This window comes from Schistocerca serialis, chromosome 2, assembly GCF_023864345.2.
Source record: "Schistocerca serialis cubense isolate TAMUIC-IGC-003099 chromosome 2, iqSchSeri2.2, whole genome shotgun sequence".
Classification (NCBI taxonomy): domain Eukaryota; kingdom Metazoa; phylum Arthropoda; class Insecta; order Orthoptera; family Acrididae; genus Schistocerca; species Schistocerca serialis.
In genome coordinates this window covers 572,828,183-572,900,271 of record NC_064639.1, presented here as the reverse complement: position 1 = coordinate 572,900,271, position 72,089 = coordinate 572,828,183, and positions in this window count along the sequence as shown.

Below are 72,089 nucleotides of genomic sequence, written 5' to 3'. Positions count from 1 at the left end.
ACACGAAGAAAACACTCATTAGATAAAAAGAAGGGATAACTAAACGGTTGCCAGTTCACTAGGGCAATGAATCTCCAGAATCTCGGTAAAGCTAATGGCAAAGAAATTTAAGCAAATAATCACAAGTGTGGCAGCAGAAGGTTGTCACGCCTTTCCACGGCACAACAGTTCACGAGAAAATAAATGAATCAGAAAGCAGTGAGTTTTTGCAGTTACTTAGTCTCAAACAGTAAATTTTGAAAGTAAAATTAAATGAAGATGCTGGGTAAATAAATGGCTGGCCTAACTCTAACCTTGTCAGCAAGCTCAGTGTAACGTAATAAAAATTTAGAAAAAGGCCGGCTGGCGGCTGCCTCCTTCACCTAGTTTCTGTTTGACGGCCGACAGGTTGGCCCCTACTATCTCCGCAACCCGCTTTACGGATCTGTTCTGCAGGTTGCCGTTAGCATAGGCGCAAGGCCGAGATGAATTACGTGTCATCTTTATGTTAGAGTTAAGTTTTTGTAAAGTTTCTATAAACGTATTATTGTAAACTGTTGCCAATCTGTGTTGTTAAAATTTTGCCGTAGCTGTTGCCTAACCCTGTTTGGCGCTCTGTCGAAGATGTGCAGTGCCGGCGAGCAAGCAAAGTATCTCATAACAGCAACTACATTCGGTGGTACAGAGTTTTCTTCCTGCCACATTATCGCGTCTGACGCCAATTGCACTTGGTAACTGCAACAGTATGTAATTGAGGAAAAAGTTCCTGAAATTGTACCTCTGGCGTACAGTAATGCACGAAAGTGAGACGTGAAACGTGAGCAGCCTGCGCTAGATACATCAGAAGCATTCGTAATGTGTTACTTTTGAAGAATGCTAAAAAATGAGTGTATAGGCAAACAATTATATGAAGAAGCAGTAGAAGTAATAGCTGAGGAGTGTTGACTATGGAAGAGTCTGCCACGAAGAAAAGACAGGGTGGTAGCACATTTGTTACTACGCCATCCATTATTCGTTAACATCAGTGTCGAAGGACAAATGGAAGAGAAAAACAGCAGCTGTAGACAAAGATTAGAACCCACATACCAAATTGTACAAGATGGAGTTGTAATTACGTGGAGATTAAAGGATTAGCACAGTTTATATCCATATCCATATCGAATGGTTCGAGGTGGAGAACTGATCGACTGGATTAGTTGTGAAATATGTTGTGTAACATAGTAGCGAATTTATTAGAACGTTTTTAGCACACTGGGAAAGCATCGCAGATTATGCACTGAATGTCCTGAGTTAAAATTCACCAAAAATTCCTAGGAAGTAAGGTGACATGCGTTACAGAAAAGGATTCCAAGTCCGGTCTGTTTACATGAAACGTAAACCCCGCGCATAGGTCCTGTGGGCCCATAGATACCAACTGAGTGCCGTAGCGTCAGTGCATGTAGCTCTTCGGCATCGTGAAGCTGATGGCATCCACTTCCAATCTTCACACCAAGAAGAAATACCTGGCAGTACTGGGAATCGAACAGCGGCACTCTCATGAAAGTCAGTCGCGCTTACCTCTTCCTTTTCCTTCTTCTTCTCCTTCTTCTTCTTCTCCTTTGTTCTTTCGATCTGTTTCTTCCTCGATTTTTCGCCAATGGTTCTGTGCGGCTGTCGCATGACATCTTTCAACTTCTACCGATAAGAAACTTAGGTTTTTTTATTATTACTATTACAGCGAATGGCTTGTCACCTAACAGAACACGCTGACTATCGTGCAGGCAGTAATCGGCAGCGTAGGTGGACTTTTTATTTGAACGCAACCGTAGATTCCTCTTTGCACTAAATTACTGAAAAATATTTGTAGTATTGGTTTTTCGGGATTGTAGAGCATATTCCATGGTCAAATATCGTATCGGTCTGCCGTGAAAAGACATTTCTCACGATGAACTAGCAGGAGTTAAGAAATCCTGGCTTCTGGGAAACACAACTCACATTTACCGCATACCATATTTTACAAACTCTGGCCGTAGACGTACCGACAGATACCGTATTCCTAGATTCCCTAAAGGCCTTCGGCGGTTTCCTCCATCGTTGATTCACGATAAGTATTTCATAAAATTGATATTTTTCCGATAAATGCGATTGCCTGAAGGAATTACTGCCTGTTACTTCCCATATGTTATTTGAGGCCAAATGAAGATGAGACGTGTGTCAAGGAACGTTGAAGCGTCAGTAACATTTCCAATATACAGCTTAGTAGTATATGTAGTATATATATAGTATATATAGTATGGGCTTCCTTTCGCACAGGGTCGGCAATTGTCTCAGAATTTTCGCTAGCTGGGCTGTTTTCTAAAGGAAATTATTGTCACCAAATTCTTCTACTTTGTCGTCTGGCTACTGACTGTTGAAATGTGATAAATGGAAGATGATGGCTACAAAAACGTCAAAGAACACAATGGTGTTCAATGACGAGTGTTAAAATCCTGTAGTCTTCCACGAAGTTACGGAATTCTACGAACACTTGAAATAAAATAGTAAGTAAAAACCAAAATTTGTCGACAGAAATTTGAGAGAGTGTAGTGCATACATGACAAGTGCGAACTGTCGTATAGTTCCCTACTGTTTATAAATTTAGGGTCATTATATAGTATGACAGCAGACATCGAACAAATTCAGACATGCGTTGCTTCGTTTAACAGAATCCAAACTAAAGTGTCACGATGAAACTCTTGAAACTTAAAACAGGTGTTATTGGAAGAATGTCGCCTCTATTCTTGTGAAACAAAGCTCAGTAAATTTACTAGATCAACAATTCTGGATTCATGAGAATTATATAAGAGATATTGACAGGTGTGCATTGCTATACGGAAATCATTATCCCGCTGAATAAAAGAACGCAATATGAGAGAGCGTGTTAAGTACTACCCCACAATGACTCGCAGAGTATGCAGGATGTCCCAGGAGGAATGGCCAGTTTTCAGGAGCATGGCAGTAATGATCATTCGAAAGGAAAAAGACTACTGACCATAACCCACTAAAATGCAGATCTTAAGAGCTGTGACCATTTCCTGGTGATCAAATTTCTTCTGCTGTAAGTTCTTTGCTTTCCATGTTTGATATATGGTAGTATGGACTAAAACAAGAAAAAATGTCCAGTAAACATTGGCTGTAATGCAGTTCTCATAGCACTTGTTCACCTTCCCCACTGTGATAAACGTCTCTTCTACTGAAAAAATGCTCATAGCTCTTAAGGGATGCCCATTAGAGCCAATGTTTATTAAACTCCTTGTTCTTGCTTTGGTTCATACTACCTCGTCCCAAAATAAGAAAAGCAAGGAGGTTCTAATAAAAGAGATTTGTTTCACAACATTGAAAATGAAGAAGTGCTCATATTTCTTAAGGCATGAATTTTTGAGCGTATGTTTACTAGACATTTGTGCTTCGTGTGGTCGTTCCTGTCACATCCCGGAATACTGACCATTCCTCCTGTGTACGAAAATCTAGGTAAGATAGATGAGATACCGTACTAAATTTCAGGTAGTGTGGGATTGAAATTCGATCGGTTAGCTAAATGACTTAAACCGAATGTGGCAGTAGTTACTTAAAAAAGGCTACTGTCGATTTCCAGTCTTGGCCCATGCAAGCTGCATCGTGGAGTGGCCGCGCTGTTTGAGGCGTCTTGTCACGGAATGCGTGGCTCGGAGATTCGAGTCCTCCCTCGGGCATGGGTGTGTGTGTTGTTCTTATCATAAGTTAGTTTAAGAAGTGTGTAAGTCTAGGGGCCGATGACCTCAGCAGTTTGTTCCCTTAGGCATTCACACACATTTGTTGGTTGGTTGGTTGTTGTGGGGAAGGAGACCAGACAGCGAGGTCATTGGTCTCATCGGATTAGGGAAGGATGGGGAAGGAAGTCGGCCGTGCCCTTTGAAAGGAACCATCCCGGCATTTACCTGGAGCGATTTAGGGAAATCACGGAAAACCTAAATCAGGATGGCCGGACGCGGGATTGAACCGTCGTCCTCCCGAATGCGAGTCCAGTGTCTAACCACTGCGCCACCTCGCTCGGTGCACACATTTGTAATCCAAGCTAATGCACCTAACGACTTCGGCATAGACGGCACTTATCGTGAATGACAAAGTTTCCTGTTTCAAGCATGATAGCTTTTTAACGAAAGTAGTAATTTTTTACTTTTAATTTCTGTGAAACAAGACCTAACATATTCGGCTGGTACACAATTCCATGGCTTTTTTTTTGTTTTCATGTTGGTATTCCGGTTGCTAGTGGTTTATTTAAAGACTATCATATTTACTTGTAGTTTACTGTTACTCTTTGAGTTTACATATTGCCACTTCGTCATTTAGAGGTAATGAGTTGTGCTGTGGACTCTAGAAAATGGAATGCCAAGTGGAGAAATTGAACACTTCCGACTCCTTCTTCTGTTTGAGTTATGTAGGGGGTGAATGTTACGGAGGCTGCCAGAAACATTTGCGCCGCGTATGAGGATAATATCACTGGACAGAGCACGGCGAGAAAATGGTTTTATGGTTTTACGGGAAAGAGTTTGACATTAGTGACTCACCACGTTCAGGAAGACCTTCAGGATTTGATGAAGATCGTTTAAACGCTTTAATCTACAATGTTCCATGTCACTGCGCTCGATAGCTGGCAAGTGTAATGAACAGTGATCATTCCACCATCGTGCGACTGTTACATGCAGTGCGGGAGGTTCCAAAATCTGATGTACGGGTACCGTATGCGCTAAGACAAAACCACAAATATCAGCGGGTGGCCATATTTGCATCTCTACTTGCTCCTCATCAGGTGGCTCGTAAACGACACCTGCCACTCGTATTCTGCATCGTAACCTGTGCGAGAAATGTTGTCCATATGCTAACATAAGTAACTGAAAGGAATGTTTGATAACAGAAAAAAAACAATAACTGCCGTCACAAAGACCAGGAATCATCCACAAAAGATACCGTTATGCAACTGATGGAACAGCGACGATGTGGTGTACTAGGAATTGTTTCCCCGAGGATTAATCACTTGCTGATATTTATCACCAACATCTCGTAGACGCAGTCCAAGAGCAACGACCATGAGACTGTGTGAAGTCATGCTACGCCACAATAACGCCCGGCCGCATTCTGCAAGACTGAAAAAATCCTATACCGTATTTGGGTTGGTAAGTCACTCTGCACATTCTTTTTTACCTGATACCGCGCCTTCAGATTTCACCTTTTCCGCTCTCTGTCGAAGAGCTTTCAAGTAAATTCCTTTCCGAATGAAAATACGTTCAAAACGTGGTTTGACGAATAAATCGTTTCAAAACCACGCGATTTCTACATTCGCGGAATCAAAAAATAACCCAGTGTTGGGAGATTGTTGTTAATAGTGAAGGAGACTAGATTATTGATGACTAAAGCCTCTTTTCTGTGTATCTCTTGTGTTTATTGAACTTATGGGAAGACGCAATGAACTTATGCAGCAGCCTAATACTTTTAGTGCTATTAACAAGATACTTTACCGCGACTGGTGCGTCTAAAGTCTCTGGAAATGGCAGTGCCTTTTCATATTACGCGACCAGTTAATTTCTGACGTCAGAGACAGGGACTCGAATTCCGCCGGGATGAGTCGTCGCTTTACCGACCAGCGCTGCTTGAGCGGACGTAACTGTGCCCGCTGCTTGCGCGCCGGCTTTAATTAATTACGGCATAACTATGATCAACGAGGGCGGGTACGTTCGGCATAGCTACGTGCGAAATATCAGCGCCGCTCTCGACAAGCTGGCGGACTCGGCGCCGCGTCAAAGCTCAAAGGAACGCCGCTATGCGCGGCTAATTCCCGGCCAGCTTCGCATCGCGTCGCCGCGCGCAGACAGGTGGCAAGCAGATGGCAGCAGCAGCGCGGCGAACCCCTGCGAATTACAGTTGGCGGCAGCCCCGCTAAACGCTGTGCCCGCCGTATCCAAAGCGCTACAACCGGCTAAACGTCACGCCTGGGAGACGCAGTAAGCTGCAACCCGTTTAACAATACCCCGGCGGAACACACGCTGCAAACTCGACCGTGGTGCCTAACTACCTCTATCGAAATTAACTTCAGAGTCAACGACGGACGCATTTGTAGAAGCACCCGAAGCGTTTTCTGGCCCCCGTATGTTTATTAAATATCTCTGATACGAGTAATACCACCAGAAATGTGAAGCTGGTACTGGTGCAGATCCTAAGTAAATACAACAGGAAAAATTAGATGTCTGCGACTTTCTTGTTGTATACTGATCTTCTGTTGTCTTCGTCCACAGGACCTACAATACTTGGCAGTGAACCCTGCCTACAGAATGCAGTTGGCGGAATGTAAGTGGTCCCGTATCCTTGCCATATGTTTTATGAAAACTATTAAGCAGACAAATTTTAATCAGTTTGGACCAAATGGGAAGTTCTAAACTTGTGGAGCAGGAGAGGTACTGGGACAGAAAGTATATAACTGCTGTTTTAATAGAAGTTATTTATTGTTCTAAATACCAAAGACCATGATTTTCAACGTTAGTTGGTTGGTGCATAAGTTCTTAGCGTTTTTCCATAAGTTTAACAAACACGACATATACAGAAAACAAGGATTTCTTTCATCAATAGTATATTCTCCTTCACAATTTAAAACAGTCTTCCAACGCTGGGATAACTTTTCGATCCCGCGAGTGTAGGAATCACTCGGTTCTGAGACGAGGAACTCATCGAAAAACGTTCGCAGACAATTTTCATATGGAAAGGAAGTTCTCTGAAGGTCGTTAGGTAGAGAGCGGAAAAGGTGACAATCTTAGAGTTTAAGATCAGGTGAATAAGTTGGATATGGAATGATTTCCCAACCCAACTACTGTATAGTGTTTATTGCCAGACCAGCAGAATGCGGGCGGGTTTTATCGTAAAGTAGCATCACTTCTCGCAGTCTTCGTTCTCCTTGGACTGCGTCAGCAAGATGTCGCACATGTTGACAATGAATGTTAGCAGTGATTGTTACACCTCGGTGAAGCAATTCGTAGTACACCACACCGTCGCTGTTCACCAGATGCACAACATTGTCTTTTGTGGATGTTCCTTGTAATGGGAGTTGTTGCTTTGTATGGGCTAGGTCACTTCTTTCTTTTCTTTATGTTAGATTAAAGATATCATTTCTCGTCACCAGTAATGATACAAGATAGTAATGGTCGGTTCTGTTCACGATCCAATTTGTGACGAGCTAGCAGAGATCCACATGTCGCCCCCTGCTGATTTTTGTAACTTGGGCTTAGAACATGCGGTACCCACAGAACCGATTTTTTAACCTTCCCCATTGCATGCAAATATCACACGATTGTCCAATGATCAAAGTTCACCCAATTTGCCATTTCTCAACTACAGTGGTTTAGGCGTTTAAACGATCTTCATGAAACCTCGAATTTCTTCTTGAACGTGAAGGATCTCTAACGTCAAAATGAAGTTCCTTAAAACGTTAAAAACCTTTTGTTTCCATGATCTGTCCAATGGCATTATCCCCATGCACGGCGCAAATGTGTCTGTCAGCTGCAGCTGTCGTTACCCCTCTACTAGGTCAAAGAGAAGAACATATCGGAAATTTTCTGATTTCTCTGCTTGGCACTCCATTTTCTAGCGTCCACAGGACCATTCATTACCAGCAAATGACAAAACAACCATTTCTAAACTCAAATAGCAATAGAAATATAAAATTGCAGTCGGTCAATAAACCCATACTACCAGAAAAAACCGCTAATAACTTATGCACCAACCTATTACAACTTTCTAAGGTCTCTCGTAATTTAGACAGTGCCTTCATTCACTTTTACTGCAAAACCATCACACTTTAATTAACACTTTTAAATTTAAGTAAAACTTGACATTGAATCTAAAGCTTTCGTGAATTCGAGAGTCTTGAAGTAAAACTTTGCAATAAATTAAATTAAAAGCAGTAAGACACTTCAAAATTTGAAAGAATAAAATCACTTGAAGTTAAGCATTGAAATCTCAAAATCAGGCAAACCATTTTGACAGTAAGGGGAAGTCAGGCGCGTCGTATAAAAAATTACGCCGTTTACGCGACAGTTTTACGTTAGATAGAGCTCCCTGATCACATCAGTTATACATTCCATCCATATGGCTGCCGGTTGGACCTTACATCAATTTAATAGTACAAATTCTAACATGTAGCAATAGCTAATATAAAATAAGAGCTATTAAGCACTTACGATAACCAGGAAACCTGAAAGGCCATATAATATTTTAATACTTGAAACGATCAGCGCCTCGTATAATTTACTGATGGTTCCTCCACCTAATTTTTAACAAAGAATTTAAGTCACCAAGAATGCTTGGCAATTAATAAGAAGAGGAGCCCAGAATTAAGCATAATGATCAGTTTAATCCTCATTACCAGCGCTTTAGTCAACAGTTACACCGAATACCTGTGGCAGTTACGAATAACACGTCAGTAGTAACCAACGGATGACACCACAGTTTAGCCGGCCAGAGTGGCTGAGCGGTTCTAGGCGCTACAGTCTGGAGCCGCGCGACCACTACGGTCGCAGGTTCGAATCCTACCTCGGGCATGGATGTGTGTGACGTCCTTAGGCTAGTTAGGTTTAAGTAGTTCTAGGTTCTAGGGGACTGATGACATCAAATGTTAAGTCCCATAGTGCTCAGAGCCATTTTGAATACTACAGTTTACTACCCCCCCCCCCCCCCCCCCACACAATAAATCGGGTTATTTCACAAAACTGAACAACAGTGAGAACTAATAAATTTGAATATTGTTAAATAGCACACAAATAAATTGGCGCAGTGACCTCTTTACAGTTAATGAATGATCTTAATGTCGTGTTACTACGCGAGCACCGAAACAATCACTTAATTCATAAAAAGCTGTCTGGTAATCAGAATGGCGATCCTGAAACAGGTTAACTTCAACACGTATATTTAGAAAAGGGTAAGTGCTTACCAGAAATCAATCCGCTGCACTCAATCTTAATCACCGATTCTGATGACTTCAGGAATGTTGTAGAGCGACATGTCGTGAGTACCGGGCTAGTAGCTTTTTATGCAACAGCCCCAAGTCTCCGAGAAAATGGTTGTTAGGTTTTGTGCGTACCAGCTATACCTGTAACGTTAATCGTGTTTTGACGTAGACCGCAAAGCACAGCGGCTGAAATTTACGGCTGTCACGTCGTAGATATAGGTTCCTGTCCTGCCGATGTACGTTTTTCTTTCCGGATGTCGCCGTACAGAGTACAGTGAAATAGTATGTGTCATGCAAAATTATTCAAAAATATCCATTTTCACTGTAGAAATTTTTTTAATAAGTCAATCATTAGAGCAAACTTCCATCAAAAGTGAAGTTCGTTTGTTGCAGAATACATTACAGAATCATCTTACTGGCTATCGCTTGCTATGTTAGAACAGAATTCAGTATGGTTGTCTGTAGTAGGAGCAACCGAAATACAAACTGGTAGAGCACCACGCACATTTAAAGAAAAATACTGCCTAGCAGGCATACACATTTATCTGAACCGATACCGGAAAACACAGTTTATTTAAATTCTTTCTTCGACCAGTTTCGTTGCAAATCACACCTATTTGGTCATTCCTACGAAATCAGGTGCCCTAAGTCGATACAGGATTTTCATGGTATCTTCCCTCTAAACCAATTCGCTGTTAGTCTTTAGCCACTCGGGAGAGTTCTGAATTTATTTCGTGAAAATTTTAAACTGTCTATAAAAATAAACGTCACAAGGTTGGCAAAGTGGAGTACATCTGGACGGGATGATTTTCGAGTAATAAGCAGGATTTCGATCGATACCACGAGCGCGTTAGCCATGAGCTTTGAACTTTCTCCGCTTCGGGACGCTCACTAGCTTAAACTGTAACTAACATCACGGGTATATTATGTAAATTAAAGATGGTGGGGAGGAGGAAACAATTAACTAAACATACCAGCTACATTGTCACTGCGTGTGGAATCAGCGGAGACGAATGAAGAGATGTGACGAACCAAGTTGGGTGCACTGCTCTGGCAATTCCGAGAAAATCGCAAGAGACCTTTTACCTGTCTATTATTAACTGATGTATCTGTGCGAAAGTACCGGCCCTGAGAAGTCGTTGTGGTCAAGTGTTTAACTTTTGTGCCTTACAGAAGCCCGTGGATGAGACGACAATTCCAATCCAGCTACTGGCACTGACCTCCATTTTTGTAATACAAATTTAAATTCTGAGATCTTCAAAATACACTCCTGGAAATGGAAAAAAGAACACATTGACACCGGTGTGTCAGACCCACCATACTTGCTCCGGACACTGCGAGAGGGCTGTACAAGCAATGATCACACGCACGGCAAGGCGGACACACCAGGAACCGCGGTGTTGGCCGTCGAATGGCGCTAGCTGCGCAGCATTTCTGCACCGCCGCCGTCAGTGTCAGCCAGTTTGCCGTGGCATACGGAGCTCCACCACAGTCTTTAACACTGGTAGCATGCCGCGACAGCGTGGACGTGAACCGTATGTGCAGTTGACGGACTTTGAGCGAGGGCGTATAGTGGGCATGCGGGAGGCCGGGTGGACGTACCGCCGAATTGCTCAACACGTGGGGCGCGAGGTCTCCACAGTACATCGATGTTGTCGCCAGTGGTCGGCGGAAGGTGCACGTGCCCGTCGACCAGGGACCGGACCGCAGCGACGCACGGATGCACGCCAAGACCGTAGGATCCTACGCAGTGCCGCAGGGGACCGCACCGCCACTTCCCAGCAAATTAGGGACACTGTTGCTCCTGGGGTATCGGCGAGGACCATTCGCAACCGTCTCCATGAAGCTGGGCTACGGTTCCGCACACCGTTAGGCCGTCTTCCGCTCACACCCCAACATCGTGCAGCCCGCCTCCAGTGGTGTCGCGACAGGCGTGAATGGAGGGACGAATGGAGACGTGTCGTCTTCAGCGATGAGAGTCGCTTCTGCCTTGGTGCCAATGATGGTCGTATGCGTGTTTGGCGCCGTGCAGGTGAGCGCCACAATCAGGACTGCATACGACCGAGGCACACAGGGCCAACACCCGGCATCATGGTGTGGGGAGCGATCTCCTACACTGGCCGTACACCACTGGTGATCGTCGAGGGGACACTGAATAGTGCACGGTACATCCAAACCGTCATCGAACCCATCGTTCTACCATTCCTAGACCGGCAAGGGAACTTGCTGTTCCAACAGGACAATGCACGTCCGCATGTATCCCGTGCCACCCAACGTGCTCTAGAAGGTGTAAGTCAACTACCCTGGCCAGCAAGATCTCCGGATCTGTCCCCCATTGAGCATGTTTGGGACTGGATGAAGCGTCGTCTCACGCGGTCTGCACGTCCAGCACGAACGCTGGTCCAACTGAGGCGCCAGGTGGAAATGGCATGGCAAGCCGTTCCACAGGACTACATCCAGCATCTCTACGATCGTCTCCATGGGAGAATAGCAGCCTGCATTGCTGCGAAAGTTGGATATACACTGTACTAGTGCCGACATTGTGCATGCTCTGTTGCCTGTGTCTATGTGCCTGTGGTTCTGTCAGTATGATCATGTGATGTATCTGACCCCAGGAATGTGTCAATATAGTTTCCCCTTCCTGGGACAATGAATTCACGGTGTTCTTATTTCAATTTCCAGGAGTGTATTTGCACCTACACTATTCGTTCTTGCTATATTAGCAACGTCACATCGCTACGCAGGTTAACTGGCAAATGGGGCCTGCCTCTGTGTCTTCAGCTAGAAGCGTCGAGGTGCAAAGTAGCTCCGGGTACCTTACCAGAATACATATGTAAGGGATTTCGCAAATCGCGACAGGCATACATTTTCAGGGAAACTCTATGCGTTTCTTCGTTTACTTGTCGATAGTTAGAAATATGTTTGTTCTAATAACTAAATGTAATTAAAAATATTAAGTAGTCAAATAATATGAAATTCACTGAAACTTCATGTAAGTGCACATGGTTCTTATTAATTATATTAACTCTCAAATGTCGTATAAATTAAATAATATGACCAGTGATGAAAGAGAACTGCATTCGAGCGGGATTCAAAGCGTCGTTTCATACTCGGTCGTTTTTGAAACTCGAAAGCTACCCACCTGACAAGCACGATCTCTATCATCCAGATACATACGCACATAACAGAAGCATAAAACTTGTCTTGCGATTTTCTCGGAATTACCAGAGTAGCGCACGGCACTACATGCAAATTATGTTATTTTAATGGTCTACTAACGGTGTACAAAGTTTGAAGTAAATCTGTGACCACAACGCCGTGCCCCACCTCCTCCTTATTAGATTTCCGTTGGAGGTCGAATGAAAATATGCATCACCACTGAAGATTGTGGATTTATTGCCCGTCTATCTGGACGATAGAGATAGTGCTGGTCAGGTGAGTAGCTTTCGAGTTTCAAAAACGACGGGGTATGAGACGAATGCTGTTCTTTTTCATCACTGGTCATATTATTTAATTTATATGACATTTAAGAGGTAACATAATCTGTTATATGATTGCATGGTACCTGCTCTTTCGCACAGAACCACCTATTTTCTGCTAAAGTAGAGGGTAGTCATCTTCAGTTTATATGATGATGAATATAATTTTTGGTGCTATAATCAGCTTCCACTCAACTAAACATGTGCAACCAATGAACATCCATTTTATAGCTCAGAAGTATAGGCCCCAGTGCCTACTTGCAGAGTAATCACAGCTAAGCAGTACCAATCTAACCGCGGCTCTCGCTTTTTCACTGCAGTAAACAAAGTCAAACAATCTCACCCAATTCTTTGTTTATTGCAGAACCTGTACTGCAAAATGGACGAGACAAAGGAAGTCTTACTCTCAGCATCAGTGCAGACCAGAATCGTCGATTACAGAGAGCTGCACAGACTAGAATGAAAATAAGGAATGGCATATTTTCTTCAGATCAGCAGAACAAGATTGTCTGACAACCGCAAATCAATACTAATGGTTGGAAAACAAACTGAATGCGTAGAATTGCTATATTAACTGTGCAAACACGAAGCTGTATTGCTCATATCGTTTGATCAAAACTGATTGTAATAGACTCCCATAAAACAGAAAAAAATAGTTATCGCCTACTAGTGAAGAAAAAATATAATGGAAGGTAATGAAAGTGAATATGAACAGGGAACTGTCGAACGTTAGCGATAGATTGATAGCAGACAAATGTTCTTACATTAAAGTGATTATACATATAATGCTGCTCATTACGTCTACCATGAGCTTCCCAGTGTCGACGGACAGCGTCGATTTGTTTCCTATTACGAACAATATGATTTTCAAAGCGAAAATCTATGTGCGCATTTGATAGTGCTATATTTGCTTTACTGATATGTGTTGACACGGACAGTGAAACACTAAGAATAACCGGCGCTCCAGCAGCGATTGAGCAGAGCCGCTTCTATGGTGGTCTCCCACTGTGTAGAAAAGTGTTTGCGGGTGTCTACGGAACAATGATTGTACCCAGGCATGCACCTCTTTGTCCGAAGCAAATCCACGGCCACGAATGCGCCGCCCTCATTTTGCGAAGGTTATTTCGACTAAGGTGCATAAATTTCGCCGGAAGCCCGAAAACGTTCTACATACAGACTCGATCCCTTCCCTTGCGATTTCCATATTTTTGGAGCTCTGAAGGAAGACATTCGCGGACGTCAATTTTCTTCAGAGGAAGAAGTGCACGACTGTGTACAGTAATGGTTCCGTAGGCCACCAAAAACGTTTTACCGAGGAGGCACTGATCTTGTGTCACAGACGGCATAAATGCATTAACGGTTATGGCTATTGCTTTTGGAATATTAAACAGTTTACTCACTTTTTCCATATCTCCTTTCCATTTGGCTGCCCCCTTCTATTCAGGGTGTTCGTTTTAACTTGAGACTACTAAATACCTCGAAAACGACGCGTCGCCAAAAAAAAAAAAAAAAAAAAAAAAAGTTATAGGTGCAGAGTTAATATTAGAATAGCGGACACCCGTCTATACTAGAACTGCCACCTCCTCTCCTAACCAACAGTCCTATCTGGGCAGGGTCAGCTTTGCATTTTCAAATGTAAACTCGTCATTCTTATTGCATATTCGAATTCTACGTCAGAAACTACATACGGTTTACTCAGATCACTGTTTTCCACTCGTGGTAGACATGGTAGAGTGCCTGTTTTTGCAATTAAGAATCGACGCACTTGATTCTACATTTCATGCACTATGTTTTGTGTTTTAACGGTTGATATTTACGTTCGAAATTTACTTCAGTATTGCAAATGTGATTGTTCATTACAATATGGTTCGCCTTTTTAGTGTCTGGGTAGAAAGTAAGTTTAGCGTGATCCAGTGTTCACGATGTGGATGTCGGCTATATGACAATACACACTGAAACCAGTAGTCCTGATGACAGCATTGGAGAACGGCCTCTGACGTCAAGCATTCCGATGGCTTGGGGACTCGCCACAATCAACCCTGAAGGTAACGGAAAATTGCAATACCATACAAGTAGTTTATTTGCCAGAAATGTCGATCTCCTCCCACGTTACTTGTACTGTGCAATCATATATGCAAAACTCAAGTACACTTTTAACATCAATATTAACCGTTAGAACACTGACACTTACGTTTAGATCGTAATTGAAATATAGAATCAAATGCATCGATTCTCATTTGCGAAAATAGGCACATTTGGAGTGGGGAACAACAGTTTGAGTATGGCGCATGTATTTTGTGGCGTAGAATCCGAATATGCTGTAAAACTACGAACTTCCCATTTGGAAACACAAAGTGGACCCTGTCTAGACAGAAGGGGTGGTTAACAGGTGGCCATACGTAGCCTTCATATATGTCCCCTTTACTAATATTAACTTTCCATCTATAACATTTTTCGTAAAATGCGTCGTTGTAGAGATACTTAGTTGACTCACGATAAAACAAACACCCTGTATATCGTGACGCCGTTGTTGGTGTCAAATATCGCTGTTCTTGATGTCAAATATCGCCGATGTTAATGTCAAATATCGCCGTTGTTGATGTCAAATATCATTAAAATGCCTCAAAAATGGTTCAAATGGCTCTGAGCACTATGGGACTTAACTTCTGAGGTCATCAGTCCCCTGGAACTTAGAACTACTTAAACCCAACTAACCTAAGGACATCACACACATCCATGCCCGAGGCAGGATTCGAACCTGTGAGCGTAGCAGTCGCGCGGTTCCAGACTGTAGCGCCTAGAACCGATCGGCTACCCCGGCCGGCACGTAATAACACATGGTAACTGACTGTGCAGGAGCAAAACACGGTAAAGAATTGCAGCAGAAGTGTCCCATGACAAGTGTACTTAATTCCACTCTTCAGATGCACGTTGCACATTTTCCTTGGTTTGGCAGTAGGATCGCGAATTCTGATGCAGACCTCAGTCGTTGCGACGGCAGACTGGTACACTTCACTATACCCCGTGAGTCACAGAGTGTAACGCACCTGCAGTTAGTTTGTGTTGTCAGCTTCTCTGCCGCCAAGTTTGGCCGACCAGCCCTACCTCCTACGGGGCCCTCACCCGCCTAGCTGCAGTCGGTACAGGGAGCCTCTTCCTGTTTCCGGGGTGGCGCCGTAGCGGGGAGGCCAGTCCTCCCCGTTTGCCGGACCCCATTTGCCGCACCCTCTGACTGCTTTCCATCGGGCCAAAGCGCCGCGCGCCCGTACCAGCCGCCGCAGCACGTCTCTGCCTACTTCCTGGCTAGTCCGGCCGCCATACGTCTTCATTCTGCAGCCTCTCAGTCTCTTTCAACTTTGGCCGTACTCAACCTGTTTTCCATTACTGTTTACTCATGTCTGTATTTCTTAATTTAGTTCTGTTTTAATACGTCGTAACAACTAGACCGTTTGAATCTTGCATATGCCGCTTTCGGATAACTTTGTGAGACATCTAGGGACGTGAATGAAGCGTCATCACTTCCCCATAAAAATAAGAAAAGCTGTGCCCTCAGCAGGCAAGGTGACGCTCACTACCTTTTTCGACTTCGTAGCCTACGTAAGTCTATCAAGATCAAACGGTCTATGCTGCTCATGGATGAAGTTATTTTGTTCCACGATACGCGCGTTCTTATGTTTCCGAAGTCATACAAAATGTAATGACCAAGTACACGTGGGAATAGCTTGAGCATGGGTCCTACAGCCCGGACATCCATGTGTTTGGTCCGCTAAAAAACATATCTCAGAGGGCAGCTATTCACTTTGGACGACAAACTAAACAACACATTGGAGACTTGGTTCCTGTTACTGGAATTCTGGGAGCAGCGAGTCGTTTGGCTACTGAAACAGTGAGATATTTGTGCTCAGGCTCTGGTGATAATTTTTGCATAAAGATTTCAGTTATACATATTTTTGTTTCGTATCTTTTCTTTTGAACCCTCCTCATATATTTATGATTAGATGTCTTAATTCAGAAATTTTAAATGGGACTTTATTCGATATGCACCATGTCCGCATCCGGTACTATGGTTACGCAAATTCGCTTTGGGCTAATGGCAAGCTGTTTCCTTAAACAACCATATTATTAATTCACATGTTTCTTATATTCAGCTCAGTTATGAACTGAGCCAAATAAGGTCACAACTTGGCAAAAGGTATATGTTCAGCAGTGATATGAGAAACGCTGGCTTGCCTGCTACAGTCAAATAACAGGGGACAAGACGAAGAAATACACCTGCACGTAAATTTACTTCAAAGAAACAGTTCTTTCATTTTCGTCTTAGCACACACTATAGATGTTCCTGATCAGGGTCACAGTTAAAAAATATACAGCTTGCAGGAAAGCAGCCATCTTCAGCAATGCCTGATATCTCAAGTGAACTCCCTGGCATTTTCAAGGCGCAAATGCAAAGCGAGATGATTTATGCAAGGAATTTTAAATCGTCGTTAGGCCAGGTTACACCCACCAAGAACCATGAAATAACGTATTCAGAAAGACAACACACATTCCGTAAACCAAAGATGACCAATGACACGAGCTGATGACTGTGAATACTAATCAGCAACGGGAGAACGAGTAGCTTCATTAACACCGTCTCTCTGTTGTCTGGCCACGAGAAGGGCTGAACAGAAAACAGACTTTTAACAAAAATCTAATTTAATCTTAGGTGCTTCGTTACTGAGTATAACTGGGAGTGCACTTCAGAATCTGTGTGTTGCGATACTCCATAGGATGACCAGTACCAAGGAAATGTTCTGCAATAGCAGATTTGCTCGGCTGTTGTAAGCAGGTACGACACTTGAGGATGGCCTTTGTAACTGCCCTCTGCTGTCTTGATCGTCTGACCAGTGTGTGAAACAGCACAACTGAGTGGGATACGGTAGGCACTCTTCTTAAACAGACCAAGATTATCTTTAACAGACGCTAAAGTAACCCTAACGTAGATGGTCCTCCACATAATACGCTTCGCCACGTGGTATTTCCGTAGAATACGACGAATCCCACTGGAAATACCTCCTACTCGAGACAAAAAGACCGTAGTCACAGGTACCACCTCATTATTTTCATCACTCACACGATTAGCAGTTGGTCGACAGCACAACGCGCAGCTGATATATCTTTCACTTCAGGCATTCTGGCGAAAGGCGTCGAGGTGGGCTAACCCAGATGGCAAACTTTCAGTATCTCAGATGTAAATCCCATTGATTGTGGTGTATGCAGGGCTGCCCCCTGCATAGTTCGACACCACATTTCCACCTACTTTTAGCGGAACCGGTATGGCCTCTACCTCATATAATAGTTAATACACTAGGTAAAGCATTGTACACATTCGAGCCGCCAGCAATCGCTAATACGTCATGGGGCAACATCTTCGTCACTACGTAGCGTGTGAATCGCAGCACGGGCGGGCAGTGTTTTACGTCCGTACAGTCACGTGTTCACTTGGTACCGCGCCATATCGTTCCACAGGAGGCTACATAGGTCCTCACTCCTCCCAGAAGAGACCAGACACGTGTCGATATCCTATGGATCACGAAATGCTTCAGGTCTCCGCAACGAACCTATAAACCATCCTCCTGACCAAGACGTCTTCAGGATGATAGTGTCATCTTCTGGCACAATGTGAATAGACACTTCAAACCTCGATTCTTAGAGCCCCCGCCGCCTTAGATGTAAATCTGTCAGCTAAGTCAGCTTTCCTTGAGGTCATCTTGCCTTTCACCAGAAGGATTATAGTAAAATATTGACAAAATATGTATTGCGCTTTCAACTAATAGTTAATTGGGTGAGTGATCACACCTAAGTCAGCAGTCCTTCTGCCTTATGCAGTTAGTACTTCCGACTGGATTGGTCGTATTCTGTGGGAACACGATGTGACGGCCGTTTTTCGACCACCATCTAAGATTATTGTCCTTTTAGGGCCTGTAGAGGATGGTCTTGCTTTGGATAAGGCGGATGTCTACCAATTACCATACCCCACACAGTTGTGGGATGCGATACAACCGTGAAACCGTCAGGACGGTGGAGGACAAGTGTACAGAGCATAAGCGTCACTCAAGCTTACAACAACTCAGCAAATCTGCTATTGCAGGATATAGTCTTCGTAGCGGTTTTCCTATGGAGTACAACAAAGCAGAGATTCTGAAAGTCACTTACAACGGCTGGGTTAGTTTCATAAAGGAATTTGTTTATTGGTTAAATTCTGCTTGGAATGCAGCACTCTCCTTGGTCAAACAACAGGGGGACATGGTTAATGGAGCTTGCTCACCCGTTGCTGACTGATATTCACTTTTGACAGTTTCTATCATTGATTGAGGTACGGTTCGTGTGTTCACCTGTACGCTTGGAGACCGTCAGTCTGTGCCCGGCTGTCGTAGTGACCAGGCAACTTGCTCATGAAGCTATTCCGACTTTCACGATGTGTACAATGGGCTAAGAGGTGGGTATTGTTTTGTTTAAGACGAATGACGCTAGACGGATAGAGTGGCGTTGTGGCTGTGGGTTGATAGGTATAATGCCAAGCCATCTTGATCTGTCTGCGTAAACATTTTATAAGAATTAAGACAACTGGAAGTCTTAAAAGTAGAATGCGACCACTAAAAATAACAAAATCGTAAACTGATACTGTGTTCCCAGGCAAGATTTTGCTTCTGACTCAGCATCGTTTGGCAGGCCAGGTCAGTCCTTGCATTATGCATTAGTTGTCAGTGGAGAATACACGCGGGCTGTAAGCCGCTGGTGTACAACAACTTGGTCTGTCAACGTGTGACGGGTTTCTCAACAATCACGCCAATGAACCTCGTTTTACCGATGGAACAGCCACAGGCATCTACAGCGATTCTTAGGTTTGTTGCTGCTGTTGCTTGAAAACACCAGCTGCTCCTAGTCGCACCAAAGTTATGGATCTTCTGCCTCTTCCCCACAGATTATTACAATAATTCCATACGTCATACTTTCTCACAAAACATGTGGGGATCCTAGTCCAGATCATTCGGAAAATAATATGATCTGCAGTCTTACCAGACTTAACACCTCTGTAGTTTCATCTGTGGACGAAATGTGGACAAGAAGTCTTTCAGAAACACTGATGACTCCCGACGACATTAAACGCCGTCTGTACTGCTGTAAGTCCAGATGATAGTCAACGTGCAGTAGCTTCCGTTTGGAAATCTAAGAATGCTTAAAGCCATATTTTGAGCACTTGATGCGACAGTTATAGTAATAAATTGATGAACCATACTTCACTTGCAGGACAGTGGTTAGCGGCTCCGTTATGTTGTTGCTGCTTCCAAGGCTCTTTGCAACGCCAGAGAAAAGATACGTGTCCCCTTAAAATTCATCCGATAATTTGGCAGTTAGAAACATTAAAAATTACTTGCATATTTCAGACAGTTTACCATACTGTCAGCGGTACCTTAGTGGAAATTGAAACAGGATGCATTTATTCGTTCTGGATGTATTAGGAATGATCTGCCGCGACATTTTAAACCCTCTGTCAAGCTAATGAAACATAAAGTCATTTGACGCTCTGACTCCGGAGCTTGAGTTTATAATGGGATTTGGAAAAAATATATATATTGTTTTTCAAACCCCTTTAGAAACTCAAGCTCCGGAGTCAGAGCGTCAAAAGAGGCGCTCGCGAACGGATACAAAACAGTTCCTCCTTTAAATTAACAAAAAAATGGTCCAAATGGCTCTGAGCACTATGGGACTCAACTGCTGAGGTCATTAGTCCCCTAGAACTTGGAACTAGTTAAACCTAACTAACCTAAGGACATCACAAACATCCATGCCCGAGGCAGGATTCGAACCTGCGACCGTAGCGGTCTTGCGGTTCCAGACTGCAGCGCCTTTAACCGTTTAAATTAACATTTATTAAGTTTATTCGTAGCGATCGTTAACTTGAACATAAATGAAAGCAATAAGGTGGAGTCAATATACTCGTAGCTGATTACACTAGATGACACTGCAGTTTCAAATTAAAATGTTTATCAAAGAAAAACACAAATTCTTCTGCGGCTTAAAACTGCAAAACTGCAGAGTTAGTAACACAAGCTAGCAGCCAATGCACACAGTACTATTAAGCGAAAACTAAAGTTCGTTTCCTACACTTGTTAGTTGTTTTATCACGAGACCCAACGAAAACTTACAGTGGTTCGCCTTTCTTCTTACTGGCCGACGATATGTTCCACTTGTCATATGTGATGCGCTGTTCCAGTAATGTGAAATTCGTACCACAGGCGCGTACAACTGAATAGTTCCGAAGATAACTTATTTATCAATTTGCAGGTACCGTTTTGGTGGTCGATCGTCGAGAGCGTAATCTTGCTGTCATTAATAGCTTTTGAAGTAGTTGGTCATCTCGCTTTTCTTGATATCTTGTTGGTATAGTCGCCCACAGACGTTCAATCCAGTTGAAGAATTCTGCGTAAACTGTTTCTGGTCTGGGCGGGCCGCGGTGGTCTCGCGGTTCTAGGCGCGCAGTCCGGAACCGTGCGACTGCTGCGGTCGCAGGTTCGAATCCTGCCTCGGGCATGGATGTGTGTGACGTCCTTAGGTTAGTTAGGTTTAAGTAGTTCTAAGTTCTAGGGGACTGATGACCACAGCAGTTGAGTCCCATAGTGCTCAGAGCCATTTGAGCCATTTGTTTCTGGTCTATCAGTATTTATTTGTGAAAACACAGTTCGCAGTTAACATACAAATTATGTGTTCTGTTTTTCAGTGCTTTAAATTCTTATTATTATTAACCAGAGTTCTTTTCTTAATACGTTACTTTTTTTTTATTAAATTCGGGATGTTTCAAAAAGAATATACGTTTTACAAAGTATTATTTTGTCCAAACTATCGATCGCTTCACGTCGGCTCGGTTATTGGAGAAACGAATACATAGTATAGTTTATATTAATAGCCGCTAGATGTCGTTTGTCTTATGTTTTGCTTGGTAACTGTCATATGTTTAAAATGGCTACTCCGCAGCAGAAATCATTTTGTTTTCTAGAGTTTGCGAGGTGCAATCCCGTGATTACAGTGCAAAGACATTTTTCGGTTGAGGTACCAAATTGATCCTTTGAATGGGTGGAACATTCGCAGCTGGTATCGACAGTTTCTAGATACAAGTCAATGAGTTTTGTGCGATATCCCGACCATCTGTTAACGGCCTATTCTTCTTTGATGGAAACACGGTTAACGGGCACCAGTATCTCGCTATGTTACAAAACAGATTGTTTACGAGGCTGCACGAAGACAACTTCATTTCTCAACAAGTCGGGGCACCCCCTCACTGGAGTCGCCAAGTGCGTGAATATCTGAATGAAACTCTACCGAACCGTTGGGTTGGTCGTCAAGGAGCTGGCGACTTAGCATGTCTCAGCTGGGCTCCACGGTCACCGGATTTGACACCCTCTGACTTCTTCCTGTGGGATTTCGTTAAAGAGAACGTTTATGTACCACCACTCCCACAGAACCTGGAAGAGTTGAAGAACCGGATCCGTACTGCCATTGCATCAGTGACGAAGGACATGCTTGCCGAGTATGCGAGGAATTTGTGTATCGATGTGATATTGTTCGTTTCGCTCATGCAGGACATATTGAACATCTGTAATCTGAACTTGAGAGGCTCGTAAATATGTGTGTAAAGTTTCATATTCGTATGTCTTAAAGTTTAATAAATATATGTATTTGAAATACGCATATTCTTTTTGAAACATCCTGTATTGTACGCAAGTAACTTAGAACATTCAAAGGTACTGGTATATTTTTCACGTTCGTTGAAAATACTGTCTCTGTTTTGTGATTAAGAATTGGCATTTGGAAACTGATTTTAACATCTGCAATTCTTCAGTTCAGAAGAGATATAAAGAATGTTTAGCTTTGGAAATATCTTAGGCAACTCGCTTTTGTTTAAACTGCCGTGAAATAAAATTCACAAAACCTCAAACACGTAATTTCAGTAAACCAGAAATCTTACTGTTTTGGATCTAAGCTCGAACTGCATAATATGCCAAACTTCAACGCCTAGAAAACTTTATTTGACTAACATACAACTGGCTTCTCGGATTAGTGAGTCATAAATTAGTCTGAAAGAAAATCTTCAAAAATCTTAAAAGCAGTAATATTGCTACGTGTTAAGCATTAATGCCACATTGCTACAAATTTCATCTGCTCATGGCTAAATATGAGCAAGAGCTGGTTACGTATTCCATTTAAGTGCAGTTCACCTGTCTTAAATTCTTTTGTTTCAATTGCTAATATAGGGTCGGGTGAAAGATTTCTGAGGTCTGTTTTGGAAACCGGCCGTCTTATTAACGCCAACGGTGATCAGTAAAGAGTACAGCTTGACGAAGGGAAGACTGATCTTTCTGTTACTGCCATGCCCCACGCTCGTACCGTGAAACATGAAACAGAGCAAACATTTATTAGAGTATCGTATTACAAAACACAGTCTATGGAAATGCGTGTCTCGCAAATCGTTCCCCTCCACTGAGTGCTCCCCCATCCAACTCAACCCGTGCACTGCCGTTACCGCCTCTCCACAGCCACAACGACATCAGCTAATTGCAGGAATGACGGTCAATCGTCCTGGCTTGTGAGCCCTACCTAGTACCTATAAGCAAATTATTTAAGTGATCAGTAACTTACGTTTTCAATGCTAATTGTGAAAAGACCAGTGAACCCTTCAGTTTCTTTTCAAATGCCAAGTATCTGATTTTTATTGAAAAACTTGAAAACTTCGAAGCGGAAGAAACCGTTAAACTATTTTCTTCACTCAACCAAATATTTTTGGAACGATTAATTCTATCTCCACATACCGCGTCATATTCCATCAAAAACGGCTTAAACTTTCAATGAAATAGTGATAAATTCCTCACCGCACTATATTCATATTTTTCGGTACAATGTCATTGCGGACAGCAGTCTAACACTTTTCATACGTAGAGTTTCTTGATGGGTAACTTAACTAGAGGTTAAGCAAATTATTCTGTTTTTACACAATGGACCACCGAAGCTATTGTCGCTAGTGATCAGAGCCTGTAGACTACCGGTAAAAGCTGCACAGCATTTCTGGAAACTACCATTTTTCTCAACATACTTTTTAACAGCATACCCGAAGCTATTGTTCCTGGCAGTGGAACTGAAGCACGAGCACAGAAAAGCGATCTATTATTATATGAATGATAATTAATGCTGACTGATATCTGTTCGATCAGTACTGTCGACTGACAGTCTGCAATTAAACAGTCTAGTTTCCTGCTGTGACCCATAGCAAGAAATACTCTTTTTGCAGCGTTATGTTACAAAGCAGCGACATCATTGTAACCATATGCTTTTGCCGTATCTATCGCACATTCTTCCACGAGTATGCCGTTATTGGAGCATTTATTATTTTTTTCCGAATATTCAGCATACCGCACGCATACAGTTAAGCACTTTTCTCCAAAACTTGGTGGTTCGGGTGAGTTCTCTATTTCTATTTTCAGCTTATCCACTAAGGCACATCATTTGTTACGAAACTAACGCCCTTATGTTCAAGTGGTTCAAATGGCTCTAAGCACTATGGGACTTAACATCTGAGGTCATCAGTCCCCTAGACTTAGATCTACTTAAACCTAACTAACCTAAGGACATCACGCACTTCCATGCCCGAGGCAGGATTATAACCTGCCACCGTAGCAGCGGCGCGGTTCCGGACTGAAGCGCCTAGAACCAGTCGGCCACAGCGGCCGGCTACGCCCGTGTGTTCCTTCATGCAGTGAAGAGAAGGGCCGAACAAGATTACTTCCTATATTTTGATTTAAGCACTTTTTACTATTAAACGTTCGGAATTTTCATGGGAATTGTGTACCAAAAATTTTAATCCCCCCTCTCACATCCGGCCTGTGTGGCCGTGCGGTTCGAGGCGCTTCAGTCCGGAACCGCGTGACTGCTACAGTCGTAGGTTCGAATCCTGCCTCGGGCATGGATGTGTGTGATGTCCTTAGGTTAGTTAGGTTTAAGTAGTTCTACGTTCTAGGGGACTGATGACCACAGATGTTAAGTCCCTTAGTGCTCAGAGCCATTTGAACCATTTGAACCCTCTCACAACTGAAAACACGATTTTCAGTTGTCTTTCTTTTCGACGTTCTCAGAAGCCGTAACAGCCGTAGCAATAACGAGAATCGAAAGCAGAAAATAGTCACAGTAGCAACCAAAATGACAACCTGAACAATAGACAGATATTAACGAGATTAAATCTGAATAGATCGCTGAGAGCAACCTATGCATCGCACGCTGTGGTGTTGCCATGACCACAAAGTGCGAATAGTGTCGGATTGGGGAGCACTGGCTCTAGAGGAATGGTTCGAGAGCTACGCTTTGCCAGACCTGAAATAAGATCTTTCCATTTCAACATCATTAGAAATTTATGACTAATTACAGTCAATGTGTTGCATGGCGGAGATTGCTCGATGGAACAGGGTGGTAATCGCTGTATCATCACAAACTTCCGTCCCCGGTACAGTCGGCGGGCTGTTTTTGAAGTTGCGCGGCAGAGGGCCAGAACGTAAAAAGCACTTTCTCTTTCACAATTAATAGCTGCCGGTTATACGGCTGTACACCGCCCAGATACCAAGACGAGAAACTTGTCTGTACTGAAATCTTCTCTCCAACACATCCCAATACAAAGTGTTCATTCTACTGTCTCACAGGACTGAGTGTCCGGTTTTCGTCACACAACAACTCTCGTCGAACCGTCCCATCTTGTGTGTTGCCCTGCTACCACAGCTGTCTAGCCTGTCATTGGCTGTCGCATTTACTGCTTCCCATCCAGCCACGCCATTACTGTTGAAGTGGCTTAATACAAAAGGTATAGTTTTCATATTCATTGGTCGCCTTATGTAAATGACGTCTTATACAGTCTTACAGGTCTTATACAGGATGGCAAAAATAAAAATAATGGGAAAAATATTAGTAAAACCGACGCGCGGCTGACCCTTGTTAACGAACAAGAGAGCCGTCCATCATAAAAAATACTTGAAACTCTGATATCGATGCACCAATCGGTTGCTGCAGCATGCTCGTCTACCGCATGTTCTGTACCGAGCAATTCACCATGTCATTACGATCGAGAGAACAGTCCAAAACTCTGTATAAAAATCGACATCGGTGCCCATTTCCAGCATGTTTTGTTGTGTTCATTATCGGAGGGTCAGTCCGAGTCAGTCTTATTTTGCCCTCCCCGTGTGTTGTGCGCTAAAACTCACGTTATTTTTGATAGGATAAAGCTCATGAATATTTATTTATTTATTGTGTAAAGTTAAATTAATAGTTTTGTTTAGATCATCACTGATCTAATCGTATCGCCCCTTAAGCTGTAAAAATTGTGTATTTAACTTATTACTAAAGTGCAGTGTATGGTATCACTGATGATTTATTTTGCCCGTATCATTTCTTTAACTTATAAGGGGATCATTAGAACAGTTAACCACGGATTTTTATGACTATTCGATTTGTTATAGAGGGACCTGTTCTCAGTAGATTTTTCATGCCAAGCCCCTAGTATCAGAAAATCGATGTTAAAATTTTATGGTGATCTCCTACACCTGTAACGTGAGTTGTACTAAGATTCACGGCTACCACGTTACTGTACGGATTGGACAGCCCTTTGATGTTCACTTTTACATGCAGATTAAGATCTTCTATTAAAAAAGCCAAATTGCTCGCGACTTGATAAAGACGAGTACAGAAATCCATTCGAAGGAAGATTCCATAAAAATACATTCTTTATTTCTGCATCAGTTTAGTGCACCTACCTTCACAGGAATGGTCAAATACGCGTATTGTTAATCGAAGTTGATCGAAGAAAGAACAATCTTTATCAATTTAAAACAAACTGTGTTATCCGACATCGCTTCTGAAAAATCCGCATGCCTGTAAGGCACCTGCCTTTATTAATGTGCGCAGTGATCTAAGAATTTGTGTCTCGGTTGGTTCTACAACAAATACCATCCTGAATTCTGTTCAAGCACTCCAAGTGACGGCGAATAAGATTATTCTGTAACCTGTGAGAAATGACACACATTTCAAGAAAGTTTGCCGTAACGATTGATTTATTTATGAAACTACTTACGTGAAAATGACTACTTTTGAATAATTTTGCATGGCTTATATTATTTAATAACATTCTATACGATGAGGCTGAAAAAACAGTACACAGGCAAAATATGAACCTTAATCACTGAACTATGCTCGCTTACTCGAACCACGAGTAACGTTGCATGTGTAGCAAGCATTCATAAAATTTTAGTATCGATTTTCTCGGGAACTAGACGTCTTTGGATGAAAAGCCGTGCTCCATGTACTCAGGCCATGTCCCAATACATTAGTGATCCCGAACTTGAAGGGTAAAATGAACTATTCTGAGGGGTAAAATTTAAGAGATTCCATTCTATTTTAGTCAAGAAATTAAATTATTTTCGATATATCATTACTACTATCACAATTTTGTAAGACTCTAAGAATGATTATGTAAGTTTCCTATTGATAACTTTTTCAATTAATAGCATTAATTCTGTGGAAGTTACAGGTTCCACACACATCCATCCATTACACACATACATTGTGCTTTGTTCGTACATTGCTGATGATAAAAATGAGACATATACGGACCAAATGCTACATATCCCACGAGAATGTTCCCTCAAGTTGTAGGTAGTACCTGCAGTATTCCAGTAATTACATCAAAAATGGTTCAAATGGCTCTGAGCACTATGGGACTTAACATCTGAGGTCATCTGTCCCCTAGAACTTATAACTACTTAAACCTTACTAACCTAAGGACATCACACACATCCATGCCCGAGGCAGGATTCGAACCTGCGACCGTAGCGGTCGCGCGGTTCCAGACTGAAGCGCATAGAACCGCTCGGCCGCACCGGCCGGCGTAGTTTCTTCATTACGCGCTTCAAAACAGATAGATGAACTGACACCACGCACGGTAATAATTACTTAAGTGCTACTAAAGTGCTATATGCAGTGTTATTATTATTATTATTATTATTATTATCATTAGAGTGATTAGACACAAAGTATTAACAGCCTGAAGTCTTCCAACTTCCGCCATTTCAGAAGTAAGGAGTGCAGCAATGAAGCGATTTACAGACAGTAAGTATAATCTACACATCTGGACTTGTCTGGTTTTAAACGGGATTGCAGTGAGCAGGCCAAACAAATGCCGCAATGGAGAGGAGTAGTGCATGGGAAGTATGTTTTGTAACAAGTGTCTACCATCGCTGTGGATAATTAGCTTTCTCATTATTCAAAGAATTGTGAGTAGCACTTGCGATACGCCACCACCAATTCCTTCGTCAGTCATCCTAACATCCCCCCCCCCGCTTTACACACACACACACACACACACACACACACACATTCACACAACAGTTTTATGCATGCCATAATTTTATGTAATGGATACGGGACAAACGTAATGACGTTTCTAATCCTGCATGCGAGTCGTTATATATTATTCAGTGTGTCGTAGTGGAATTTCTGCCTCTTTGGAATTTAAAAGTCTCAATACGTGACTGAATAGCTTTTCCTCTTTACGCTGGTCACTCGCAGGTTAGTTATATGTTTGAGACCGTAGCAGGATATCTGCGGCGCTAATCCTTCCTGCCCCACCTCAGTGCAATAGGCAGCACTTAGCCGTACGCGGCTGTACGTTCCTGCTCCCATCCACATACGTGAAGGGAATTTTTGCTAAGCCTTCCCTAAATGGAGACCACTTTACACGTCACGCTAAGCTCCTTCCAGCAGGACTGGGCGCTCACAGCTGTCACTGTGACGGCGTCTGTACGGAACCTGCCTTGCTGGAATTTCACAAACGCTTAACGTCAAACGTACATGTTCACATTAGTAAATCCTTTCACAGGGCAAACTTTCCGACAGAAAGCTGCAATGTTGCCCAGCACTTAGATATCAAACTTGTTGAAACATTACCTTATCTAAACCAATTCCAGGTACAATGCTGTCATCTAACAGTGTCTTAGTTGCTTCACTCAGTGATAATCCAGAGATGCTCAGAATTGAATGATAAACAGCAATCTCCGCGTATTGAACTTGTTAATATAAGTGAATTATTCCTACGAAGTACTTTTCGATACATACCACTACGTTTACATTTTCTGCTTTCGGCACCTCAGCTAATTCTCAGTGTTAGAGATCATTTATTGTAGTAGTTAGGAGCGGGCAAGGAGTGCTGAACAGAAATTAAACGATTCATTTTGACAAAGACTTTATTACACTCAGTTTCAAAACACAATAAAGAAATTATGAAAACTGACAAGGTTATAGACTATACAGGGTGAAAAGTATTTAAACTGACAAACTCTGGGAGGCTGTAGGGGACATCAAAACAAATATTTTTCCCTAATGTTAATTTTTTCCTATGAGGAGTATTTAAACCGGTAGAAGAAGATTTCTCTGGCGGCAAATTAATTAAACCAACAAATACTTTTCCATTTTTTATGACCAAGAGACAACACATTAACCCAACCCAAATTCAATTACAGTAGATTTTAAAAAATGCCTCCATTGACGCGTAAACGAAGGTTACACCGTCTGATCATGTTCTGTCTGACACGGGCAAAACCCCCGGGAGTATCCTGAATTGTTCCTGCTGCTGCTACTATCCGGGCAACCAGATCCTCTTCTGATGCAACAGGAGTTGCGTAACCAAGGTTGCGCATCTCTCCCCACACAAAAAATCCAGAGGGGACATATCTGGGGATCGAGCAGGCCATGGTAGAGGACCACATCTGCCAGTCCACGTTTCTGGGAACCGTCGGTCCAGGAATCGACGCACACGACGACTGAAATGTGCCGGCACCCCTTCATGTTGGAACAACATGTGTTGTATTGTAGGGAGCGGGACGTCTTCCAGCAATTCTGGCAATGCTCTGGAGAGAAAATTGTAATAGTGGCTGCCATTTAATGACCTAGGTAGCAGATACGGCCCAATTAAACAGTCCCCAACGACACCGACCCACACATTAACAAAGAACCGCACTTGATGAGCGCTAGTAACTGTGGCATGTGGGTTATCCTCACTCCAAACATGCGAATTGTGCATGCTGAAGACTTCATCACGCCCGAACGTTGATTCAAAGGTAAACAACACAGAGGATGGAAATGTAGGATGCATTTCACACTGTTCCAGGTACCACTGCGAAAACTGTGCTCTGGGTGGATAATCAACTGGTTCCAGGTTGTGGACACGCCGTAAGTGAAATGGACGTAACAATTGCTCTCGAAGGACTGTTCTTACATTCGTCTGATTCGTCTTCATGTCACGTGCAATTACGCGAGTGCTGATTGAAGGATCGCGCTCCGCATGCGGCAAGACAGTTTCCTCAAATTGCAGCGTTCTTAAAGAGCGACGGCTCCCCTGTCTAGGTAATCTGCGAAATGACCTGGTCTTACGCAGACGTTGGTACACAGCAGCAAAGGTCGTATGATGCGGGATACGGCGATTAGGATATTGTTGTTGATAAACCTGCTGTGCAGCTCGTCCGTTGTGGTGCGCTTCGTAGTACGCATCAACCATATCAGTGAACTCACTCCAGGTGTATCGCTCCATTAGCAAACAGAGACAATGCACTACTACACTGGTGGACAGCAGTTGCCTACAACTGAAGATCGTAATACGGCCACTAGCAACTGAAGAGCGTAATACGGCCTCCACTGGTTTAAATAATCCCCATAGGAAAAAATGACATTTGCGAAAAGTATTTGTTTTAATGTCTCCTACAACCTCCCAGAGTTTGTCGGTTAAAATATTTTTCACCCTGTAGATTTGCATAAAATGATCAAAGACCATTGACCTGAACAGTGAAGTTATTTTCTTTAAAAGTTAAATTGTGACACGCTATTCTGAAGTAAGTTAAGCTTTAAGAAAGTAAGTTACGAACAATCAGTGTACAAACTGCCAACCACAGCGTGGAAAAGTATTGAATCACCAATACAAACTGAAATTCAGTTAAATTAGAAATATGTTTCTATGAAGCCAATCTTATGTAGCTGTAAATATAGTTATGTAAAATTTCTAGATCTTTACGAGTTTTGACAAAAGCCTGAACTAGAAGTAATACAAAAATGTGATGTTCAACTGTACCAGCTATAAATTTCCACACTTGACTTAAAACTTAGTAATATATTCTGAGGGAAGCTCTCAATAAATTATACAGTCTGTAACAAATGACTGTTTATCGAAGCATAGCTTTAACGTTTAATGTCAGGACGCACGCTTGCAGAATACAGAAAATAGTTTTAATTACAATTGCGGCAAGTCACAAAAGAGTAAATGAAGCTAACAACAACTATTCAGCTTTTGCAGGTGGTGTCGTATTCAGCCGTTAATAGTACGAGAGTTACCCGCCGTCAACGTGGCCACCGTCATGCGAGTCTGCCGCTTCCTACAGCTGTGGTCGCGTTTGCAGAATTTTGAACAAAGCGAAACGAGTATACAAAAAGATTCCTGTAATTTAAAACAGTTACTGCAAGTAGCTAACCGTACACGAAAGCACACTAAGTTTATCACTTACAAGTTGAAACCGGAATCTTTAGTTACCTGTATTCTGTATTCACAACAGTTCAGTTTATTCTAGAACAACAAAGAACGTTACCGGCGGCCAGGTCTCTGTAAGGTTAATCAATACTCAGAACACTGTAAGTTACTTATGTATTTAACGAGCCTTTCCGGCGTTTCACATAAATGAACACTCATTAATATATGCTGAGAACGTGCCACGATACTGGAGCGTGTTCAGCTTTGATATATATTGCAGTACGATGGCTGATACCCACAAAAGCACCTCACTGCGCTGACAAGGCACCAACACGAAATGCCCACTAGTCGCATGAGTGAATACTGCCCTCGCTACTACAACAACCGATATCCACAGGTGCCGCCTTCTACTTGACGTACACAAGGCACCTGTAGCAAACTTCAACACCCGGAAACACACCCACACGATGCTAGTCACCTGACTCTCTACAACCCGGCTGATTCCGGTGTCACTTCGCTTGTCCCTAAGTAGCACCTCTCACTCCCCTCGCTAACCTCTGGAGGGAAAACTGAAGACCACAGACAAAAAAATGGTTCAAATGGCTCTGATCACTATGGGACTTAACATCTGAGGTCATTAGTCCCCTAGAACTTAGAACTACGTAAACCTAACTGACCCACAGATATCACACACATCCATGCCCGAGGCAGGATTCGAACCTGCGACCGTAGCAGTCACGCGGTTCCGGACTGAAGCGCCTAGAACCGCTCGGCACACCGCGGCCGGCAAGACCACAGTCGATCAAACTAAAGAGGCAGCAAGGCGCGGGAAGATCGACAGGGACGACTGGAGGCGAAGATTGCTGGCGCACGAGTCATTTACAGCACCACAAACCTAATCATTTGTGGGTTTTAAAGTACCTAATAAGTAGAGTAATCACTAAATTCACCTGTATCACTCACGGTGTTGCAATTAGCGGACAACAGCTGAAGGACTACTTTACGCTCACTCATAGTAGATCCTGATGTTGTTGTACTAGCTGGGGTACCTGACTTCGCTCCAGGAGTTGATACGAGACTGTGTGGTAGTTGGAAAAAAGGATAAAATTCAAAGTGTAAGGGGTAAAAAAGATATTATTGAAAAAGTATTCTAACTATTTAGAATACTTGTTAAAGTAAACATATTTAACTATTTACAATACCTGTTTATAAACAAACTTTTTCATTTTGTTTTCCCGTGTATATATGTACAAATATTTCGAATTTCCTACTCGAGAGCAAGCTACATAGAGTTGACCGTGAGAATAGCAGGAGTCTTAGAGGCTGATCCCGCAATATTTTAAAGTTTTTCAATTGCCAAATTGTAGGCTAATTTGATTGGAAATTCTCAGTCTTTTAAATTGGAATGGCAGTTCAGTAGATATCAGTGGTGTTCTGGGGATAAATCCCTTTTTCCGATCACGACATGTTTGTGTTTGTTACATTCTATCGTTGGGTCGTAGTGGAATGCTTCATTTGTTAGGTTTTAGTATTTACTTGTCCTCATCCGCGCTTCTCGTAGAGTGATATTTTTATGACAGGCTGGAGTTCGCAGTTCTTGATTCTTCAGTCCATTCGTTTCGTTGTTCTGCGGTGTGTCTGCTCCTCGCGGTACTCATTCTCGTTCGTTGGGAATATGAACCTGAAACGTGCTCTTCGTCTGTTTCGTTTTTTCGCTGTTCTTTTTGTTTTCGCCGTTTTGCTTCTGAAGTGGCAGGATCTGCTCCTCCTCTTTTGCGTTTGGGCATTGTATAAAATACACTCCTGGAAATGGAAAAAAGAACACATTGACACCGGTGTGTCAGACCCACCATACTTGCTCCTGACACTGCGAGAGGGCTGTACAAGCAATGATCACACGCACGGCACAGCGGACACACCAGGAACCGCGGTGTTGGCCGTCGAATGGCGCTAGCTGCGCAGCATTTGTGCACCGCCGCCGTCAGTGTCAGCCAGTTTGCCGTGGCATACGGAGCTCCATCGCAGTCTTTAACACTGGTAGCATGCCGCGACAGCGTGGACGTGAACCGTATGTGCAGTTGACGGACTTTGAGCGAGGGCGTATAGTGGGCATGCGGGAGGCTGGGTGGACGTACCGCCGAATTGTTCAACACGTGGGGCGTGAGGTCTCCACAGTACATCGATGTTGTCGCCAGTGGTCGGCGGAAGGTGCACGTGCCCGTCGACCTGGGACCGGACCGCAGCGACGCACGGATGCGCGCCAAGACCGTAGGATCCTACGCAGGGCCGTAGGGGACCGCACCGCCACTTCCCAGCAAATTAGGGACACTGTTGCTCCTGGGGTATCGGCGAGGACCATTCGCAACCGTCTCCATGAAGCTGGGCTACGGTCCCACACACCGTTAGGCCGTCTTCCGCACACGCCCCAACATCGTGCAGCCCGCCTCCAGTGGTGTCGCGACAGGCGTGAATGGAGGGACGAATGGAGACGTGTCGTCTTCAGCGATGAGAGTCGCTTCTGCCTTGGTGCCAATGGTGGTCGTATGCGTGTTTGGCGCCGTGCAGGTGAGCGCCACAATCAGGACTGCATACGACCGAGGCACACTGGGCCAACACCCGGCATCATGGTGTGGGGAGCGATCTCCTACACTGGCCGTACACCACTGGTGATCGTCGAGGGGACACTGAATAGTGCACGGTACATCGAAACCGTCATCGAACCCATCGTTCTACCATTCCTAGACCGGCAAGGGAACTTGCTGTTCCAACAGGAAAATGCACGTCCGCATGTATCCCGTGCCACCCAACGTGCTCTAGAAGGTGTAAGTCAACTACCCTGGCCAGCAAGATCTCCGGATCTGTCCCCCATTGAGCATGTTTGGGACTGGATGAAGCGTCGTCTCACGCGGTCTGCACGTCCAGCACGAACGCTGGTCCAACTGAGGCGCCAGGTGGAAATGGTATGGCAAGCCGTTCCACAGGACTACATCCAGCATCTCTACGATCGTCTCCATGGGAGAATAGCAGCCTGCATTGCTGCGAAAGGTGGATATACACTGTATTAGTGCCGACATTGTGCATGCTCTGTTGCCTGTGTCTATGTGCCTGTGGTTCTGTCAGTGTGATCATGTGATGTATCTGACCCCAGGAATGTGTCAATAAAGTTTCCCCTTCCTGGAACAATGAATTCACGGTGTTCTTATTTCAATTTCCAGGAGTGTATAATTCAAATCTATTTTCCAGTAGCAGATACACGAAATACATTTTACACACTTTTCACACTTTATTTTAGATTTATATTCAATCACTGTATAATTTTGACTGCTCATACTGCACTGTTTGTTTTTATTCTTTCATTGCACTACTTTTTGGGTTCCTCCCTATTATAAGAAACTGACGTTCGAACCCACGACAGATCTTTCTTTATATACCCGTACTAATGGGTAGCCCCACCAGTGGCGAATTTCAGAACATACTTAAAAGACTTAGAATGGTCCACAATGTTGCAGAACATTCCACAATCTTCTAGGGTATTCCGTAATGTTGTACAATGATATGGGCTGTTCGGGGATGTTCCCGAACATTCTGGAATCTTCCCGAATTTTCCAGACTATTTACCGACATTCCAGAACATCGTGGATCGCTGTGGATCATTCTGCAACGCTCTGGAATGTTGTGAAATGCTCTCAAATACTCTCGAATGCTCTGAAATGTTCTAGAAATTTCTAGGGGGCGAAATTTCTCAGCCCTTCTATCTTCAAAATAACTCCCTTCAGGCATAAACGGGAACCTTCTTCGTCGGTGGGGAATAGAGGACTACCTCGCCATAGAAGTCCCTTGATCGCACCGGGGCTTGCTTCCAAGATTTAGTGGCACGAACGTTGTTTACTGACTTATGTAACATATGTCGATTAGCCATGGACATGGGCTACGCTATAGTTGTGTTGCGCAAGCTGCCTTACGTTCAAAAGATGGACTGTTTACTATTTGATTCAGCGTATCGAAGGATCACAGCTGATTCGACAGAAGTGTTGAGAGTAAGGCTACCAACCTCCTGAAGAAAACTCCTTTGTTGCAAGAGACTACAAGGCCTTAGCTCTTATTGTCCTCTCCTGCCTAGATTAAATGGCCTCCTGAAGATCACCAAGGCAGGGGTACTTCTTCCTCCCATTGTCAGTAACATTGGTGTTCCGATGTACCATATAGAATAACACCTTGCTACTTTATCCCAGTAATATATCGGTAAGTGTATCACATTAAGATCTCGGCGCCTTTTTTACGTCTATTAGAGAGGTTGCGTTTGAATGACTCTGATATTTTAGTTCTAGTGTGATCTCTCTCTTTACTCCGTTCTCCTTTCTGATTCGTTGCAGTTAACTGAGGTTAGGTTGACGTTCAACTAACGAACCTATCGGACATTTTAATTACTACTTACTGTTTTTTTTCCGTAACCAGTACTACGAACAGGTAGGCAGTGCAGTGTCTCGATAGGAAATCCGTTATCACCTATTAATGTCAATTTACTTCCATGAACCTACCTTGGAGTCGGTGGCACTGAAACCTGCATGTGTTTTCAGATTTGCCGACGATACTGTCGTTGTTTGGTCTCATGAAAGTAAAATTTTAAACGGGTTTTTAGAACATCTGAATTCAATCCACCCGAATATTCGCTTCATGATATAAGAGGAAGAGGATGGCTACATCCCTCCCCTGATAGGTTGGTCAGCGAGAAGGTTAATGGTGCTCTGAGAGATGCTGTTTATACGAAGACAACTCTCACTGTCTTGTATCTACAAGCAAACTATTATCACCATCCGGCTCAGCGTGAAGAGGTACTTCGTACCAAGGTTAAAAGGATCCATGTCATCGCAGATTCTGACAGTTTGTCAGCTGAGTTCTATCTCGAAGACACGGTTAAAGAAATATGACTCGTTGCGTTATCAAGCTGCAGTAAATCGGATGAGTCATGACAATAAGGAAATGGCATGAAGTTTACGGTCATTTTGCCTTATACATGAGGTATTTCAAACAGGACTGGTCGTATCTGCGTAAACGTCATGTGAAATGTGTTTCTTGACCAGTAAGATTAGGGCCAATTTAGGATCTCTAAAGTACGATGTTTGATTGCATAAGGTGGGTGTCTATCGTATTCCTTGGATTTGTAGCATGACATAGCATGCCATATATTGGTCAGACCATCAGGACCGTGGAGGACCGGTATAACGAGCATAAGCTTCACACACGTTTACATCAGCCGAACAAATGTGTTACTGCAGAAGATTGCTTTGACACCAGTAATCCTATGGAAAGTAGGAATATGGAGATTCTAGCATGCATTTTCAGCTAATGGAATAGTGTTGTTAAAGAAGAAGTTGAAATTAAATTAGAATGGAGATTTTTGCTAAAATTCTAATTCTTCTCTCTCCCTGGCCAAACAACAGTGAGGCAGAGTTAAGGTTACCACACTTCTTGGGAATTAATATTTTGACCATCTGTAGTTGTGGGTTGGCTCTAGTGCTTTCCTTGCACAACACATTTTTGCTGCGTTTGTGCCTTGAAAATGGCAGGCTGTGCACCTGCCGCAGTATCGGCAAATGTCAAAGAAGTCACCCGACTGCTTTCCCCCCAATTGTTTGAACATTTTATGTGCCAAAGCAAACTCAAGTCTCGTAACATAATGTTGTTTTCGTTCACACCAACTGATATGCGCTCTCGTTTCTTGTAGTAGTAAAGCTCCTCATCTACTGTGTATAGTGCACGCAACATGATTCGCTGCCTAGAGAAACATAAAACATAAAAAGAACCAGATAATGCCCTATGTGTGAATATTAGATTGCTGGTGCTCACCTGGTGCATTTCACATAATTTTAATATTTACCGGCACGAAGTGGGGCGCACACGTAGAACTTTAATCAGTGAATCCGAATTGTTATGTTGCTCACGAAAGTACATTGCGCCTTCAATGGGCATTCTTTTGTAGCATATTCTTCGAGCATTCGAATTTCTTACGAAGCAGCGCTGCTAGCATGGTAACAGGTCATTACAACCCATATGAATGGGTAGCGGAGAAGCTTAGGCAATCAGTTGTATCCTAACACAGGATATAGGGAAGATAGGGGTTTACAAGTCAATATGCAATTTCCGAGCTGTTAGGAAGAAATGCAGAAAGACAAATTTCCAGTGAAGGCAGTTTGATTGTTTGCAGTAGCGCCAAGCACTTTCACAGGGGACCTACAAGAGGCGCGGATTTTAAGACTCGATAGGATGCTCGCTGGCCGGCCGGTGTTGCCGTGTGGTTCTAGGTGCTTCAGCCTGGAATCGCGTCACCGCTACGGTCGCAGGTTCGAATCCTGCCTCGGGCATGGATGTGTGTGATGCCCTTAGGTTAGTTAGGTTTAAGTAGTTCTAAGTTCTAGGGGACTGATGACCAAAGATGTTAAGTCCCATGGTGCTCAGGGCCATTTGAACCATTAGATGCTCGCAGCTGGAAACTCAAGGATACTCGGGGGTCTGATCAACACGGTTTATTTGCAGTCAAACTAACTACTACACTGAAGGCTAACCTTAAACATTAGAAATAGCAAAGGGTGCAAATGGTCGCACAGCAGAGGTCAGTGTCTGAGCCCGTTGGTTGAGCACTAACAGAAGCAGAGAACACTTGCAGCATTTTAAGTACGAAATTTCAGAACAGCATTTAAAATGAGGAAACAGAATTGTAGGAGCTTACCGAGACTGGCAGTGTGTGACAGAGGGTTGGCGCCCCAATGATCTGACTGAGAATTCTGTCTGAACAAAAAAAAAAAAGGTTTTTTAAGGGATTTTGGGGTCGCACTATGTCTACCTTCCTATGGTCGGCCCTCCGGTCCACCGGCAGTTTAGAAGTCTGAGCCATGCTGAGGAGTTCACTTCTAGGCCGCCTCTCATCAACCACATTCAGAGTATTTCTCTTCTCCTACTTGGTAGGCAGGGATGTGTCTGGACATTGCATCAACAAACTCAAAGTTTGGTAACAACAGCGTTCAGCTGAAAGCTAAAAGTCACTGTCCCTCCTCTTATGGACAGCAACAACAGAGTTTCACGTCAATTGGCCTGGCTCAATCGCCTTTCGTGAGTGGAGAACGCTGGTGTAGCACTCTGACCAGAGTAAACCCACTGACGTTGCTGTTCTCAGGGACAAGTATCAAGCTTGCTGCGTCTGCTAAGATGTGCATTTTTGTGACCACCTTCCACTGTGACGACTTACAACAACGTCTAGGCTGGCTGTGGATGGAGTTAGCAGTTAATTATCTGAAGTGAAACTTCTCCCCTGGGACATCGGTCCAGAGCGTCTGGAATTCGCATGGCTCTAGCGTTACATCCGGTGACGTAAACGCTGCCACTTTTGCCTTCTCTCTGCATCGTATCTCCGATTTCTGTCTTGGAGTACCCTTGCTGGAATCCAGCAGCGTTAAGGTTAACAGTGTACAAGTCATTTCATCGTCAATATGTGACGAACGTAAATGGAAATCTTTGACAGAAATGAGATGCTGCTTGCACGAAACTGAAGTTGGTAAATTTAGTGAGCTGATAATCGAGAAAGACTGTGCGACAGTTACGCTCCTGCCGTTGTATATCGTGGGTAGGTATCATGAGAGAAAGCCTAACATAAGAGAGATTTGAGCGTCCACTGTGGTATATACGGAATCATTCTTCCGTCGCTCTGTACGCGGATGAAAAGGAAACATAGTCGGTGAAGTTGGTGCGAAGTGCGCTCAACGACGTGTTTTATGGTGGCTTGTGGGATATACATGCACAGTCGGAGCCATTGTTAGGTGGACCATGCGAGAGCCGAATAAAATATTCTTGGTTTTCAAAGCGCTTCATTTCAAATTAATTATGGGAAGCCAAAAGCGAAACACGATCCACCTCGACGCCAACAGATAACTGCTGATTACAGTCCCTTTCTCTGGCAGAGCTCAAGTATTTACTGAAGGAAAAGATTTTGCATAATCCGACAGATACACTAATTATGGGCTATGAGACTAAAGATCTTGTAGAATGCAGAGCTACGTCGTCTGACAATTATTTCTGCTATTCTACGCTTGATACCTCTGAACGAGTGTCCGTCACTATTAGATTCTCAATTTTTTCACCCTTATTAACGATAATTCATGCCACTGTAGTTATAATACGGCAGAAGAGTAATTTGGATGTCAGCAAACCCATTGAAACCAGCATTTAGTATCCTGTTCTCCAATCTGTTTTTGTATCATTATATTACCGTTTTCTACTTTTCCTCTTTTCACGTTTATACCGCCCCGACGTGTTGAAGAATATCTGTCTTGAAAGGGAAGCGTACATACAGCGGCTGATTCCTTTTTATTATCTTTCTCACAATTGTAGTGCATAATTAGACTTGAGAAATGGTGTAGTAATACGACGCCCTTGTAAAGATATTCTGAGACCAAATTTTACGAAACTGTTGCGTACCATACAAGAACGCTAGTCACCGAGCCGTGGCGACAGTGCAACCGGTTAAGGCACGAGACTAAAAGTCTACTTGTGCTGCATTCGAGTGAAGTCATTTTCCGTTAATCTTCCTCTAAACACTTGTACTGTTACGACAAACCATGTTTCTGTGGAAAGCAACACTCATAACAATGTCAACAAGGTATGCGAAAGAACATGTTCCTCTTCCATCAGTAGTGTCCGATAGGTTGCTTGAAAAGCGAAGTGATCCCCAGTGTGTGGAAAGAAGCGCAGGTCATTCTCGTTCTGAAGTAGATCCATCGAACACAAGCACAAAACTGTAGGTCTATATCACTGAAGTCGATCTGTTGTAGAATCTTGTAATATGTTTTGTGCTAGTACATTACCACATTTCTGGAGAATGAAAATCTTCTCTGTAGGAATCAACGAGGCCCAGAAAGCAACAGGTACTGGCACGCAGGTTGATGTCTAGTTCTTTAAATTTCGGGAGGCACGCGATACAGTTCCTCATTAGTGCCTAACGAACAAAACACAAGGGTAGTGAATATTGGACCAGCTGGGTAACTGGATTGAAAATTTATTAAGATTGCTGGGGAACAGAGCACTGCTTGTCTTTCTCACCGGAGTCAAGTTTCAGACTTAACGACAAGTTGGAGAGCACCGCAAGAGAGTGTTATGCAATCATTACCTTTCACAATACATATAAACGACATAGTGGATAACGTCGGAAATCTTCCAAATATTTTCGTGGTTGTTGCTGTTCTACACAGAGAAGTCGCAACGCTAGAACATTCTAGCGAAATTCTAAAAGACCTGCAGAGGACCGACGCTTTGTGCAAGGAGTGGCGATTGTCTCTCAGAATAAACAAATGTAATGTTTCACTCGGAAACAAAAAGGAAGACTCTTTATTTTACGATCACACGATCTTATAACTGTCACTGGAAGCAGTTATTTCCATGACATATCTAGGAATATGCATACGAAACGATATGGAGAGGAAGGACAAGATTAAGCTAACTGCAGACTGAGATTCACCGTAAGAATCATCATGGGATGTAGTCCACGCGGAATGGAGGTAGCTTAGAAAACCCTCGTTCGACCAATACTTGAACATTCTGAGAGCCATATCAGGTAGGATTGATAGTGGTAATAAAGAAGATGCAAAGACACTTCGTGAAAGGTTCATTTAGAAAGCATGACAGCGTCGCATAAACGTTCTGCCGACACAAGTGGCAGACGCTGCATCACGCTGTGATGTACTGTTAAAGTTCCGAGAGCGTACATTCTTAGATGGGTCAAGAAGTTTATTGTTCCTTCCTGTGTACATCTCGTCCAAAGGTAATGAAGGTAAAACTAGAGGGACTCGAGCTCACATGGACACTTAGCAGCAAACGTTCTTCTGCGAACCATTCACGGCTGGAACAGCAAATGCGGAGAGGGACAGTGGCACACACCGTAAGATGGACTGAAAAGTATAGATGTAAATGTAGTTTCATATAATTAAAAGAATGCTTTCGGATGAGGTATGATGGACGTATAAGAAGCATTCGTGATGAAATATTTATTTACTGGTACATTCATATGTATATTGAGAAGCTGTCAGAGTGAAACCATTGTGCGTATGACTCTTCGTATTCAGAGCGACAGCATTTGGCGTTGTACCCATTACTCTGCGCGCGTAAGGCCACTGTGCTCTCGTGTAGCTTTCAGGTGGGTAGCAGAACTTTAAACTTCGAATTCCCAAAACGTGTGAGATACATATCATACAACATACGCATTTGTTTCAGCTAAGCATTTACTATAACAATGAAAAAGAAGAGAATAGTCGGAGAAGCACTAAATGTGTGCTTCCAATCATGGTTCAATTTCAATTTTTCGAGCTGAATTTTGCTACTCTAACCACGTTAACCGTTATAGCTCCATAGTGAGTTAGACTATCACCTGTTTATGTGCTTTCGAGAGTAATTTTCACAGTACTTCAGTACACTACGATTCCCCCCCCCCCTCCCCCTCAGATGGCTGAGTGCGTTAAAGCACCCACTTTCGCGACACAAGGGGGGAGCCGGCTCCTGAATCATTTCGTCCGGCGGATTAACGACGAGGACAGGTGCGCAGGCCAGCGTTAGAATTGTTTTTAGGCTGTTTCCCACATCAGACTACGTGAATACAGGGCTAGTACCAACGGCCCACCTCGGCTGCACAATTCGCAAACATCTCGAAAAAGCTCTCACACTTCTACTTGCTATGACGCTAGACGCAAGCAAATGATGTACATAGATATTCTGCTGAGGGAAGCAGGGGCGTCAGGGAGGAGATGTGGCCATCCACTACCACTGCTCATGCCAAATCCTAATTAACATGCTAATCCTGTGGAGACACATGGGAAAACGCGAGGGAGATAGAGACAGCAGCACACAGGAGCAGCATACAGCCACGTTTCGAGCACGCCCCCCACCCCTCTCCCCTCCCTCCACGTTGTCAGAAACGCCCCGTACAGTTAATTAAACGCGCCACCCTGTTGTCTTTCTAGCAGATGGCAAAGGCGCGGGCAGGGCAGTCCCCGCCGGTACTTGCCTGACGCGGCGCCCCTCTCGTTTTGAGTACGGTAGCTACTGCACGGTCTGACACAGCCAGGCATCCGCAGCATCCGTCGTCCCCTGGCAATAACTCGCATTCCAGCCTTCAGGTCTCGCTCTGTTCCTCGGTGACTGCCTTTAGTTTCCGCTCTTATTACTGGAGCACAGGAAACTCGACCAAAGTTCTGTTCCTTTTCATCGGAAAACTCAAATAACAAAGTCTGATTTGATTTAAAAAGTTTGGGTTTAGTTTTTAACTTTAAGATTTTAAATAATTCCTAAGTGTTTTCTCTTGTTGCGCTTTAATTTATTTTCTTAACTCTTTAAGATTGTTGCCATTTAAAAAATAAACGGTAATTAGGTTAATTTCGGCTTTCGAAACTGCTGAGTACAGAAATAACGTAGAAATCCGAATTTATTACTACGTGCTTCTTTTCTATTCTCAACTAGCTGAGTGCTCACTGTTTCGCATGAGTCTGTGTGGTAATTACAACAAAAGTAATTTTATAAACGTGTATTAGGTCTACTGAACGAATTTTCACAAAGACGATTTGTTGTCATGACTGCTAAACAGCTTTTTTTGATTTCATTCACAAGTTGCAAGACCTCCTAAACTTTTCTTTTCACACTAACTCAGGCCATAGTAGCAATGTCTTTCGGGAATGTGCTTCTGACCAAAAAGCAATTGTGGTACCTGGAGTCGGAGGTTTTTGTTGGTTCAAAAAAATCAAATGGCGCTGAGCACTATGGGACTCAACATCTGAGGTCATCAATCCCCTAGAACTCAGAACTACTTAAACCTAACTAACCTAAGGACATCACACACGTCCATGCCCGAGGCAGGATTCGAACCTGCGACCGTAGCAGTCACGCAGTTCCGGACTGAAGTGCCTAGAACCGCACGGCCACCACGGCCGGCACTTGTTGGTCCTGCCTCCTGAATTTTGTGGTGATATTTGCATTGAAACTTTCATCCTCTAATACTTATTTTTTTAGTTTCCAACTAAGAAATTAAAAACCAGTTTGCACGTATTTAACATTAAAAATATTCTAGTATAACTAAATATTTATAATAACTTTCCAGCATCTGTTTCTCCCCCTTAGGCGTTTAATTCCCAAAAACTCTGAAAGGTTTTTTTGGTTTCTTATCGAAAAGCTAAGAAAAAATTTCGTAGATGCAGCTTTAAAAATGATTTGATATTTAAATGATTTCATAAGACTTTTCATCCTTTTAGACATTGTTTCCAAAACAACTGGAATAAATACTTTTTAATGTAATCGAGAACTCAGATATCAATAGTAGCTCTAAAATGTCTTATTAGTTTTTTAATAATGATTTATTTTTTAAAAAAAGTGTCCCACTATTTCACTCCCTTGGGGTTTCCATAAATGCTTGAACAATTTTTTTCAATTTACGACCGAGAAACCAAATACCGGTTTTCGTAGTTCTAGCTACGAAATTGCCTTAATAGTGACATTTCGCAAAATACGCTTCATCACCTATTTCAGCCCCTTAGGGGTGGATTTTCGGAAAATTGCTTCTTAAACGTGGTCTAAAGGATAAGATCAACATTGTCTCCAAATTTCAAGTTTCTTTGCTTACCGGTTTTCGGCTGGGCGATAATGGCTCAGTGAATCAATCAAGACATTCCAATTTATAAGGACTGATTTAAGTGTTTCCCTTCGAAGGCCACACTAACCCCTTGCCTACATATCGGTGCTTATATACCCGCATTCGAGTCGCAATGTTTGTATATATGCTACAGCAACGAACAACGCACTCAAACGGAAGTGACATATATGGAGAAAGAGAGAGATTTGATGCATGATACCAAGGCAGACGAGAAATACGAGGGGGCTCCAAAACGTACACAGATCGTCCCACACTAAAACGTTTTCCGCAACAATAGTGGCGCATTGTCAGAAGGCAGTACAAATTCTGCATTTACTACATGTCAGGTCTACTGTGGTGCGCGTAAAACGTGCACCACAGTGTGGGATTGCAACTGCGTGGAAACTTGAAATACACTGGGCAGTGCGGTTCTTGCGGGCGAAGCGTCTTAATTGCACCCGATATTTGCCCACATATCCGTGACACTTTGGTTCGTAGTGCAGCATTCACTAAAAATTACATGCCTTTTTTTTTGAGTCATCAGTCCTCTGGTTTGATAATGTTCGCCACGAATTCCTCTCCTGTGCCAACCTGATCTCAGAGTATCACTTGTAAAATACGTCCTCAATTATTTGCTGGATGTATTCCAGTCACTGTCTTCCTCTGCAGTTTATGCCAACTACAGCTCCCTCTATTACCATGGAAGTCATCCCCCGATGTCTTAACTATGTCCTATCATCCTGTCTCTTTATAATTGCCATTGTTTCCCACATATTCCTTTCCTCTCCGATACTGCGCAGAACCTCGTCATTCCTTACCTGATTAGTCCACCTAATTTTCAACATTCGTCAGTAGCACCACATCTCAAATGCTTTTATTCTCTTCCAGTTTTTCCCACAGTCCAAGTTCCCCTACCATACAATGCTCTGCTCCAAACGTACATTCTCAGAAATTTATTCCTCAAATTAAGGCCTATGTTTGATCCTAGTAGATTTCTATTGACAAGGAATGCCCTTTATGTTAGAGCTAGTCTGCATTTGATGTCCTTCTTGCTCCGTCCGTCACAGGTTATTTTGCTGCCTAGGTAACAGAATTCCTTAACTTCATCTGCTTCGTGACCACCAGTCACGATGTTAATTTTCTCGATGTTCACAGATCTGCTACTTCTCATTAGTTTCATCTTTCTTCGATTTACTCTCAATCTACATTCTGTACTTAACAGAATGTTCATTCCATTTAGCAAATCATGTAATCCTTCTTCACTAAGTGCCGTGCCACAGTAATGTGTAACTTAACGTTTGAAGGCCCCTTGTATTAAAGGAATTTTGCGATAATTTTTTTGGGTCGTTATTCCATGTCATTCATAAGTTGGTAAGCTTTACTTAGGTGGTGTTCTGTGTTAAGCTGTGGAGGAGTTCTCAGAGAGCCTGACAGGCCTCCTCCTGGAATCGTTTAGCCACCTTCTCTCGCACCCCCGGTGACGACACGAAGCGTCTCCCCTTTCCCCCTCTTTATACCATATAAACAATTTTTGTGTCGAATTTAGCTATATTCGCTACCCCACACCCCCAGTGAGTCTTATGGTGATGCGGGATGTTATAGTTTCTCCCAAAGGAGTCTACATGTGAAGGTCACAGAGTCGAGATACCCACACGTCCGATGGACGGTCGCGTGGAAAACTGTAAGGACGGGCATTATGGATACTGATGTTCAGTCCACGTGGTATGGAACGATCAAATGCAAACAGGTGACACTATCAAGACTTGACCCGATTGAAACGGCAGACTTATGCAATTGCACCTCCTGTGGAACGCCGGGCACGAATGTACATCACCTATACGGTGGAGAGACAGGTGGCATCTGGAACCCGGTTCGACAAATCCCGACCAACGAGGGTAACACCAAAAGTAAGGTCTCCTTTTTTTTATAAGTTCATAGACCTGTTTATTTCTACAATGGTTTACATCCGTTTACAGCTTGAACATTTGGCTATTTTTCGACATAATCACCATTTCTGTCGCTGCATTTTTGTAGACGCTGTGACAGTTTTTGTATGCCCATGTCATACCAGCTCGCCGCCATGCTGTTAAGAAAGTAATGAACCTCTTCTTTCCCATCGTCGAAGGATCTGAATCGCTTTCCGGCCAAATGTTCTTTTAACCTAATGAACAGGTGATAGTCACTGGGTGCCAAGTCAGGACTATAGGGTGGGTTGGTGATTATGATCCACTGAAACTGTGGCAGGAGAGCAACGGTCTGCTGAGCGGAGTGTGGACGAGCGCTGTCACGGAGAATATGTACGCCCTTGCCCGTTCGAGTTTTTCAGAGTCTCGCAGTGTCTGTCAGCGTTAATTGTGGTCCCAGCGATTCAGCTCCGACGACGAGGTGAAAGAAGATGTTCGCAACTTTCTGAACAGTATGGCGGCGAGCTGGTACGACATGGGAATATAAAAACTGCCACAGCGTCAACAAAAATGCATCGACAGAAATGGTGATTATGTCGAAAAATAGCTAAATGTTGAGGCTGCAAACTGATGTAAACCGTTGTAGAAATAAACAGCTCTATGTACTTATAAAAAATAGGGGACCTTACTTTTGGAATTACCCTCGTACTTTCTCCAAGTGAAGCCGGAGCATATTGCATCACAAGACTTCCGTGTTCCTGACGATACCTACGAAAGCCGACGCAGTCACGTGGCTCAAAGGACACGTGATTCATTACCTATTTCTGAATGATACCAAAGAAATCTTGGACTTGTGGCATTATTTGCAAGAAAGGCACACCAAAAGTGTTCGCAACCCGAAGTATCAACAGTTCTTTAGAAATTACCCAGTGCTTTCCACGAGTCTACGTTGAGCTGGAACCTCCCAGGTACGAGACCAACATCCGCCCGTGAACTGAAGGCTCCGGACATGCACAGCCACACTCTGGCGAACTAATAAGTCTTTCCATGAAAACGTACCTGATAGGACCAACGCCGGACGCGCGGAGAGTCAGGGATCTCTAAGCGCTGCATTCTTTCTTCTTAGAGAGGCGTTCTTCGTTTATTTCTTATTCTTTCTTTTCCTTATTTTACTTACTTAGATTTTCACCGTAAAACAAAAATAAAAACAAATAATAATGAATAGACAGATAAATACATCAGACAAAGAAATCTAGTTTATCTGTATTTACCCTTTCTTCGTTCCCAAAGCCTCGGTATTTGGATGTGCCGGGAACACGGCGGCCAGGCCGTGAGATCCAACGCCTGCGCACTCTGCCCCCCAAATCCACAGAAACCGTAAAACAAGTGTTCAATAAAAAAAATATGTAAGCTGTGGAATCCGGGTTCGAGTCCCGACCCAGGAAGCAATTTCACTTGTGGGAACTGATTTTGCATAAAGCCCCCATGCAGTTGATGTCATTAGCTGCTTTTCTTCTCTTTTCTTTCTTGCCCCTCCACCCTCAATTTACATAATACACAAATTCTAACATTTCAGATTTGCTTTTATATGTCAGGAGAAACATTCAGGAGAACACTACTTCAAGACGTCTGTGACAAATGTGGTCCTAGAGTCTAACAAGACATGTAGCACTCAATGGAATAGCATTAGAATGTGTACGCAGGAGCCACAAAAATCTGGAAAACTTATAAAAGATAATAGTAATAAGATTTTGGACAGAGTTTTGTGACACTACATAAAAATTTTCACACTTCAGTACATTATCCGCTCGTGAGTGGTTGAAGTCATTCTTCCTTTTGAGATGGGTTCAAAAATGGTTCAAATGGCTCTGAGCACTATGGGGCTTAACAGCTGTGGTCATCAGTCCCCTAGAACTCCTAAAGACATCACACACATCCATGCCCGAGGCAGGATTCGAACCTGCGACCGTAGCAGTCGCGCGGTTCCGGACTGCGCGCCTAGAACCGCGAGACCACGGCGGCCGGCTTTGAGATGGGCTATCTGAATGAGCACATCGGTACTCCAATTTCAACGACCAAGTTATGCCTTTCTTTCAACTCTGAGAGGTATACTTTTACCGACAGGTGAATAATTACACTCGTCGAATTCAGAAATTCTGTTTTCTGATCTCACAGGAAAAGGAAATCACTAATAGAAATGATTCTATTACAACTGGGGTCTTTATCCATAATAAATTGCAGGCTCCAGCTTACCTCCCTGTGCCAACCGTAGTGCAGCAACTCGACGTGGCATGGACTCAACAAGTCGTTGAAAGTCCCCTGCAGAAACATTGAGCCATGCTGCCTCTATAGCCGTCCATTATTGCGAAATTGTTGCCAGTGGAGAACTGTGTACACGAATTGTCTTTCGATTACCTCCAATACATGTTTGATGGGATTTACGTGGGGCGATCTGGTTGGCAAAATCGTTCGCTCGAATTGTCCAGAATGTTCTTCACACCAATCGTCAACAAATGTGGCCCACTGATGCGGCTCATTGTCATCCATAGAAGTTCCACTGTTGTTTGGGAACATAAAGTTAATGAATTGCTTTGTATGTTCTCCAATTAGCCGAACATAACCATTTCCAGTCTATGATCGGTTCACTTTGACCAGAGGACCCGATAAGTTCCATGGAAACACAGCCCAAACCATTATGGAGCAACTACCAGCTTGCACAGTGCCTTCTTGGCAACTGGGGTCCATGACTTCGTGGGTTCTGCGCCACACTGGAACACTACCAGTAGCTCTTACCAACTGAAATCGGGACCCGTTTGACCAGGTCATCGTTTCCAAGTAATCTTAGAGTCCAACCGATACGAGCAGGAGCCCACGAGAGGCGCCGCAACTGGAGCACTAGCGTCGGACGTCTGTCCGAACGGATACGTTCGTCGTACATTCCACACTGATTTCTGCGATTATTTCACGGAGTGTTGCTTGTCTCTTGGCACTGACAAGTCGGCGCAAACATCGCTGCTCTCGGTTGTTAAGTAAAGGCTGTCCATCACTGCTTTGTCCTTGTTGAAAGTTGGTAATCTCGGCACATTCTTGGCATTGTGGATCTCGGAATATTGAGTTTCCCAACGAAATAAAAAATCCCATGCGTCTAGCCCCAACTACCATTACGCGTTCAGAGTCTTCTAATTCCCATCGTGAGGCCATAGTCACCTCGGAAACCGTTTCACATGAATCGTCTAAGGACAAATGACAGCTCTGTCAGTTTACCTTATACCGCGTACGGGATACTACCATCATCTGTACATGCGCATATCGCTATCCCACGATTTCTGTTACTTCAGCGTAAAGCATAAAAGTAAAATTGTAAGTAAAATTGAAATACTGGGGTTTATGCGTTTTTCATTTTGAGTTGTTTATACGTTTTTCATTTTCTAACGCTATTAATTATATAAGATTTTATAGGGTGACTTTTTCCATAGTGTACTAACTCTAGGGATTGGCCGATGAAATGATAAGGAAAAAAGGTCTAATGAAGTATGTCCGGAAATGCATGGTTTCCATGCGAGACCATTTTTCAATGATTATTAGTTAGAGAATTGTGGTCTGATACGCGCTGTACCATGCAGTCACAGCAACAGTATGCATGGTTTCCTCCTAGAGTGTGGTATTGTTCCTCATACGTCATGTCCTACCGCTTTCTCCCCCCTTAGTAATTGGTAATGTTACGTCCGATTCACTTGTCTTGCTGACTCACCTTGTAGTGGATGTGATACAGCGTTGTACACAGTGGTTCCGTATTCGAATCGAGAGCTTGCCGACATGGTGTTTACTTACGGACGGCGAGTAACAATGTTGTGTCAGGATCACCACCGACAACAAACACAGCATTCAATGTTTGCAACAGTGTCTCGCCGTTTGTCTGAGACAGGTTCTTTTCAGGAAGCAGGAAATCATGAAGGACATACCTGAAATGTTCGGACACCAGAGCTGGAGGAAAATATGATTAACACTGTGGATTCGACCACCGTGTCAGTACCTGGCAACTGGCCAACCTGTACAGTGTAGACCAGTCGACCGTGTAGAACATTTTCCATGACAATTGTTATTACCCTTATCACTTAAAGCGTGTGCAGGGCTTACTACTGACAGACTTTCCACATCAAGACCACTTGTGTCATGGTTTCTTCACCAGGCAACCACGATTCCGAGGTTTGTGTCACCCATCCCATTCGCAGATGAGGCCCCCTTTACGAGGAGTGTTATCTTCAACTTTCATAACGGTCATCTGTGGGACAGTATGCAGAACCCCCATGGTATGCTGACAGCGAATCATCTGCATCGGTGCAGCCGGAGTGTGTGGGTCTTCCTTCCACGTAAACTATGAGACCGGAACTATTAGCGTTTCTTGCGGTGACTTTGCCTCCTCAGCTGTAAGTAGTGCCATTGACGATTTCAAGGGTTCTGTGGCTGCTACATAATGGTGCTAGAGCCCAATTCGCAGTTAAAATCCGGACGCATCTGAATCGTGTCGCCCCTGGTCGCTGGATTGGACGACGGGGTGCAGTTGCATGGCCTGCTGGTTCACCGGATCTCAACCCGTGCGATTTCTGGTTATGGGGCCATCTCAAAAGTATCGTGTATGCAGAGTCCATTCCAGATGTAGATACACTGAGCAGCGTGTTCATGCCGCGTTTGACACTGTTCGGATGCAGCCCGGCCGATGTGAACGTGTCAGGCAGAACATACTACGGCGTGTACACGCGTGCGTTGAGGCACATGGAAACTATTTTCAGCACATACAGTAAATGTGGATGCATGGTACAGCGCGTATTAGACGCAGTCTCTGTAACAAGGTAAGATCGACCAAATGGTCTCTAAAAAGGAAACCATGCATTAGAGCTTATTTGTTCTATATCGTCTCATCGATCAATCCCTAGAGTTTGCACACGTTGGAAAAAATCACCCTGTATTAGATTTGCATCATAAAACCTATTTTAATAATATCTGAAAAGCTTATTACTTTTGTCAGTAATAAAAAAAACACTGATTTGCATATGGGGTACAGTGTTTCTACATACTCTAAACCGCTATACTCGTCGTGTGTAGCATCGCACGCGCCTCCCGATTACGAAGCGTCAAAATTTTGACTGTTTTTTCTTGGAAACTATTGAGTGTTGGCATGTAATCCCATATAACTGTGCATTTACTTTCACCCTTCTGTAAAGTTTCGACTGTGTCAGAGAGCGACCTACTGGGTGTTCCTGTCGTGCAGTCGCTAATGTATTGTCAGTCGCTTTGCGTGTATCTTTATGCAAAAGCACGTTTAAGACAAATTTATTTAGTGTTTAGAACGTTCAAAACCGTGACCAACGTGTCGTGAAAAGTCTCTGATTTTCTGCTTGCTTTTCACAGTAGCGAATAGAATGTTTCTAATTTCTGCCAGAATGATATTTATGCCAATATTTTTCCTGTAGAACACTGTAACTATTATCGTTGTTTCTTATTCGCTACTGATAAATCATTTTCGCTACATTTTGTTGTTCCCACCGCCTGCAATATTATAAGAGATGCTAAATGGTGCCCAGTGACGATGCATCATAAAAGTCTTACAACCTTTTTAAAACCATTTGATATATTAAACGTGCATAAAACTAAAAAAATAAATTCTTTCAGAACAAGCCATGAAGGCCCAGCCGCACTGACCGGCCGCCGCATCATCCTCAGCCCACAGGCATCACTGTATGCGGATATCGAGGAGGATGTGGTCAGCACACCACTCTACCGGCCGAATGTCAGTTTACGAGACCGGAGCCGCTACTTCTCAATCAAATAGCTCCTCAGTTTGCCTCACAAAGGCAAAGTGAACCCAGCTTTCCAACAGAACTCGGTGGACCGGTTCGTCACCCGTCCAAGTATTAATCCAGCCCGACAACACTTAACTTCGGTGAATGGCAACCGGCGCTACCATTGCGGCAAGGCCGTTGGCATTAAATGTGCGTAGGGGAGAAAAACAATATACAGAAACCGACAGAATAACAACTGAATGATAATTTTTAACTTTTCGTATCATGTATGAAGGACTATCATTACGACGCAACATGAAGCAGGAGTACGCGAATTCCAGATTAGGATAGACGAATCAGAAATTCATGTGTTGAGAAAACGTGTTCTGTAACTGATACGTACTACTTGCTTTAAGGAAACAACGACCAATCTTGCACTGAAAACTTTCCAGACGTAAGCCTACAGCTACATTTGAGATTCTTAGTATCGCTTCCTGTTGGAATACATCCAAGGAACTCGGAAGTAGTGGAGCAACAGGGACAGCACACCAAAGTCGGTCACCCCAGGGGCGGCGTCACCACAAATCCAATATGACGGCCGTGACGTAAGTACGTGACGTCACGTGACGGCAGCTGATAGCGCGATTGACGTCAGCTGATGATGCGAGAACCGTTATCCTAAGAAATGGCGGGAAGGTAGGTCAGTTGGACTACCTCCACTAACCTAAGTCACCTCGCCCTACGAACTCGCGAGAAGTTTGAATTTTTTGCGGGAAGATAGATCAGTTGAGCTACCTAAGGAAATGGTGGGAAAGAAAGGGCAATTGGACTACCTCCACTAACCTAAGTCACATAGTCCTAGGAACTGGCCAAAAGCTTGAATTCTGGTGTGTGTGTGTGGGGGGGGGGGGGGGGGAGTGGGGGAAAGGTCAATTGGGCTACCTAAGAAAAATGGCATGAAGGAAAGGGCAGTTGGGTTACCTCCACTAACCTAACCCACCACCTCCTAGGAACTGGACATAAGTCTCTATTTCAGCAATTACAAGCAGTACCACCATCAGAATTTCTAAAATCATTGGGGGAAGTGGCAACAAAACGACTATTCGCGTTGGTCTGTAGAATATATGAGTCTGGTGATATACCATCTGACTTTCGGAAAAGCATCATCCACACAATTCCGAAGACGGCAAGAGCTGAAAAGTGCGAGAATTATCGCACAATCAGCTTAACAGCTCACGCATCGAAGTTGCTTACAAGAATAATATACAGAAGAATGGAAAAGAAAATTGAGAATGCGCTAGGTGACGATCAGTTTGGCTTTAGGAAAAGTAAAGGGACGAGAGAGGCAATTCTGACGTTACGGCTAATAATGGAAGCAAGGCTAAAGAAAAATCAAGACACTTTCATAGGATTTGTCGACCTGGAAAAAGCATTCGACAATATAAAATGGTTCAAGCTGTTCGAGATTCTGAAAAAAAGTAGGGGTAAGCTATAGGGAGAGACGGGTCATATACAATATGTACAACAACCAAGAAGGAATAATAAGAGTGGACGATCAAGAGCGAAGTGCTCGTATTAAGAAGGGTGTAAGACAAGGCTGTAGCCTTTCGCCCCTACTCTTCAATCTGTACATCAAGGAAGCAATGATGGAAATAAAAGAAAGGTTCAGGAGTGGAATTAAAATACAAGGTGAAAGGATATCAATGATGCGATTCGCTGATGACGTTGCTATCCTGAGTGAAAGTGAAGAAGAATTAAATGATCTGCTGAACGGAATGAACAGTCTAATGAGTACACAGTATGGTTTGAGAGTAAATCGGAGAAAGACGAAGGTAATGAGAAGTAGTAGAAATGAGAACAGCGAGAATCTTAACATCAGGATTGATGGTCACGAAGTCAATGAAGTTAAGGAATTCTGCTACCTAGGCAGTAAAATAACCAATGACGGATGGAGCAAGGAGGACATCAAAAGCAGACTCGCTATGGCAAAAAAGGCATTTCTGGCCAAGAGAAGTCTACTAATATCAAATACCGGCCTTAATTTGAGGAAGAAATTTCTGAGGATGTACGTCTGGAGTACAGCATTGTATGGTAGTGAAACATGGACTGTGGGAAAACCGGAGCAGAAGAAAATCGAGGCATTTGAGATGTGGTGCTATAGACGAATGTTGAAAATTAGGTGGACTGATAAGGTAAGGAATGAGGAGGTTCTACGCAGAATCGGAGAGGAAAGGAATATGTGGAAAACACTGATAAGTGGAAGGGACAGGATGATAGGACGTCTGCTAAGACATGAGGGAATGACTTCCATGGTACTAGAGGGAGCTGTAGAGGGCAAAAACTGTAGAGGAAGACAGAGACTGGAATACGTCAAGCAAATAATTGAGGACGTAGGTTGCAAGTGCTACTCTGAGATGAAGAGGCTAGCACAGGAAAGGAATTCGTGGCGGGCCGCATCAAACAAGTCAGTAGACTGATGACCAAAAAAAAAAAAAAACCACCATAAGTTTTGCTAGCCATCCTGTTGGAAAATTTTTCTGAGCAGAGTTGGTATGGTGTCGCCCCCACTAGAGGCTGCTCACTTAATTCGAATGTAATTTCTATAAATTTGTTTAAATTTATTTAAATATCTATAGAGTTGTTTAAATTTCTATAAATTTTTTCTCTACATACAGAATTAGTGGAGAATTAGTGTTGTGTTACCACTACAAGAGATTGAGATACCTCTATTACATGCACTGGACATCAGTCTTTATTTAAACAATTACAAACAGTACCACCATCAAGTGTTCTCTCCATCCTCCTAGAATTTCGAAGTTTTTGCTCCAAGAGCTTACATTCAATTCCAATATAATTTATTATCTACATCATTAGTTTCGTGTTACCGTCACAAGAGGCTGCGCCTCGCGATATGTTACGTTGTCGCGCGGTGATACTACGATCTACAGCCCACTTTCACACCCGTTGACGTCAGCCAGGCACAAACATTTTCACTTTCCCTAAGAAAACTCAGGTCCGCCTGGGCTAGCTTGCGTGAGGCCGAAGTCCCACAAAGCTTTACATAGGTAAGCAAAAACGGTTCACAACGCTTTCAACTACCTTTGTTTCTACTACTTTTCAAGGTTATCTAACCACATTTCCTACATACGTCGAGGGACGTATGTCACCTAGTTTATTACGCTGATACAAAACACTCACCCTGCTGGTGGTCTCCATAGGGTCCAATGCACGTATGTGCTTGAATGCGAGGACTTGATTCAAAATCGAATACTGCATTTCTAGCGGGTAGCGTAGCACTAGATATCTGAGAAGCTAGTGTACTTTTCCTACGATATCATCCACTGTTTACGATCCTTCTCAATCAAGCATCACCTATAGCCCAGTCAATATATCACGGTACCTCTGACATGGCATAGAGAGAGGGAATGCTTTTCAAATACTGGATAAATATCTAGCTGCGGTGCCTTGAGGGGGTTGAAAATACCGGTTTCATAACACGTTTCTTAGGAGAATAATTTTCTAAATTGGGAGCAACTGGTTTATAAAGTATGTGCTTGTGTTCCGAGATGTGTGTAAAGGATATGACTATGTCCAGTGGTAAGGAAGGCTTGTATTTGATGTGGAATACTGTGATAGCGAAGGGGAGATGATTCTATGTGGGGCCTGTGGTTTGAATGATTCGAGATTCCCGCTGACAGTGAGAGGTCATCCGAACGGAGAAGGCTGTCGCAGTGCGGGGATGTATTTGACGTAACTGTGTAGTCGTCTAGACGATCGAATAGCGAACTGATACTTAGTATGTGTTGGACAGGTTTCGTGATCAGGTAGAAATTTGACAAGATTGAATATGGATGTGTGTTTGCGCTGGATCATTATTCTGTTGTCTTGTAAATTGTTTGGTGGAGTGCTTCTTCGCATTCGACTTCTTTATTTAGTTGAGAAGAGGCCGACTGTGGAGTGTGCATCTAGCAGGTCGAAGACACGTTTGCTGGCTGTCTAGATGTGAGAAAGACGTTATTTGGCTCTGTAAATCATAGGGCGTGATATTGAATCTGCTAAATTACAGAAATCTGTATTCGCGAGTGGAAATATCGGCTAGATGTAAACGTGCTCGGAGAGGTGATGAGTTTCTAAGTCGAACGTCAAAAACTATGTAGATTTTTGCTCATAAAACTGGACTTTATCTATTCTGGTGAAAAAAAGGAAATTTATTGTGATTGGAAATCCTATGCTTTATAATAGGAGCGAAGTTGATGTTAAATAAATAATAATAATCGAATGCTGAACTGTGAGTCTCGTCCGGTCCTGCTCCAGCATACTACGTGACGTAAAAACAAAGTCTGTGAACGCGAGGCGTTGCGGGGCTGTGCCAGTTATGATTCGTAGGCGGGATCTTTTGAGCGGCGTGGCATTACGGGGGGGGGGGGGGGGGGGGGGGTTAGAGGGGGAGCGCACGTGCCATGAGAATCTTAGCATAGTAGCTCGATCACGTAGTTTGTGATTGTATATGGATGAGAAGGCAGTCTTTTCGGACGAGGATCTCCCACTGGCTTCGTTTATGGTGATCTATTAGTAGGTGTGTGTAGTGAACTCTGACGTCAAACTAGGATAGATGGTATATGCTTGAAGCTAACATACTATTTTGAACTCATCTCAGACGAACAGCAGGATCTAGTGAGTTGAAAATTTTTCCCCTAGCTTGTAGGTGTAGTGTAGAGTTTGAGAGTTTCTGTCACTGGTTTCGAGTGGTATAACTTTTTCTCAAACAGGATAAAACGATATGTCAGTCTTTTGCGTAGTATTGCGGTTCTTGTACAGTGCTATGCATTTAGTTGTGTAATTAAAGCATGATAAGGTTAGTTGTATAGTTAGTTTTTGCGATTTTAAACCGCCCTTATGGAGCGCTATGCATATAGTTGTGTAACTGGGGCAAATGTTTGTGATTAATTATGTAATTGGGATGGATATTTGGGTCAGTTTCCCGCATCTGGAGACTTTCCAGGCGTTAGGCTCTCCACCCAGTAGAATCAGTGTTAGAGTGGTTGATAAGCTTTACTTGCACTGAGTGTTTGTGCATTGAATTATTTTCAGGTGTTTCAACGTTGTGAACGTATCCCGAATGCGAGTCTAGTGTGCTAGCCACTGCGCGACCTCGTAATTTACGAGTTGTTTGCGTCTCTGCACATCAGCGTAAAGCATTATTGAGGAGTACTTTCAAGATCTGTAAACTGTATATTGTGACTCCAAGCATGTTAGGGTGAATGTATTGCATCAGCGTAATAAATCAATTAGGGAAATCTGTAGCTAAATAAATTGTCCAAACAATAAACAAAGTATACTCCTTCCTCTCCCCAGCAGCCCAGAAAATGCTGAATCGTTTTTCACACCTATTTTCACTCGCTCCAGACCACCAGTAGGGTGAGTATTTTGTATCAGCGTAATAAACTAGGTGACATACGTCCCTCGATGTATGTATAAAATGCGGTTTGATGACCTTGAAAAGTAGTTGAAACAAAGGTAGTTGAAGGCGTAGCGAACCCCTATTCTTCCCTATGTAAAGCTTTGTGGGACTTCGGCCTCACGCAAGGCTGGCCCAGGTGGACCTGAGTTTCCTTAGGGAAAGTGAAAATGTTTGTGCCCAGCTGACGTCAACGGGAGTGAAAGTGGGCTATAGATCGTAGTATCACCGCGCGACAACGTAACATATCGCGAGGCAAGTGTAAGAGACATTTTCTGAGAACGTATATGCCCCCCCCCCCCCCCCACCCTGAGATGCGTGGTATATGTCAATGCGGTATTCATATTGTTCCCACACTGCAACGAACATGTCTTGAGTTTCAGATTACACGGCTGCTGTTATGCAGCGTCTCAGTTTATTCATCGTTGTTGGTAACGGAGGCACATAAACAGGGTCTTTTATAAACCCCCACAAGATATAACCACTTACAGTGAGGTCCGTAGACCTTGGAGGCCAGTGTTGTAAGGCTGAATCATTCGGTCCAGTGTAACAGATCCATGGCTCAGTAATCCTTTGATTAAAAAATTCCCGCACTTCCAGATGCCGGTGTGGCGGTGCCCCGTCCTCTTGGTATATGAAGTCGTTCGAATCGGTCTCCAACTGAGGGAAAAGAAGATTCTCAAGCATATCGAGGTATGCGCTTCCTTTAACAGTGTTCTCGGCAAAGAAAAATGGACGAACTCTTTATCTCAAATAAGATAATAGTTATGATTTTTTAAAGTCGGATGATTCTTTTTGGTGTAACATGTAAAACTAGAGAGTTTCCCCTTTCCAACGGTACGCTGCTCACTCACATATCTCAAATAACATAATAGTTTTGATTTTTTTAAATCGAATGATTCTTTATGATACACCCTGTATAATAATTATAACATTTAAGGTCCAGGAACGAAAACTGACAGTAGCTGGGAGAGCGGTGTGCTGGCCACGTGCCACTCTCTATCCGCGTACAAAACGCCTATCGGCTGAGGATGACACGGGGGCTCCTCCCGAAGCCTGTTACGACGAAATGTAGTTCTTCATACCATTTAAGGGAGCTGAAACTGAACAAAAAGTTTATTGCATGTATGGAGACATTAATTATGCAATTATTGTTTTTACTTATAGTTTCATTAATCCTGGTATATTAGGCATTCTATATATTTTACATCACACTGGTTAAGTCAAACATTTTATAAGCAATCTAATAACGCACATATTAGAAGCAGTACATGTGATAATCCATACATGATATAAAAATGTATATGCACGTTTCATACCTCCACTACACCCCCCAACCCAATTTTAACTAATCTTGTTACACCCCTCACTTACTGCCTGGAAAGCATCGTTGTGGGGATAAGAACAACCTACATCTCAAACCGGTGGGAGTGAAAAAGATGTGCAACCCTCTACGTTTCGGATACCTAGATTTTATTAATCCACTACCTGAGAATAGAACATCTACTGACTAGCACCAAACGTTGCACATGATTTGAAATCTTTACTAAACTTTTCTCGCTGATAATGTCCACAAAATGACGGAAGCAGAAAACGTTTATCGCTCACGACACTTTCACTGTTCATGCAATAAATCTGCCGCATCAGGAATTAGGTTTAATTTATTATTTCTTTACTATCAACTACGGAAGTGAAACGTGGACGATAAATAGTTTAGACAGGAAGAGAATAGAAGCTTTTGAAATGTGGTGTTACAGAAGGATGCTGAAGATTAGATGGGTACATCACATAACTAATGAGGAGGTATTGAATAGAATTGGGGGGAAAAGAAATTTGTGACACAAATTGACTAAAAGGAGGGATAGCTTGGTAGGACATATTTTGAGGCATCAAGGGATCACCAATTTAGTATTGGAGGGCAGCGTGGAGGGTAAAAATCGTAGAGGGAGACCAAGAGATGAATACACTACACAGATTCAGAAGGATGTTGGTTGCAGTAGGTACTGAGAGATGAAGAAGCTTGCACAGGATAGAGTAGCATGGAGAGCTGCATCAAACCTGTCTCTGGACTGAAGACCACAACAACAACAACTACCAAATATGTTCGCAACACATTTTGGACACAGTGTTCATGCATACCACTGAATGTACCTGCAGAATTATATCATTTGGTGACACAGAGTTGAGGAAGTATGACGTCATAGGCACTGAGATGCGTGAAAATCTGTGGCATAATGCATGGCTTTTAAATTTATGGCTTCTTTGCTATTTTCAGCACATTTCGCGGACGGTATTCACATATGCCACTGAATGTACCTGTTAAATTACATCGTTTCCCGACAGAGAGTTCGGTGGATAAGATGTCATAAACAATGAGACGGAACTCTTCTCCGAGACTATAGAAGAAACTAAGGAACGACGGTAAACGTCAAAAGTAACGATAAATTACCTTCTCGCCGGAAATTGCAAACGTAACAAATACTAAAAACTTGTCGGTACCTATATCATTCACAGTGACTGGTATCGGCATTGCAGAAATTCGATTTTCATACCACAGTCGCAAGCTATTATCTGATAACAATACAACACGGTGCCCCATAATTGAGTGACTCGGTGCCAGTTGCGCCTAATCCACATTTGTGTAGTTTTGAGATATCCTGAGTTAAAGTTCATATCGGCACAGAAATTAACAAATGAACGCAGAAGTCACATATTTATTGCAACAGAAGGTGCACATTTCACTTAATTTCACACCTAAAAATTAAAAAATTATCGGAGAGGCAACTCTGGAACTAAAATCAAACAAGTTTAAAGTAAAGTTTTTGTTTCTTAGGCACTTGAGAGGCAAGCACGGCACACGTTAAAATGGGAGTTTTATGGAAATACAAACTGAATACAATTATAAGATCACAGCAACAATTAATTCTTGGAATCCACATTAACACATTTATCCCATCCACGTCACTAAGTCTTCATCACTCTTGAATTGTCCTCTTGTGTCACTCTATCTTCATCTTTCCCGTTTTGTTCCTCGTCACGAATCTTCATTTATCTTGCTGTCCCACTCACGTCACTGTGTTTCCATCACTCTCACTTTGTGCAGGGATTCCTTCCTCTGCTCCTTGAAGAGACATGTTAAACTGATGATATTCTGGCCTCACAAATTACAAAAGACTTCGCAAATCCCTGATCTTTTCCTTCAATACTTTTCTGCCATTAGCATATGATCGTTGTAGACTTTCCGGTGATTTGCAACTAGGACGTCCTCGACTCGACTTTTTGGCAATGTGTGGTGCATTGAAATCAACATCTTCGAAGCAGTTTTATGTATAGAATATCTGTTTTGGATGTTCTTTGTTAATCCTTAGTCTTAGTATTCTCATCATTCGACTTTGCCAATTTTCATATTTACTTTCCTATAGGTAATATTTTGTTCCGACAATTTTGAACTGATATACAGCTCAATGAATATTTTATGAGCATCAGATTTTGTCTAGTTCTTCTTTGCATTTTCAATCACCATAATGTTTCTGTTTACGCCACGGCAGCTATTACTTTAGATTAGTATTTCCTTAATTCTTAGTGGAAGAGAGTTTCTAGTATGGTATAAAAGGCACGAGGCAATTTATTGTGACGCATGGGAAGCGGTAATTTCACCCCAGATGTTCATATGACCGGTGATAATAACTTCACCATGTGCTCCTAGATTGCAGACCCACAACTGATGTTTATAATAAGCTATACTCGTTGTTAATACTGGGGTAGGAAGCGTTTTCTGTAAATAAATAAAGGACTTGGTTTCCACCATTAAAATAATCTATATCACTTATATACCCCTTCTTCACCACTTGAAAAGTTTCTGCTTTTCTTAAATGAAGTTCATGTTGCATAATCAGTTAATTTTTTCAGGGATATTTGATAAATTTGTCATCTTTGCTTGAAATTCCTCACTGGTCTGGCAGGTGTCCTGTTTTGGTCGTTTAAATTGTAGGTTTAATCTTGTATTGAAAATATGGCGAAACAAAAATTCTGACTATTCAGATTGCACTCTTCCTTGTAGAGCTTAAACATTATAGCGATATTGAGATCTGGTGGTAAATATTTGCGAGAGCTATCTCGGCAATAATAATGGCTCTCATACGAAGAAAACTTTACAATAAATCTACAAACCTACTCCTCATCTGTAGATTTGCTTTTGCTATATGGGACATGTTTGTTCCTTTTGTCATTTTCTGCTGTTTCATTCACCTACTTCCTCTTAAGTGCACTGGTTATGCTACCATCGCACACTGACTGCGTTCCCTGAAAGATTGTTTTAAGTACTATCTTGTCTCCAACAGTTTCATCTTAAAGCCCGTACACTCTTGTCTTACTGCGTCTAGAAACATCATTTCTACCGCATCTCCACTTAACATCTTGTACTTCAACTTGTCCACTTTTGGATGTATTTTTTAGAGACCAAGTCATTTTGTAATAACGGCCAAAATTTTGCTGTCTCCTTTACGTAGAAATCATACTATGTCACCGCAATTGGCAACCGCAAGGATCCAAGGAACATTGTTTCTTAGGACCTTTATTAGCAGATGCGGATATGTATTCTTCATCGTGATCTCGTCTATACGTTCTCATAAACTTTTTGTGTGTTTCCGTTTTTCCTAATCTTTCCTACTTCTCTTTGGAGTACTGATCTGAAGATTATATTTCTCAAGTTCTTGATTTGTAAAAAAATTCAGAACCACACTTGCCTAACCTAAAAAAAATGGTTCAGATGGCTCTGAGCACTATGGGACTTAACTTCTGAGGTTATCAGTCCCCTAGAACTTAGAACTACTTAAACGTACCTAACCTAAGGACATCACACACATCCATGCCAGAGGCAGGATTCCAACCTAGGACCGTAGGGGTCGCGTGGTTTCAGACTGTAGCGCCTAGAACCACTCGACCACGCCGGTCGGCCCTAACCTACAAATAACTTGGACTTATATGTGATTAAATAACTACTCTGTTTATTGACAATAGCGTCCATAAGTAATTCAAAACCAATAAATATGAAATTTCGAAGTAAATTATATATTCTTTAACTACGCTCCTGTTTAGTAAAATTTATATTGTGCCTAACCCACTAGAATTTTCAAAGTTAATTTCTAAAATATCAAGGTTATCACATAACGTAATAACTACATACATTCTTTTACATTTTATAATTTGGAACATAATTCGCTTCATCACCACTAGTATCAAACAATTCTTCTTCTAGCATTAACCTTGAACATCCTCCATCCGCCATCTTAATGTTGAGTAGGCACATATGGCGCTATCGTAAACAGCATCTGGTAGTTGCCAAAAATGACGCCAGGTGTCAGCACCAACCAAACTATAAAAAATCGTAGGCAAGTTTGGCATGCACTAAGACGATTATTTCCAATCCAGTATACCACAAAACAGCGGGGTTTAGGAGTTGTTGGCTAGGCACTGACGCCCTCATTTACCCGTTTATTTTGTAATCCTATATTATTTTCTAAACACAAATGCATCTATTTTAATGTTTTGTTGACTATGGTCGTTAATGAATATTTGCGACAACACATTCAAAGACAGTATTGTAAAATACTGTATTGTTTTAGAAACGATGTTGAAGTCAGGGACCTTGCGTCATGTGGAATCCAAGGACACAGCCAAGAATATGGCACCAACATCAATACTAATGAAGGGCGAGCTCACGCAGGCAGTCGGAGAGTAGCAAGTGAGGAGTGGTCGATAATGGAAGCAAACTGTCTATGCTAGAGTATGTAGTGAAGTGTATTGTCGATGTGGTATCCAAAGTGTAGCAGGGCATGATAAATGTTTAAAGGATGAACAAATGTCTGGGTAACATTACATGACTGAATTAAAAACAATTGGGAAAAGTAATAATGGAAGATGAGTACTGTTTGGCCGAAGATGATACAAATTGCTCGTTACTGAAAAAAAAGCCATGTGCCACTTATTATTGCAACGGAATGCATTACGTCGCACCATCTGCAACTCTTCACAAAGTAAGACCGTGTCATTTACCAGTGTGGTTTTGTAAAAGACTTGCCAGTGTCCTAGACGAATTAACTCAGAAAATTATAGTAAGTGTGATTAGCATTCACTGTCAGTGATTTACCCAAGTCATAAACCATCAGCAGGATCATTTCGAATCATCATTAATTCCGTTATTAATAAAAGTTATTACTTGACTTGAAAGGACGAGTTCACTTACCACTAATACGTAAATTTAAATAATTCAAGAAACTAGAAGCAGTGATAATTAACTGAAATGCGAGTTTAATTGTAGCATGTTAAATGCTTTCTAAAATTGTTTGAGAGAGAAATTTAGTGCATATTTAGAAAAAGTCAGAAATTATTGCGAAACTATAGTGAATCTCAATATTTATACAGTACTGATGATATTTGATGTATTTCATTTGTGTATTATACAATCCTGATTTTCGCAAATCCGGCGATGTTTGTGGTGACTGCTGCTGTTTATAAAATCACGGTGAGCGTGCTGTAAAATTTGGAAAGGAATACTGCATGATTGCTGGTATTACTTCACAAAAGCTGAAGATATTAAACATTATTGTTATTAACGTTTATCAGTACACACTGCAATGTGTGTTGCTAGTAGCTCATCAGTATTATTTTCACCCTTTCTTAAGTATTTTGCTGTAGTAATAATTAAGCTCCATTCCCCTTTTTTATATGTGGATTTTGCGTTACAGAGCATCTGTTTTTAACGGATTGTGATAGGTTTTAAGGGGCAATTCCATTGGAGATCCCAGGTGTGCATATAATGCTGCCTCGAGGACACGTCCCTGTAATTGTTACGTAATGCTATTTGCGGTCAAACTGATACAAATTTATAATTTTTGCTCCCCATAAGCTGCCGACCGTAATTTATTATTCACTGATTAATATTTCTATTAGTCTCAATTACGCAAGTAATTATGACTTTGATTAAATGAAATTCGGGTTTCATTGTAGCATATTAACAGCATTCTAAAATTATTTGAGAGAGAGTTCAGTCCACGTTAAGAATAACTTCAAAACTTTTGGGAAAGTGTAGTCAGCCTACATGCGACCACCTGTCAAAAGGCTGAGTAACCACCATTTAAAGCGCAGAAATGCAGGAAGAGAGTGAGTGGGGCTGTGCAAGGTACTGGCAGGGATGTGGAGCTATCCCGATTCCAATGCCGTGGTAAACTGCGCTAGGTTTCTCGATTGAGGATCCATGGCGTGAATAACGCGACCGAGCTGGTCCTACAGATTCACAGTTGGGTTTGTATCCAGAGTTTAGGTGGCCAGGCGAGCACGACAAACTCATGCTCTTCGAACCACGAACCTAAACTACGAGCTGTGTAACGCATTTCTATGTCCAGTTGTAACATGCCATTATGCTAAGAACAAAATAAACTGCATGTAGGGGAGGAGATGGTGCCCAGGGATAGGTGCATACTTTCGCAGGCCCATTGTGCCTTCGAGAATGACGAGATCACTCACAGAATCCAACGTAAAAATTCCTGAGAACGTAACGCTTCCTTCTTGGCCTGCACCCTAATGAAGATTGTTGTAGGGTCATACACGTCAAAGGCCATGTGTCCGATGGAGCATAAAACGTGTGTCATCTGAAAAGGTGAACTGCTGCCACTCAGTGGAAGACAAGTTGCAGTTTTGGTGTGCAAATGACAATCTTCGTCGCCGATGCACAGCAGTCAGCATGGGTGCATGAACGAGGCACCATCTAAGGCGGCCCACACGCAGCGACATTCGCTGACAGTGAAGGAAGCCACATGTTGCATCTGGATGGTTAGTTACTTAACAGTTGCGCGTCCATTCGCCCATACAGATCTGCACAGCTGTCGTTCAAAAATGGTTCAGATGGCTCTGAGCACTATGGGACTTAACTTCTGAGGTCATCAGTCCCCTAGAACTTAGAACTACTTAAAGCTAACTAACATAAGGACATCACACACATCCATGCCCGAGGCAGGATTCGAACCTGCCACCGCAGCGGTTGCGCGGTTCCAGACTGTAGCGCCTAGAACCGCTCGGCCAATCCGGCCGCCCAGCTGTCGTTCACCTCTGTCATTGATGACCCGTCCGCTACAGTTGTGTCAGCGCGGGTTTTGGATAGTGCCATTTTGTCAAACATTATTTGTGCCGTACTCAGTAGCAAGTGAACAGTTTACACACATAGCCGTTTCGAAAATTCTTCCACTCTTGGCCCGAAAGCCAATGACTATGCCCTTCTGGATGTCATAAAAATCGCTCTGTTTCCGCATTACGACAGCGACTGAACTGTTTCCCTTTCCGCGTCCCCTCCCCCCCCCCCCAGAAACACCCCCCCCCCCCCCCCGCCCTCACCCCTCATCCGTCTGTGACTGGTTATTGCACGTTGACGTCGAATAAGGGCGGGCATCACATTAATGTTACTGGACCGTGTAGTTAGCTCCAATACAATGTTGTTTCCGATTGTTGTTGTACAGTCAATGATAATTTCTGGCCGAATTAAAGCTGTGAGGACGGGGCGTGAGTCGTGCATGGGTAGCTAGCATCTTATTTCATTTGTAAATGCAGTCTACCAACATACAATTAACATTTTGGTATGGAATGTAATATACTGGGGTTCTTATTTTACAGTTCTTTGAAAAGATATGCTATTTCTTTGTATGCAATCACTAAGTGAGATCATAAGTAACCTAATGCAGCATATTGAATGCTACTAGTATGACATTACTGGAGAAGCTTGTTGTACAAGGAATCAGAGCACAAGATGTCAATAACACAACTATCAGAACAGTTAACAACACATTTTAATTCAAGGCTTATATTATCTAGTATTGCAGAACCTGCCTTGTTTCGTAACCAAATATTCTGTACTGCTGATGGTATCTTAAGTTTTTAAGGAACTATTTCCTGCACACTAGTGTGTAAGGAAGCACTAGACAATTGTCATCTAACAATAGCCTAATAAGTCATACAAAATAACATGAGAATCATTTCAAAAGTTCTACACCGTGTGAGATAGAATTGAAGAAAATATTTTATTTTACAAAGTACTATTACATAACAATGAAAATAATCAACTACTGACGATATAATGTAAATGGATTGATATAAAATCTAGTCACCAAGCAGTGGCAGGAGAAACACACACACACACACACAAACAAATACACAGGATAAGCTTGTGCAAGCTTTCAGAGCCAGTGGCTCCTTCTTCTGGCAGAAGAGTTGAAGGGGAAGGAAGAGGGGGTGAAGGAAAAGAACTGGAGGGATTAGGGAAAGGGGTACAGTCCAGAAAAGTCAGCCAGGTCCCTGTGTCAGTGGAGAAAGGCGAATGTCCCGAGGCACACATTTTTAATCTGCCAGGAAGTTTCAATGATAATTTTGCTGGCATACTCCGGAATTGATGATTTCTCTGTGAAATACGGAACAATAGGTTACGCAAGTCGTTAATATACCGACGAATGCTCGTGGGTTTTAACTCAACATGGCAGCTGAGCAGCAGAGTTTCGTAATAAACAATCTTTTCAACAATGTTTTTGGAACAGTGCAAGGACGGCCGCAAGAGTTATTGTGACGCGGCGTGTACGTCGCAAAGCGGCGTGCTGACGGACAGTCGGTCGTACCGCGTTCAGCGGACGACAGGAGTGAATAGGCGGAAAATCACGGATTGTCTTTGGGGTGGAGACGCGCCGCGGAAGAGCGGCGGTGCTGTTTGCCGGTGTTTGCGGGCCATTGTGGCTGCGACGCACACGCGCACTGAATGGCCAGTCATTACCGCATTGTGGCCGTCGCGGCGGCGGCGGCCCAATAGCGCGAGAAATACTGCGCTCGGTGCCGTGTGGCCGGAGGCAGGGGCGCTGGCCGCTGAATGCGCGGAGCGCAGCCCGCAGGCCGCGCGCCGCTGCGGTGGCTGCGGCCGTACCAGTGCCGAGTGGAGAGTTATTGCGCTCGATAGGCGCCCCGCGGAGGCCGCGCCCGTAATTCGGCCGGCCCGGCCAAAGCACGGGAAGTGCGCTCCGGCCCGAGTCAAAGAGTGGCCCTGCGGGGACTCGTAAAGGACCGCCAGCCGCCAGCAGCCAGCCGCCAGCAGCCGTGCCGGTCCCCAGGCTCTGCGACCCGGCGCCGGTGCACCTCGATTCCAGCGGCTCGCTACCTACTGCTCGCTCCAGAAAAAAGACGGGCCACTCCTGCACCCACTGTGGGTTAAAGTGTTTAGAATTACATACATGTGAAATTGGCCTACAAGCAGACAGAATTTATGTTTGTCTAGGTTCCAGTTGCCACACATGCAACAGATTCGTAGCCTTAGTTTTTTATTTAATCGTAACAGGCACATACACTGTAACTTACGGGATGTCACAAACATTAACAAACATACTCCAAACAAATACGCACTCAAAAGTTATCACTCCTAATAATAGTGATCGGTATCGACTAATTCTGTGCTACACGAACAAATGTTAAATACCAGCTCTGAAACCCGGCGTTCCCAGGTATTTATTTGTTCCAATCCCATTTATTAGCCCATCCCCCCCCCCCTCTGTCCAGCTGCTTCCTCTATTCATTTCCTCTTCTCCACTCTGATTCTGTCTCCTCCTCACCCTCTATTTGTCAGTCTCCTCCTACATCTCTCTATCTCCTCCTCCCGCCTCTTGTCGATCTCCCTCTCCTGCTCTCCCTGTTCATCGCCTCCCTTTTCCTTCATGTGTTCATTTCTTCTTCTCACCAGTGCCTGTCCGTCTCTTCCTCTTCCTCTCTCCATTTCCTCCTCCCTCTCTGTCTGTTCATCTGCTCGTCCCGTATTTCTCTACCTGTCTCTCCTTCCCTCTACCCATCTCTACCCCTCTCCTTGTTCTTTCCATGTCCTCCTCTCCCCTCTCTCTGTCGATTTCCCCCTCCTCTACCTCTGTCCGTCTCCACCTCCTCCTATCTGTGCCTATCTTCTCCATACATTATCACACTCACCCCAATAGGAGGCTTGTGGTTGTTACCCCTACAATATTTCTCTCTAGATTATAACTAAATGTCTACCGACTTTTACTGAAATCGTTCCAGGGAATAGGATAAGTATTTCCCCCATGCCTTTTCTCGCATACACAGGTGTCAAATATTTTTCACATATATTTAACATATTACACGAGTATTTGCACACATACCTGTATCTCTAGAGAATTTGGCCCTGCTGTTTCGTTTTCTAGCAGCTTTATGATTAACATCATATCTCCGTAACTATATGATTTAGAATGGTATAATTTCACAAGTATATCCAGCAGTATATGAGATTACTGACTACGGAATATGTTGTGAATAGAGTTAGCAATAAAGAAGTAATTAAATAAAATGCCATGCGTGATGCGACAGTTACCCACGCATCTCAGTGTTTGTGGCGTCATATCTCCAGAACCAAGTGTCTTAAAATGATATGTTTTTCCAGGTCATTCTGCGGATACGTGGATAATGTCTGCGAAATTTGTTTCGAGTAGCCTTATTAGCAAAGGGGTTATAAGAAAAAAGTCATGGGTGATGCGGCAGTTTTTTCTCGCATCTCAGTATTTGAAGTCATATCTGCTGGATACATTCAGTGCCAAGTGTGAATACTGTCTGCGAAAAGTGATGCGAATAGATTTAGTAGCAATGAAGTCATGAATTTAAACGTCTTGCATGATGCCGTAGTCTTTCAAGGATTCAGTATTCACGACGTCGTATCTCCTGAACTAAGTGTCGTAAAATTATGGTTCAAATGGCTCTGAGCACTATGGGACTTAATATATGAGGTCATCTGTCCCCTAGAACTTAGAACTACTTAAACCTAACTAACCTAAGAACATCACACACATCCATGCCCGAGGCAGGATTCGGACCTGCGACCGTAGCAGTCACGCGGTTCCGGACTGCAGCGCCTAGAACCGCTCGGCGATCGTAAAATTATGTTCATCTGGTATACTGAGAGGTATGTGTGAACACAGTCTGCGAAATGTGACAGGAATGCTGTTAGTAGTAAATAAGTAATAAATCAACACGTCATCCTTCATGTGGCAGTTTCCTGCACGAACAACGAAAATGCAGTGAGCGACAACCCATTCACCTTGCATCAGTTAGTGGCGATCATCAGTGAGAAAACATTTTGTAATGGTTTGTAATTATGTGTAAAGCTTGTTGAAAATCCCGTGGGTTACCCTCTTTTCCACCCCACCACCACCCCTTTTATAGGTGGCTGGATCTTAACCACGCGATGCTTGTTTCCAGATTGTAATGGTAACGTGTACCAGTTTTGTTGAAACCTGTCCAGCGGTTTAGGTGGAGATGTGGAACATACATCCATATGTACATTCAATTTTATAATTTGTGTGGATCATGTGATACGGCTAATTCACAAGCTTGCTTGGTGGCTTCAGTCACGTTCTGGGAAGAACTCGTTGTTGATAGATTGGAGACAAGGAGAGGGTTCGTTGTCTCTTCTTCACCACGATCGCATATTGTAGAGACGCAAGAAAATCTCCACTTCCTCACGTTTTTTCGTTCTGCCAACTGCAGAATGCAGTCTGTTGAGCGATTTCCTTATAGACCAACATTCCTCATGACCTGAAAGGAAGCTTTCAGAAGATATTATCCATCCTGCAAGGTGGGACACCTCGAATTTATTCTGAAGTATGAAGATGGTTTAGTGAGGCTTTCTTTCGCATGAAGTAAGAACATCTTTTACTTGAGCCTTTGGGCTCCTGACTAATACTCATATATATTAAGGGTCTTCAAATTCAGTGCATTATAAATCTCTAGTCAGGATGCACATTCACAGGGAATATCAGGAGGTGGAATACCTACTAGACACTGAACTTTTTCAAGTGATGTATATGTAAGACAATCTGTAATGAGTCTGCACGTCGCATTTAAAACCACATAGACTTGGTTCGAGTGACTAGATCTGCATATCTGGAAGCGAATCAGTGTTCTAGTTACTTACCTTCCCAGATAAATTGTCCTATTGCATCTCGGTTTTTGAGATGGAAGACACAGACTTGTGTTTCCACCCGCGCGGTTTCAACTGGTTTCCTTGATAATTATTGCGTAGAGTTAGCAGACCATAGGAGAGCCTCTCATCAGTGTCTTAAAAAGTTTATTCTTGAGCAGTACTTGTTTATTCTCCACGTTATACTAAGCAATGTATGGTGATTAACTGTGTCGCAAGCAGCTGTCAAGATAATAAAGGCTACGTCGGTAATTTTGCAGTTTCAACAGCCATCATCTATATTCAGCGTGAAATACTTGGGAAGTATAACTTACCCATAGTCGAAACTGCTTGTTCTAGTAAGAACAAATAGTCGATCCAAAATCATCAAACCGCACAGCAAAGAGATTGCTCTGTGGTTCTTTGGGATCCTTTGCTGTTTCGTCAAGGTTGAGTACTGCAATGACTGAATATTCTCCATAGTTATGGATTTTACAGTTATCGATGCAGTTGCTGAATAAATTCAATAACAATTTTTGCAACCAGAATCAATGCTTTTGGGTTTTCCTATGCACATATCATAAAGACCCGTCACCTTACCATTTTTGTATTTATCCAGCGCACTTTTCAGATTTACTAGTGCCCCGTTCAGATTTTCCAGCGCAAAAGAATCAGATAGTGTGCCTTTTGCAGACTGAGTCACTTGAGAAGGCCAGATGCAAAAGCCGCTAACTGCATGATAAGCAAAACTTTGATAATCGCGAAAAACTGATCCCATCCAAACTATTAGAGTTAAAGACTTTATTTTTTTTTTTTAAATAAGTAAAAAAGTAAATAATTACTATGTATTGATGGCTTAAACCAGTCACTAAGTTTTATACGTTAAAATTTTAAGTGAAATATTGACTTAGCACCCGATTTATGCACTAAGCATGTTTCACAAAAGCATCGATCCAAATACGAAACCAACACTCGGCTGCAAAACCCGCTATTCATTGATATGTTAGGAATGAGAGAAGAATGGATTTTAATTAGTGCGAATATAGGCAGAAACCTTTTATTTCAAACAGAAGTCTGAAAATTGTACAGAACTGACATATAAAAATATGAAGGCGACATTATTTTACCGGGAAAAACTGACTTATTTAACGATAAAAAAAAGAAGAAAAATGAATGTTCTACATCAGGTGTTGTTTTTAAAAAAAATACCCCAACGTGCTTTTGACACCATAAGATAATGGATAAAATAAAATTAGTTCCAAATTGCATCTTCGTACAACATCGATAAAATTTCAGAAAATAAAAAAACTGGGGGAAAGTTGCGTCTTAGTTAAGACAAAGGCACAAATATTCTAGAAAATGAAATTGGCTGAAAACTGCTTTTGAGTGACATCGACGTCAGCATATCCAAGACAAAAACGCTTACGGTTTCTTCCCCGTTCTGAGGGATGGCAGCGGCAGGAGCGACTCTGGGAATGCCTTCCTGATCTTCTAACACCTCGGTGTAGAATCTGAGTTTGTCGCTGGTCAGTCATTTGCCGATATGCGGCTCCAAAAGCTCTTCGACGGTTCCGAGTTTCGATTCTGAAAGTTGCACAACTGCTTTGATTGGTGGTTCCATCGCTGAATTTTTTCCACTCTTCAGGATGCTCTCTCTCTCTCTGAACCTTCAAAATTGTAGAATGGCTCTCCACGATCTAGATAAATGGTTTTTTTGTTGCTTATTGTGAAAACAATTTTTATGCCTTCTGGAATCTGGAAACGCCCGTTACCAGTCACTGTCACTAAGCCTTCCGCTACATCATAACAGTTACTGGTACGCAGCTCGTGGTCGTGCGGTAGCGTTCTCGCTTCCCACGCCCGGGTTCCCGGGTTCTATTCCCGGCGGGGTCAGGGATTTTCTCTGCCACGTGATGACTGGGTGTTGTGTGATGTCGTTAGGTTAGTTAGGTTTAAGTAGTTCTAAGTTCTAGGGGACTGCTGACTATCGATGTTAAGTCCCATAGTGTTCAGAGCCATTTTTCTTAACAATTAGTGCCAACACAGTTTTCATTGCGTAACATTGCTTCAGTAATACTTTACAAGTCATCACCTTTCTGTTTTGGGAACATTTCTTTTTCACTGACAGGACGCCGCTTACTTTCCCGGGAGGGAACGTCGCCCTAGATCTCGTCTGGTCAGTTTCAGCTGATACTACTACGGGTACGATTTCTTGCAGAATTCCTATTACTTCAATTGCTCCCACTTAGTTTGAACATTATTTTGCAATTAAACCGTCCACAA